The following is a 72,089-nucleotide window of genomic DNA, read 5'->3' as shown; positions in this document are numbered from 1 at the left end:
GGCAACTGTGCTAGGATTTCTGCAGCTTTAGGGCTGCAACAACTCACTTAACCATAAAAAGGGGTGGGACAGATGAAGAAGATTAAGAAATGCACTGGTTTGTAGAGGTTTGCTCATTTGCATATGTTTTCATCTCCCCCGTGGATGGGCTGACATTCTGGCACTCACGCTTTTCCCCTCAAACAGCAACACTTGTTTGTCACAGAAAGCCCCAAGATCCATCTTCTGTATTTGTCCTAGATACACACATTATACCACAGAGAACAATAAACAGTATTGATTGTTTCCTATCATACTTGGGTGACCCTGACTACATTTCAATAATTTTTAAGATCTGTGTTGCTTAGGCAGAATCCAGGAGGCTGTTGGACTTGTGGTTCAGCTTCTGAACATGCTGTGTCTCCTTAAGAATGAGATTTATATTGGCTGCATCCCAGAGGTGAATATAATGACCTCTTTCACCTTGTCAAAAGGGCAGCCTTGTCAAACTCGCAGTAGTCAATATCCTACAGCGCATCCATTTAGCACAGGAGCAGAGCCCAAACTGGGACTTAGGAGTGCAGGTACTCAAATGCATAGGTCTGACAAAGACAAATAGCACAGGGATGCACTAACCGAGCAAGGACAAAGGGACGCCTTGCCTCCACTGTTTGAGAAATTGAAGCCCACTTAGATTTCTCCCCCATGCATCTTATGATATGAGAAGAGGTTTAATTTTTTGAAGTCCCTGATTTTAAAATGTCAGATGCAGAGGAATACTTCTGCTCAAGCCCATGCATTTTCTTTTATTAATTTTTCTTTTCCCTTTTTCCCTTCCTTGTTTTTTGTTGTTTTTTTTTTTTTTTTAATTGTCTGGAACTTTTTCTTTTTCATAAAGGTAGATTGGCAGGGGCTCTTAAGTGAAAAAGTTTCCCTGTTGTTGCCCCCAATGCTCTCTGATGTAGGTATTTATTTAATACCTTCTGCTTATTAGAGAAGCATGGTAGCAAGCAGTGTTCATATCAAAAAGGTCAGATCTGATCTTTTTATTGACTCTACTAACTAAATAAGTCATGTTGAAATTCTGTTGTGTAAAAAGCCTGTAACACAGAATGCATTCTACAGGATCAGATTTACTAAATCTAGGAATACATTTCAACTCGAAAAAAAAAAAGAACTTTGGGTAACACCTATGAAAAGAATGAAGATGTTCTAAATTAATATTTTTGTGACCTTTCTGTAAAACCATAAGTAAATTTTTTAAATTATTCTATTCTTGCATAACTTAAGTTTGTGTTATATGTGCCCCAATTACCCCTCTAAATACCTCTGCTGTCCAAAAGTCTTTTTTTTTTTAATGTAAATCTTTTCAGAGATCTCAAATCTATTTAGAATTAGAATTGTGTGCCCCCTTCAGATCATAATTTTCTGACTTTAATGCAAATCACAACAAGCAAACTTAGTGGAGCCAGTTAAGTAAATTCTGTATAAAATCACTACCAGTCCCCAATCCTACAAACACTCCACATGTAGCTAATATTAAGTCACATTGATTTCAACTGTACTACTAACAGTGTGAAAATTAAACACATTTATAAGTCTTTGCAGGATCAGGGCTTCAGAGAGCTCACAAACTGGTCTTTGATGTCCATTTATAAATCCCCATTATAATTAACAGGAGTTTTACAGGCACATCAATAGCAAAGTATATGTAGAGTGCATTCCTGCTAGCCAAATAGTCTGCAGATGGAGTCCCAAAATATTCATTGACTCCCTGCTGACAAGGAAATTATTTATTATTACTACCTACATGATACAGTACTAACCTTGAAAATTCATTATATTCTAATGAGGCCAAAGCCACTTAAACTAACAATCACCACCTCAAAATCTGTATTAATTTAAGGAAACATTACAGCTACCGTAGAATTAGAAATTTTCAGCATCCTTTTTTTTTATGTCACATAATGGAGGAGATAAAGCTCTCTAGAAACCAGGACAATGTTTGCCACACTGAGCTCTGTTCTGTTTTCTACAGTAGGAAATCAACATCCAACTACATGATGGGACAGAAGGGCACATGGAAAAGAAAGAACAAGTTTTTTAAGCAAGGGAAGGAAGGGTCAGTGGGTGCTTCAGCAGGAAGACCAGTCCTCCTACATCTTGTCTTAATGGAAGAGCAATCAGATGTGTTAGACATCTAAGAAAAAATATACCGCAATTGTAGGTATTTTTACTATATACTTACAAAATCTGCAGGGGTATGTACTGGAAAGTACATACTATTAAAGTTACTATTTGCTTTCTCTTTTATTTACATTATTTACCCCATGGTCTTGATCCATTTCTGAGTTGGAGGAAAAAAAGAAAGACACAGAGGTGGGAAATATTTTGCTTTGTTAATTTCAAAAGGCAGCAGAAGTTTAGTCTGTATAGGTAGGGTGAACTGTTGAGGAGATGTGCAGGTATAAGGATTAAAGCACAGAACAACTACTACACTTTTCTAATTATTTATTTAAGCAAAGGTAGTGAGTAATATTGAGGAAAGGGATCTGGGAAAAAGTAGTATGTACTTGTATCTAAGGTGTTATGCAAAAACTCAAGTTCAGAGTCTGATTCTTATGTTTTGAAAGGGTCACAGCATAGCATATAGAATAAACATCTGTCTTAGGTATGTGGGAAAACATATATTTTATAAAAGAACTAATAAAAATCTTATTTTACTGGTTCTCTGCCTTGATCTTCACAGACCTTTGCAAACATTTAATATTTCATCTCATACCAACCTCTCTTAACCCAAGGAGGTATCAATTATTTGGCTGAAAAATGTTCCCCATATGCTAAAGGATTCTACTTTGTCTTTACACTGAATCTGGAGCAAGCTGATGTATATTTAAAAAAGCAACTTAGTTTTTCATGATAGCACTGAAAAGCTTCTGTATGTTTCATTGAAGTATAACAAATTAACCAGAGAGAATCTGACCTATTCAGCAAATGTCGGGGCTGTGGGGGTTTATATTGTGTTATAACAAAAAAGCAATGCAGTCAAAAGTTCAAGTTTGGAATGAGAGTAAACAAATTCTGAATTTTGTGTCTGAGTCGCAAATTCACCAGCTGGTGTTTTCATGATAAATCAAATGATATAGTGAGTGCTCTGAGGAGGTAGCATATATGCTTTTTGTTCATGACACAGTACGAACAACTATTTAGAGTTCACCATAAACCTTTTTACAAAATGTTCTGGAGATTGGAATAAGTCTATCGTACTGTTCACTAGCTGTAAATATGTGTTCACTTTCTTTGTCTTTTAGTATAATTACTGCTTCAGGGTTTTGCCGAAAGATCGATATGACCAGATTGTAAATAAAAACCTTCTCAAGGGAAATGTACACTCACACTCATTGTCCTTCAAAAGAGGAGTGTTATTCTCTTAAAACCTCTTTATTATCTTTAATTGAAATATAGGTAGTGGAGAATTTTGGCATTTCCCCTTTACTCCATGGTTTACTCTTAGTTTAACCTTTTTTTTTTTTTTGTAAAAAAAAAGCCTAGGTGAGTTCACCTTGATTTTTGACATGAGAAATTTTAGAATTACTTAACTCCTGAATAATTCCATATCTGGAAGAGCTATTGTGCTATGGCAGAAACAGGATCTTATGTGTTAACTTGGTAATGGATGTCAGAAGATCACCATATGTTATATTTTAATATACCCTTGAGTTTATAGTGCTTGTTGAGATACTAGTTGAAAAGTCAAACATCTTATGTTTGTACTTAAATTCAAGTAGGTACAATGGGAAAGGAAAAGTATGAATTATCATTGTAAAACATGTCTTGGGTGCCGTGTGTAAGTCCGATTACCATATCCAGGAAACACAAATTCAGTGAGGAATGCCTAGCAAAACTGTGCTTTAGATATGTAATCAAGACAGACAAGGCCAAAACAGTCAAAACATCTTTAGGATGATGCTGATGTTTTCAGGCCTGCACCAGGTATTGACAGTGTGATATCAGGTTGCTCAATTCATCTGTTCTGGGTTTTTCCTTGCTAGCAAGGGAAAGTACCTCACTCCATTGACCCCAGCTCCTCTTGATCGTGGCAGCAGAATTAGCATGTGTTATGGTTGGAACAACTCAGCTCTATTGTCCTCCTCCAGCTGCAGTGAAGTACAGGAGATATCCCTGGACATACCCAAACACATCATTTATGTATTTTATTGCCCTTTTTCCTATTACTTTACCATCCTCTTCACCATCATTTCTGCGCTCCATCACTATCCCAAATAATTACTGATAATTATTTTCTCCACTGAGCTTAGTCTTGCTAGAGAAAGATCCATAGTTAAATTTGACAGTTCTTTTCTGCTAACTTGGTAATCTCAGCATTACATGCTCAACTAACAAGGCAGTCTAAGTGTTACTATAGGACACGAAAGAACACAAGCTCACACCACTGTTCTCAAGGTGAAGAAAGTTTATTTTCTGACTCCAACATTTATAGTTTTCCAAAACTGACAGCGGATTGAAGGGTGACAGTGACACCTCTCCAATGACACTGGTCAAACCAACAGTCCATCAACTCTCTCCTCCTCCATAAAGGAATGCAAAACAATGAGTTATTTACAGAAAGTGTGTGAGAAAGTTCACTACAAGAATGTCAGCATCAGAACACTTAGAAAATCTTAAAAAACCAGGGTGACAATCTAAGTGCTGTTTATCTTTGCTGTCTAAGTGTGTAAAGCTGTCCTCCCTGAAAGGTTTACAATGCTCTCCTCCAGTTTTCCATGATGTTTAGCTTCAGGTCTCACCTCCTCTTTAACCACCTCTGAAACCCAGACATCCCTCAAAGTCCTCACAGTGCTAACTGTAACCTTTGGCATCCTCCCACATTGTTATCTGTTGTGTCCAGTGATTTCTCGTGTCATAGTTTCTCATGTCCTTTTCAGTTTGCCTAGCCCTGGACCAGAGCTTATTCAGATTCCTTGATACTTGCCTGTAGCTCTAACATAAAAAAGGAAATGAGACTTGGCCTCTTTATCTTTGCAATATGAAGACTGTGGTCAGATATGAAGTAAAATCTTGCAGATATCAGTTTTAAAAGTACAGCATGTAGGGCTGAAACCATTGAAAAGAAAAATTTTAATAAACAAACTGATATAGCAGCAACTGAATATATGTACAGGGATGTATCAGACACCTAAATATCTCTGTGATGTTTATAACACTGATAAGCCTGGTCAGTTTGAACTCCAAAGAAAAACTTAACTAGATTGACATTCATTGATGCCCTTCATACTAATGCTTAGTCAGTCATTTTTAGTTGCTCTCAGTAGACTTTATAAGTAGTGAGTGTTTAGCAGCCACATTCAACCCCCAGTGTGAGCCCTCAGTCCTGCAGTGCTTGTCCCCTCAGCAGTCAGCTTCACCCTAGCGTAGGGAGCAGGCTCCAGAGCCCTTCCATGGGCTACACTGATGTGGGCAAAATGCCTGGGATCTTTCCCTTTTGTAAAATGTCTGAGTTTCTTGACATGTATGAGTCCTGGGCCTCTGGCAGTGGCAGAGGTTCTATGGAGTGCTCAAGGAGATTGCTATGGCGAGTTCCTTCCCTGCCCAGTGGCTCCTCATTTTCTTAAAGGCTGTGTATTTTCAGTGAGCAGTAATTGTCCATGTGCAGTTGCTTATAGTTCTGGGGACTTTTCTTTGAAGATATATCCATATTTCAAACATTTAAATACTTTGTGCTTTCAAAACTGTACATCCTGGCAAGAAATACCACGTAACAAATTCCCATTCACATCACAAGTTCTCATGGAAAATTGGTAATGCTCCTAACAGACGATAACTGGGGCCGTGCAGTGTTTGCCTGGGCACATTCAGCTGAAAGCCTGAAGCTTATTTCCTAAAGCATTACAATTTTTACAGGGCTACAGAGTGCAAAAATGTTTTTACACATTGTAACTTACTGTTCTTATGTCTAAGTTTAAAAGAAACTTAATATTTCTTAAATCCTGCTTAGTGTACTTCTGGTTTTGGGGGTGCAATAGACCTTTGCTTTGGCTGCAGTATAAGCTGTTCATCTACTAGGCAAGTCTTTCTTAATACTGGGTAGTGAAATTAAAAGGCAGCCATCCAGGGGGGATAGTAGATATAAAGAGAAGGTACAATGCCAAGGCAAGAATACTGTTTTCTAAACCAAAATTTAACAATTATGTAGGGAAAGACTCTGATGTGTTTCCTCAGAGTGATCAAGGATTAGGCTTCTCAGTTCAGGAACTCACTTCCCACTCCACCATCCAACAGCAGATTCTGTCTTGGCTTCTAGCTCTCACTCACATCACTGAGCTCTGTCTCTGGTCCAAGGCAGATTTACTCTCCACTGTAAAGTTCAGTCCTGAGGAAAAAAGGACAAAAGGACATTCACTATCCCATCAAAAGTCAATTTAGAAATCAACAGATGAAGTACCTGTTGTCCAGGAACTGCAATAATCTCATACAAACCCTATATTACAGCTGATGCTCCAATTCAAAGAGTATTTTCAGTGAAAGTACAGTATCTCAAGGTATATGCATGCTATCCTCTCTTTTACTAACTCCACTTCTATGCATGCATTCATTAGCTTTTAAAGACAATTCTTAAAATGAGATACAGCCACTTACATATAAAAATACAGGATTGAACAGAAACAGAATTAATAGATCAAGGAACAATGCCAGAAACAAAATTTGCAGCTTCTTCCTTGAAAATAACAATTAAATCCTGTGGGTACTAGCAACTGACTTCTTATTAATTTTGTCTAATAGCTGTTATCATAAATGCATGAATACATAGATTAAAATTTTTTATACACTAGCAATCTACATGTAGTAGTAGAACAATTATGCCAGAATTGCTATTTAAGGATGAGTGTAAGAAAAGGTGGGCATATTTTCAAGTATTGAATAGAAATGTGATAGCTGTCTCACTTGTGTTTAACATACTGTATTACTATTTCCTTGTTCTCCATTTAATAGCTCATCATCTTACTGTTCTGTCAAGAAAAATATCCTTTTAAATTAGGACACACTGTCTTGTCTTTATTTATAACTGAAGTATAAATAGGCAAGAGATATTATGGAGTCAAGAGAAACTTTTGTAAACTCATTTTGGTCCTTCTACTATAAGAAATGAATAGGAGAAATGAGGTTCTCATTCTTCAGAGTGTGAGACAATGGGAGTTCTACATTCTGCCACTGCTCTGAACATGAGATTGACTTCTGCTGTTGCCTCTGTTTTCAAGTTTCCAGATATAATAGTGCTATTATATTATCTAAAATTTTTGAAGCTTTTTTCAGTCAAATGTTCCCACAGCATTTATACTTTGAATCAGTTTGTCATTTCCCTACAGTGAGTTTTCAGACAAATTTTTGTACTGCCCTTTTCCACTTTTCTGTCCTGCTCCTAAAATCCCAGTCTTCCCTGCCAGGTATCATGCCATGTCTACCTTATTTCTATGGAGTTTTAAAATGCAACATAGCTTCTAGTGTTTTACATACGAGGCAAAAAAGAGGGCTTCTATTTCTAGTTCTTCAAGTCATGATTATCTCTTCATTACTCCCTCTTTTTAATGTGTTGCTCAATGCTGGGAGATACTTGGGATCAAATTGGAAGTCATATTGGCTAAGTACCCAAAATGACCCTTTGCCTGGTGTCCAGCTGTCTATCCTACTGCATCACAGCTATATCCCTGCCTCCAAGCTCAGTTTCCCTTCCAGAAACAGGACCAAAGGTCAGCATTTTTCTTCTCCCTACTTACAGATACAGCACTATCAAGGTTAAAACAAATATCTGTCTAGGCTGCTTTTAAGTATTTTGCATATTTTGCATCTTATTCTACCCCAAGCCTATTCATTCATCACAAGGTCTCTGCATACACCAGAGCACAGCACTACCTGCAGACAGTGCTCCAGATTACAAATGTCTTCCTGGACTGACCTCCAGCCTGTAGGTTCTAAGAATTGAAGAAGCATAACAGTTGTCCCCCATGTTTCCTTAATTAAGGAGATTGCTAATGAGGACTGTTTCTTTGTGGGGCAGTTCAGATGAGAACAAAACAGTCTTGTCAATCTTGTGGTTAAATATAGGTTTAGAAGATGTTTTAAAGATACATTAAATAAAATATACTCTATCATCAAGCATTCATAATGTAATTTCAAAAGCTAAAGTGAGGGTGAGAGAGGAGGATTGATTTAAGTAATATTTTTATAAAATTACTCCAGAAATTAAAATATCCCCAAACACAAAGTTAAAGATTCTGCAGTCAAACACCAGAGGACATAACTTCTATTTAGTTTTATGAAGCATAATTACCATGCTATGCCCATGATGTGCAGGGTGAAGCAAACATATTAAAGATAGATTCATAATTAGATCTGAGGTACTTTGCTAATTAACAAAATGGATAGACAAAATCTGTATTTCATTAGGGTGAGATGTATCAGTTTCCTCCTGTGCTTCTACATTTTTGATGTATTATACTGCAGTGAGCTATTTCCAGTGGATCGTGTTGGGATGTTGTGATAAGTCACATGCCAAGCAGCATCATAAAATAATTTATGATCAACCAGAGTAGAAATAATCACTTGGGGGATTCTCTGTATTTAATGTTTCGTCGTATGAGTTCATCACATTTCTCTCAGATTTTCAAGCTGATGCTGCTTCTGATATTATATGGACAATCTTCCTTCTCTCTCTCTCTCTCAGCAAATGAAAGAATTAAAGTTCCTAAGTGCATGTATACACCTAGTAGAATCCTATCTTCTCACTCTGAATGTCTTATAAATTTTGTTAGGACTTAAAAGCTTGTTCATCAGCTAAAAGCTTGCTGGATATATGTCCCAATGAAAACTGATCAGGTGTATACAGGTAAAGAGAGAGTTAATTCTCACTCTCTGTTTATACTGTAAAGTGTAAAGAAGAGGAATGCACCTGAAGAATCACAAAAGAATTAATCAATTTTAAAAAGCAATATTACTTTTTTCCCATCATTTTCTTACTGTTCTCTAAAAAGATTTTAAAAAACAAACCCAGTGCTTTTCTACAGCCAACCCTGCACATAGAAGAAAACCTTCCCTGTTACTAAGACCAGGATTATATATATCAAAAGATTTTCTATGTGTCTGTATGCACCTCTGTATTTTTAATGTTTATTTTTATATATGTATGATGCTGTCCTCTTTGCAGATGTTCTCTCTGCTTCTTGCTATAAGGTAATTCTGTTTGTATTCTATCTTCCAATAATAACACCACTGCATCTTTTTGTCTCATCCATGTACTTCATCTATTTTCTATACAGGTCTTACCTGAAACTTGCTGTAAGTAATGTTAGTGAAAAAGAAAACAAATCTGTTTAACTACAGTAAAAGACAAACTAACATCTTAGACATGGTGGTATGACTTTTTCTTGTCCCACTTCCCCACACCAGCTCAGGAGAACTCTAACACTGGCAGCATAAATATGAGTATTATTATTAGCATCACTGAAAATAGAGTGATATTGAATGCTTGCTTTCTTCACAGGTAGTTTATATGTTAGTTTGTTGTATTGAAACACTAAAGAATACACAGAATTTCTCAGTTGTGGGTGTGTTTTGTTTATGCAGTTTTTCAAATGAATACATTTTAGACGTCCCTGTTCCATCTGTAGCAAATGATATAAATAATAATCTTAGGGGTAAGGATAACATAAAGCAAGATCTAGTGAAGACTAAAATAACTGCAGGGGTTAAACTCCTTGATAAAACCTTTACTGTTTGGGTGTAGCGGTAAAACAAAATGAGGTAATAAAATCACTTACTTCCATCTATACAAAGCTTACTTGAGAAATCCAATAGAAACATAAAGACAGTCCTTTTTCTTAACATGAATAGTTCTGGTTAAGGGTATCTTTTATGTTAATTAAGCTGAAGAAGATCTCTAAGATCAAATCCCACCTATGACCAAACACCACCTTGCTAACTAGACTACTGCACCAAGTGCCACATCCAGTCCTTTCTTAAACACCTCCAGGGATGGTGGCTCCATGACCTCCCTGGTAACATTTACAATATATAATCACCTTTTCTGTGTAGAATTTCTTTCCAATATCTAACCCAAACCTCCCCTCATGCAGTTTAAAATGATATTCTTTCATCTGATTGCTGGTTGCCTGGCAGGAGGGGCCAATCCCCACGGGGCTGCAATCTCCTTTCAGGCAGTTGTAGAGAGTGATAGGGTCACCCTTGAGCCTCCTCTTCTCCAGCCCAAACACCCCCATCTCCCTAAGTTGCTCCTCACAGGGCTTAAGCTTCATCCCCTTCACCAGCTTTGTGGCTCTTTGAACAAGTTATACTATCCTTCTGCAGTCCCAAAACACTCAGTGTCATCAAGGTTACAGCTGTTTCCAGTCATTAAATACTTTATTTAAAATGAATTTTGCATGAGTCATACTGTTGTATCTTGTAAGTATTAAATCTTGTCTTAGTAGTCTGCTGCATCCTCCAAGATTTCCCCCTTTGAAATGTTATAGATTTGTTCATAGACAATCTATGCCTCACGTTTTCTTCATCACAAGTTTTACAGACTAATGTTTGAATGGCAGCTTCACAGGTTTGGAAAAAATGTGATTTCAAGCCCCAGTGCATCTGATGTTTGACAACTCTTAGTAGTATGGCATACTGACATGGTAATTTTGGCTAAATCACTAAAAAATGAGACTAGGATTCAGCTATTTAAAAGCAGTTAAAAGTCTAACTTCACTTGAAAACATTTATTTTCTCCAATGCAATATTTTTTGTTATTGTAAGCTTTTATAAGGATATTGCAATTGCTCAAATAATACAATCAATGAATATTGGACTGTTTTGGATGGTCTTATGAAGTGAATTCATGTTAAAGTAATTGATAACAACTGCTCTTGTCTGCCCAACAGACAGAAGTATTGCCATCCTTCAACCAGTCTGAAGAATGACATTCTGATTTATAGGACATACTTCATTATTTTTTTTAATCTTCCACAGAAGTACTTAAGCTCAGATAGTATTTTTTTCAAGAAATGCTTGAAAATCTGCAGCTGAAGAATTACAGTATTAGCTTGTAGGAGGTACGTGTAACACTGATGGCAGTAATTAAAATGACATCTGCAGAGAAAACATGCAAAAGCAGCTGTCATTTGATTTGGGTCCTTCTAGATGACTAAGATCCATCAGACTGCTTGAAAAGCTAATAAAAACCAGTTGATTCACTTACCATATTACTTGCTAAAACTCATCTGGGGATTTGGATTTACAGGCAGCATATCCCTTCCAGACTAGAGAAGAGATGCCACAGAGGCCAATTAACCTAGGAATAGCTGTTAATCCCTTTTAGGTCATCTAGAGGAACAAGTACAGATGAATACACGGGACAAAAGCTCTCTTGATTCCACTAAGCTTCTCTTTAAAACAGTTATTAGGCAGTTCTTGTTGCACTTCACATCTTCTCTGTTCTATACAAACAGCTCATTAGGTCTCAGAGTCAGTCATTGTTCTCCAGACCTTACGGGCAGAAAAACTGAGGCACAGAGCTGGGAGGTATCCAAGGCCAAACACTGTGCCAGGAACCAAGTCAGGATTACAGTTCTGGAACAGCTACAATCAAGACTCCTGCTTCATTCACCCCATGCAAAACAACATTTCCATTCACAAGAAGGGCTGTGTTCTGAGAATGAATTTTCAAGATCCTGCACTTTTGAAAGCTAGTTATTGACACTGATGGGCTCACCCTAGGTGATAAACATCCAGGCCCTGACCTAAGACACTACTTAAGCACCTACACTAAAGAAACAAATGAACAAACAAACAATATTTTTTAAGTGTTTTAAATCAACCTCAAACAAATAAACATGAGATTTTTTTTTTTGTTGTAGTTCTCATCCCAGCAGGAATAGTAGCCTTGGCTGACATCTTTTACCATGAGTAGCTCTTTGCAATTATTATGGTCACTTATATCTACTGTCCAACATAAAGAGAATGATTAAAATCAAGTAACCACCTTTTACCTCACTATGGTTTTTTGCGTTATTTTTTTCACAGGCGAGATAATTGCTCTTGCCTTGCAGCCAGGTCATGATAAAAATGGTCATGATAAAAACAATTTTATACTAGCATAATCTATCTGAAAAAAGGTCAGAACTGAGAATTTTGGCATAGCAGGTAAAACATGAAACAGAATATTCTTGGTTGCTTCTGTTTAGATTCAAATATCTATGATGTATGCTTACTCTACTGTATTTAAAACAAAGAAATCAAACAAAAACTAAAACAAAAACCTCATATAATGTGCATTTAGTGTTTCCTCTCATACCTGGATTCAAAATTATGTCCACAAGATTATTTTGACATACAGAGAAGTGAGCGAATATTATATTTGTATTTATTTTATTTGGTGTGTAGCTTACCCAGAAGTTGTGATGATCAAGGATCAGCAAATCCATAGGCAGGCTCCATCTTTTACAGTTATAGAACTCCTGTAAGTCTCTTGCAACAGACCTTTCTAAACAGTAACAGGGGTTTTTTTTTTCATTTTCATACACAAAAAATTCTTGTTACAATTTTTTTTCCTCATCTATAGAAGTCTAATGGAGAATGAATACTAAATCTCATTTGAAAACACTGGGCCCTGGATAACACTTACATCGAGTCTGCAGTCAACAATGAGAATAAGAGATCCAAAGTACATGCCTCTGACTGGTGTACACCAATGCACAGAATAAAACAATGACTTTTTTTAATGCCAATGTACACAATATATTTAATTTTAGATATTGGGATTCTATTTATGGAAGTCTGTTGATACATATATGATTCAATGACCAGATGGTTCCCTCCTTCTCCCCCAGTTCAAATTCCAATTTAATATTTTTAAATTGGTTCCTCTTATTTTCAAAAAGCCAGGGATCAGTTTATAGAAGTTCACATTTTACCATAAGTTTTATTGAAAATCAAATATCCTGGGTTTTTCCTTCTGCGTAACAGTATTTCAAATAGAGATGCTGATTCCTTCAATCCATTTGGTATTCCCAGGGCTGGATTGAAGTTTGTTGAAAATCTGGTGTCAAAGAAAATGCACTATATTAGATCAACTTGCATAAAAACAGAGAAAAATTATTTTGATATTTTAAGTTTAGCCATGGAAAATATATGCACAGAATTCTTAAACAGAATTGAATAATGAGCTACAGTAGAACCAATTCATCATTGTCTGAACAAATAGAAATTCTGAGCTTATATCTAATTTCTTCCCTCAACTGTAACCACTCTAACCTCATTGACTTCAGTTTATAATTGCCATAGAATTTACATTTGGATAAAGATGCATTCCCAAGGACCAGCTATGCTGTTCTTACATGTTAACCTCTCTCCTTCTTCAGACTGAAAAAGCCACTTATGGAATCAGATGTCTCACCTCCTCCCATGTTGAGGATGCAAGCTCTCCATGATTCCAGACACACTTGCGTTGTCTGTTGTCTCTTGTAAATATTGCAGTTAGAAATGGTGGTGTTTGTTCAGGGGTTTGTTTTGGTTTGCAGCAAGCTGTCTCTGCAGCCAAAAAGAATTCACATCGGATTTTTTTTATTGTCTTTTTTACTCTATTTCTGTGAGAAATACCTGTCCTTAATTCATGATCTAATATACTGATAAGATTGCCATCTTGTGTTCCTCTTATTGAAAACTCAAATTAATTTATATCTACACATGCTTACATCCTATGTGATTGAGGTGGTGAGGCAAAAAGTAAGATCCCTATCTATACCTACAAATATTTGTTCTCAGGAACCTTCTCCACATCTTTGTCTCTTCTATAGAAAGCAAACTCTTTTCTTACACATTGCAGCAGGATAATGATCAAAGGGAATAATATAAAATTGGGTGTGAGTGCCCATTGGAGGGATTAAGCTTATTCCCATGGACTGCTCACCTCATATATGAATGCATATCTATGACCACAACTTTTTCTATGTCCTGTCAGAAGATGCAAATAATTTTTTTTATGGGGACCAGTTCTGTCAAGTGTGTCTTTCCTTACCTTCTCAACCACTAAGATTTCAATATTTCTGACATCAGGTCTTATTTAGTAACTTTTCCTCTTCTTTGCTGAGCAATTTATTTCTTCTGTCCTTTCATAAACAGTCTACAAGTTGTAGTTGAGGTTTTCTTCTTTTTAAGTTACTATTGAACATTTTATTAGCTTTTTGTCTCAGGATGTAAAGTTACTATTAATTTGTCTAGAAATCTTTCTTCTAGAGAATTTTGAATTCTTCAGAAAGATTGATAGACAAGCTCTACTGACAAAAGTTTCCGATACTTAAATTCTCCTCTCCTTTGAATGAGGAGGCAGTGTCTGCAGAGATCCTAAATAGAAATTTTCTTGCTACTCCAGAGCTTTCTTTAGATTATTCTAAAATACTTAAGAGAAGGAAAGGGAGAAGGAATGAAGGAAACATCCTTTATTTGAAATATCTCTAGTACAGTGTAAGACAGTGTCTCCTACATAAATTTGGACAAATTGTCCATTTATTTACTTCAAAGTCTGATCTAACACATCTTATCTAGCATGTTTTCAGGCAATAATGTGTGTTTTCAGGCAGATCACAGAAATCATCAAGCTGGTTGCCAAATCTAGGGTAGTCTTTCAGCTGGAAATTGCCTGGTGGCTATGACTAAATATTCTCACCAGGAAAAAAATTACTGAACTGAAAAACTCACTATTCCCATAGCACTCTGACACTTTTCCTAACCTCAAATCTTGCAGCTCTACCAGGCTCTGAGCTGTAAGTTACCACCAGAGCACTTAGAAGATGTTTTCCATCAAGTCCCAGATCTGCCCCTGTTATTGTCTCATCTTTATTATTTCAGAAGAAAGAACCTGCAGGGGTCCAGGAAGGAGTAGATAATCAAAATAGAATTGGAATATGTTCATCCAGTTGTGCTTTAGGGGAAGTATAGCTGAATTTGGGTGACTGAAATGCTGAGGCGTGACATCTGATTGATGTTGTTATCCCAGTGCAGATCTGCACGTCCTGTGAAGCCCTGTTAGTGCTGGCATGAAGAGAGGAGATGAACACAGGAGCCAAAAAAACTCACACAAGCAAGAAGTAAACCATGATGTTTAAATTATCACTTACAGAGGCTATTTAGCAGCTCCAGAATAATCAGACTGAAATACTTCTTTAAAGGAAATCTTGCATCTTAAAAAATTCATTTCAAATGATGCTGAGTTCAGCATTACTTTAAGTTGCTTTAATATCTCTGTTTCAAATTCATGTACAAAGAGATAACCTTAAGTTACTTAAATACTGATGGCTATTAAATATGTGAATGAAACACAGATTACTGAGAGAATAATTAACCAGTAATTAAAGACTAATTAAACTGAGAGGCTCTGGAAAAAAAATTACAACAGTTAACTCACAGTACAAAATGTCATCTTTCTATTTCAAACAGAATCAAGAAAAGAGAGTTTTTTACATAATATTTCAATATCTGTAGAGTGTAGAGTTACATAAGAATCCATCATTACTGAAGAATGATTATTACTGCAAGTGTCAGTATTCAGGAAATGGATAAAAAGCAAAATTTAGAGAGGTCAGAAGTACAAATAAGCTGAGAAGGCCATGTATTTAAGAAATCCTGAAAGCTGTACTTAAAGTGTTGCAAGCTAGTTGTCTTCTAGAGCAGTGAACAAGAGAAGAATACTTGTGGCTTCTCAGAAATATTTCTGAGGGGTAGTGATTTCTTAACAGGAATTAAAATGAAATCGTAGAGCCCAATCCCTAAGTGTGTGTATTGCACTGCATTAACCTAAAAGGAGAACAAACACATAAATAGTTCAGAAGGAAGACTGGATTGTTGTTTTATAGAATCACAGGCTGAGGTTGGAAGGGACCTCTGCTTGTCAACTGCTCTGACCTCCATGCTCAATGTATGCTCTGGACCATGCCCAGATAGCTTTTGGATATTACCAAAGTGGAAGATTCATCTCCTCTTCCGAGCAACCTCTGCCAGTGCTTGGTCACTGTTAGAAAGTGCTTCCGGATGGTCATGAGGGATCTTCTCTATTCCAGTGTGGGGTCTCAGCAGTGCTAGGGGGAGGGAAAGGTTCGCATCTGTCATTCATCCCATAAGTTGTGACACATCTTTATCAATCATTTTGAACATAATAAGTAAGTTTTAAACATCTTTAGCTGAACATTATTTTTCTGAATCTGTAATATGGAATGTTTGCTAAATTCCATTCAATGAATTAGTGATTTTTGTAAATCTGTTTTTTAAAATTAATATTTGGTTTAAACAGAGTTTATAGTCTATGGTTTTTCTACTTGTTATAGTTTAAAAATTGTTTTCTTCTTTTGAGGGACCTGTTTTATTTTGTATTGTTTTGCATAGTTTTAAATAAGAAATACATGTGGAAAAAAGGCATAGGAGTATGTCGGGTTCGGCTGTCTGTCTCTGCCCCGACACGGGTAGAGTGGTTCTTGGGTGGCACGTGATGCAAAGGACGAGTCTGGACTCTTCAGCTTTTCGATCTTCAGGTTGTTTATTATTTCTTATCTACAAAATTTTCTGTCTGGCCAACAGAGGTCTGATCTGCAAGCAGTCACAGGCACTCTCTGACCACCCACGGGGCGGTCATGTCTTTTTATACTAAAATCTACGTACACAATATTTACCTTTATTTCCCAATGCTTTTCACCCATGTTAACAAGTGTACCTTCACCAGAAACCAATCTCTAAGTGCCAACATCATCACAGGAGATGGAGGACAAGAAGAAGAAAGAAGAAGGACGAGACACGCCCTGATCCCTCCATCTTGTCTCCATAACCCCCCTGTACCAAAAACCTTAAAGTCTATATCTCACCCTCTAAATGTGTCTCTTTTACACCTTTTACTCTAAAGTGATTCTCTTGTCCTCAAACTCTTGTTACTTCTGTGGATGGATCAAAATCAAGCCACCAAACACTCTTGGCAACATTCCAGGATTTTCGAGACCCCCAAGGGCTCTCTTGGCATCTCTGGACATCGGGAACGATGTGCTGAGATCCCACAGTAGTATTGCAGAATGGTTTAAAAAGGATGACTCATTCTCAGCTAGTTACATGCAAAACCAGCTCTTTCAAGAAAATTATTCTGGTCCCACACATAGCTCAATGTCCCAAAGTAAATTGATAGCTAATGCAAGAGTTCATGGCAGTGAATCCCTGGATCTGACACTTAAAATTCGAGGTTAGAGACTGCAATTCTTTACATGAAAAAAAAAGATGAAAACCCCAAACTAAGAAAACCAAAACCAACCAACCATAACCAGTTTAAGTACCCTGGCTTACATTTTTTTATCACTGACTGTTGAAGAAACTTATAAAAAATCAGTAACACATGATTTATAGTTCCTGTTTGTCTGATTGCCTCTTTGGTTTTTTCTCTGGATTGGGTTTTTGGTTTTTTTGGGTTTGATTTGGGGTTTTCATTTATTTGGTGGTCGTTTGTTGTTCTTGTTGCTCTCCTCCTCAGTTGATTTATTTCAGTCAAATTTAGGAGAAGTAGGTCTGATTTTTCTATTGCATATGGACTATGTATGTTCCTATGATACCAGAACCTCAGTGGGGAGAGGAAGCCAAATTAGGGGCCCTCATCAGAGTAAAGTCATAGCTTAATGTAGGTAGCCATTTGATCTGCTTGGCTTGGTGAATATTCCATTAGAATATGTGTGCAAGTAATCCAGTCATCTTTGATTTAACAATGGTAAGGGTTGAGTATTGCATTGTCAGTTCCCAGAAAAAAATGGAAGTGACCTAACTGAACTTTGCAGGTGTAAAAACTAGAAAGTGAAGATACTTTGGCAGAGCAGTCATAAGGCAAAGGAAGAGGCATTTAGAGACAAATCCATACAAACTCAAGGGTGACTAATGTTTCATCTTACTTTCTTTTAAATTCTATATATTTAAATTACATGTACTGTGTATGCCTGTGGTAGTAAAACTCATTCCTATTCAATTGGCATAGGAGATATTACAGAAAATATCTTGGTTTGTTTATATTCACAAAGCAGCTAATTTTTCTGTGGAAAATTACAAATGAACTTGTTTGGCATGCTAAGTATGTTAAGATTGTGAACTATGAATCTGCTAACTATCATTCAATAATCACCAGTAATTTTTAATGGAAATCAATACTACGTTGACACAATGAAAAAGATTTACCAAGTTCCAGTTCTGTACTTCATTATGAGCTGTTGACATCAAATTTTAAAGGCAAAATTTAAAAAAAAAGTCTATTTTTAATGTATACAAAACGGAACTATTTAATTTAAATAATTTCTGTCATTTATTAGCTATGTGTTTCTCCTGTCTGTAAGAAGCTGTCTTTGGTATTCCACTAGTGCTTTTTCTGAATATAGTTGAAGGCATGGATATGTATATAGAAGTATTGAAATGGCTCTCCATCACCAGCTCAGGGTTTTTTCCTTAATATTTCTGGATCACTATCATTAATAACAGTTTCAGTTACAAGGGAATGATAAATCCCGAAGTATTTTCCAAATGCAGTCCAGCTGACATTAGAAAATTCCATTCTATTACTTAGTTTTTAATGTACCTGTTGAGTGTTTTAAATAGTGACATTTTAAACTTGAAGAAAAAAAAAAAAAGAGAAAAAACCAAAAAGCCAAGGAAGGAAGAAATTAAATTCCTTTTACACTTTGGTTACTATTAATATTTTGCACCTAAAACACAGGTAATCAGTTGTAGCATGGGTGTTCAATGGTTTTACATATGTTTTTAACAAAAACTGCAGAATATGGTTGTCTATCACAGCAGGTTCCCACAATGTAATGTTACTGAAAAACATTTATTTCACAGACATAAGCCAAGTGGGAGGAAGGATACAAATATCTTGCCATCTTTCCATGCTAATACTAGATGAAATTATCTATATTCAACATGGAGGATTTTGTCAGTGTTTTTGATATTCCATATGAACAGACTAATTTTTTAAAGCTAAAATAATCAACTACATATGTTTTCCTATTCTTTGTGTCATGTATGTTGCTGTGCTTTATAGTATTTCCATTACAAATTCCATGACAAATCCTGAGCTCATTCAGAGCAGATAATGTAGTCCTGAACTGACAGGAAGATTGCTGTCTCATTAGTCTGCAGTCCCACATGAACTCACACATGTTGACCCTAAGACTCAGCAGGCAATTCTGGAAAAACACCAAAGTTGTTCTCAGAGCATAAAGATAAACAGATGAATGAATATTTGTAAAATATGGTTCTTGGAAGTTATTCCATTTTTGGATGACATGACAAAGTGATATCCTTTCTGTGCAGTCCCACAGAGAAAGTGTCAGAAACTTTCTGTGAAATTGACTGATTCTGATTTTAAAGTATGTCTCTGATACTCTTTAAGAACATAAGGGCAGTGCAGAGATGAATCAAAGCTGAGTTTGTATGATATAAAGAAAGGATCCACTCTCATCAGCAAGAGCACTGCTGATGTTCCCTCTCAGCTCACACTTCCCTACAGTGAGTTACCAATATGTACTTAACACTTTAGGAAGCAGAAGATATGGGGTTTAGGGTTATTTTTTCAGTTGATAACAGAAGAGATAACTGTGCATGAGGCTGAGTTATTGGTAGGACTATTTAGGAACAAACAGAACTAAAACAAATTTTCTGACCAGTGTTTCCAGGTAAGAGGAAGTGGAAGGAATTGATCCCTATCAGACAGCACTCTGGAAGAATTATATTGTCTGGACAGATTATGTTGGCAAATGAAAAAACATAAAACTATACGTGTGCAAGTGTCCTTGTGCAATCCCTGACAAGCCTCTACAAAACACAAGGGAATAGTTGTCCTTATTCTTCAGAACTTAAAGTAGTCATTGAATTCTGTTTGCTGTTAAGCTTTTCTCTTGACCAAGGTAAAACTAGGCATGGGCTTCTAGAAAGAGGAAAGACAGATTTGGTGACATTGGAATGTCACCAATGTTATCTAATGCAGTGACACTATTGACATTAGTGTATGACAATATCTTGTGCCAGGAAGTTAATAGCACATTGTGGAAAAAGAAAAATTAACCAAGCTGTATATATTGTCTCTACCAGGAAAAAGGATCAAGAAAAATGGAAGAGGAATCTTTAAATCATTCAGTTTTCAGTCTGAATTTTCATTTGACCAAACTTTTCCATAGATTTTGAAACATTAAATGAACTGAAAGTTACTTTTCCCCTTTCCCTGCACATTGCTGCTAGTCACTCATATAGTGGTACTTGGGAACCTGTGCAAAATAAACAAATTTTAATTGAAAAGATTGAGATGTCAAAGATAAAAGAATTCGGGAAGGAAACAGTGGATTACATTATGTTGCCTCAAATTGCTTGGAAAATGAACAAAATATTCTAAGTTGCTGCTTAGAAATGCTTTTTTATTTCATTATCAGAAGAATTTCTTTTAATGTTGAAATCCAAAGGCATTCTGAAAAAAAAAACCAAACTTGACTTAATCTCAACAAAGATTCATTTGTGTTCAATTTGCTTTAATTGCTCCTTTTTTCTACTTTTAGATTTGGTTAAGGATGGGAAATAATGCAAACCTCCAGATAATTCATAAAATCAAAAGCATTAATTCTTGTCCCATTCTTCTTATTCCAGCCTATGCTTTCTTTAGCTCTGTGGTACAAACATTAGCACTAACTTGTTCCAAAAATTCCTGGGGTAATCATATTTCAGCTAAAAGAGAAAAAACCTGCAAATATTTACTCTCCAGTGGTGTAAACCAGCTTATCTCCTTGTATTTGCAAAGAACTATAGTTTTACAACTGAAGATACACACAAACATATTTCATTGGATTGGTATTTAAAATCTTCCCTGAGCTGCAGTTATGTTTCTGAATTCAGAATTTTCCCCCAAAGTGCGTAGTATTCCCTGTGTGGATTTCTCTAATGTTTATTATTCACAACTTGTACAATAGCATAGTATGTGTCATATTATCCAATGTTTGGGATCTAACCCACATCACACATGAAAGTGAATCTTGCTAGGAAATACTCCAGCTCTCAGAGGTGCATGTCATCTTTCTTCTTCACTTCAAAAGTAAATAATGAGGCAGGCAAAAAGGCTGAGTGTTTCAGAGGCCATGCAGTCATCTACATATTGAAGGGAGATCAGCTTAGGATCCATTTCCTTAGGTTGTTCACTACAAAGTGAAACCCTGACACAGCAACTGAATTCTGACTCAGAAAAGCAAGTATTATTAGGTAAGCTCTGCAACCAGTGAATTCTATTTCTTTTTTTTCTCTTTTTTTTTAGTTTTTTTATTTTAGGGGCTGAGAGAAGCATGTTACTGTCCAATTTTAGGCGCAATTTAGCACTAAGAATATTTTATCTTCATTACGTGGGCAACCTCTAATATGAAAACAGCAACAAAAAGCAAAATAACAATCGGAAACTCTGAAAATGCACGATGCTGTTGTAAGTCATCAGGTAAGCTACCCTCATGTGGTGATCTGAAGAGTTCAAGTGAACTCAAACTAACCTACAGAAACAGCTCCATGAGCCCCAGCTTACAGGAAAGAAAGGTTGTGTGGGGAAGCCTCCTGTAATACCTCCATTATCCAAAACATATGTGACTCTTGTTTTAACACCTTTTTAAAACAATGCCTCTTTTAGGTGTCATGCTCAATAAAACACTTGTTCTCCAAAACTCAGAATGAATTGGAGAAAGAAGGAGAAATAAAAGCCACACTTTTTATCATTACATTTTTATTGAAATTTAAACACCCAAGTGAAAGAGATTTACATAAAATAATTTGACCTACACGATATAACATACATGATTGAAAATTGCTTTGCCATTCTTTATAAAGTCAGTTTGACTGGCAGATAGAATGTAAAAGCAATATATGAGCTCTGCTTTTGTTTAAATTTGCACTCCTATGTGTCAAATACTGTTATATATTCTTGCTTAATATTTTACAAAAGCAAGGACATTGGTTCAGCATCCTTCTAAAGAATAATTCAGCATGTGCCAAAAAAGGCAAATTTTGGATTCTTTACTTAACCTTTTGTGTAGTATTGCTTTTAGGACTTAAAAAATAAATGGAAGTCAATGGTGATACTTTTACTAAAAATCAAGGAGACTTGGATCATAATTTTAAATAGGGTTTTATTTATTTAATGAAACTTTTAAAGTCACATATTTATCTCTCTATTGCTTTCATTGCAATAAACATTAAAAAAAAATCAAATTGGCCTAGGATTTAATTCATAATGACTGATGTTTTAAGTAAAATAGATTCATTTCCTTCAAAACATGACAGGCTCGATTAGTTTGGCATTTTTGTACAAGTGATAAAACTGGAAAGAAGTTCAGTTTCCAAAGTTTGCCTTCAAAATATGCAGGCTACAAGAGTTTCAGTCTAATTTCTACATGTAGTAAAGATGATTACCAGGGTAAAGCTGAACTTCACTGTTCTGAGATTTCCAAGTAACTAGCAACAGCATAAAAATATAGGAAGGAATGACCCAAAGCCTTGTTGGAACTTCCTGTAGACCTGGATATATCCAGAAACTGGAATGAAAGGTAAACAGGTAAAACCAGAATAAAGAAAGAAGTATATTGAAAGTGGTTGCAATGAATGAAGTACAGCATAAAGCTTCACTTGATATCATAGACAAATACAAGAGTCCAAAATTCTGTGGGAATTCTGCACCAAAGTCTTTGCATCTTTGGCAATTTAGTCCACTGTCAACAACTCTTTTATCCATTTCCGGCTTTATAAGCTGGCTACTGAAAGCAGTGAAGAGGTACTAGAAGAAGTTGTGAGAAATTATCCCAGGGGGAAAATAAATACTTGTGTAAGAAACTCAGTGACGAGCCACAAAAGTACCAATTACCATTTCTAGGGACAGGGCTGGAGAATGTGAGGATAGGGCTGGACAGGGTACAAATGTGAGCACACAGGGACAGAAACCTACTTGTACATTGTCAAGTGTCATGAGTAATGAAGTTGGTTGGAGGTGAAACAGGGACAGAGGGCAGCAGAACTTATTGCAAAGAGCCTTTAAGAGTTGACCACCTCAAGCACAATCTCAGGACTAAAGCTAAATACAGACATTTTGTAAGAGAGCAGATAAAAACTAAAGGCGCTGATGGACAATAATAAAAAAGAAATATAGCAAAATATTTTGTATTTTCTGAAATATCAATGTTGAGCCACCATGTGTTGATTGGTGTTTTGCTATTGAAAGCATGAATATTTTAAATTTTACAATTTTGCACTGTCAATCTGATAAAATAATATATATGAAGTTCACCAGTACACTATAAAAATGATAACACAGAAAGAAATTAAGTTTAAATATTTAAAAAACCTAACATCAGAATAAAAATATCTTCATATCTTCATATTTTCGTTAACTTGAAATAATAATCCTAAATACTTGAAATTACTAAAAAGAAAGAATTCTAATTCTTTTTACATTTTCAAATCCATTTTAATGTAAAATTGCCTAATTTGACCAAATATTCTAGTGAGAGTAAGACTGCATTTTTTATTGTATTTTTTTCACTGTATGTTTTCAATCCCATTAGTAATGTCTTTTCTTAAAGTGGTGTGCACTTTGGAGGTCAAATAGGGATGTGAATATATAATAATGCATTATGTAGTTCAGCATTTAAAGTCAAGGTTGTAGGAAATCTCTGCTAAAAGAGGGGAGTAGCTGAATCCAGTGAACCCTGAAATATCTCATTTTCCCATTACTTAAAAGTTCCAGATTTACAGTTCATAAATGGACCCTTTGAATTCCTGTGGGTTTGGTTTTTGTAAGCAGGGGTAACAAGAATTTAGAGTCTACTGAAAAACAAATTCCTCCATTCAACACTAAAAAAAGCAGTCAAGACACTTGAGTGCAAGTTGAGTGCATCCACATAATTATATTTTTCTTTTTCTGTGGAGCTCACAGCTACCATGCTAAAGTGGTGCACACAGAGGTTAGAGTCAGCCTTCACAAGGTCCTTTCTAACTAAGCCTGAGACAGGAAAGTTTGACTGGGTTCTGTTTCTTTTCTGGGTATTTTATCAGAATCTTCCCTTTTGAATTTCCACATCTTTTTCTGTTTGTTCCCTTACTCTTTAAAGTCATTGTTTGGAGTATTTTTGTGGGTCTTTCTGTGTGAAATATTGAAGGATATTGGGAAAGCTTGTGTTTAGAAAAAAAAAAAGTATTATGCCTAGTGTTGTCTTTTAAACAGTGAGTGCCTGTGTCTGTCCATCATAGCCAAGCCCCTATAATCCCTAACTCTTTATATGTGTTTCTTTTCTACTAGCCCTTTTTTTTTCTTGTTTTGTTAGTTGCTGTGCTCCAAAGGATCAAAGCTGTCTTGATGGATCACATATACAAAGCCATATCTAGGTAAAAAAATTATGAGAAGCTACATGATGCAGGTCTAACCCACTTGTTTGTATGCCTCACAGGTTCTCCTGTGAGCCACATCCCTGGAGGATATCTGCTTCTCATGGTCTCAGCTGAAAAGCTGGGGATCAAATTGCTGAGACTTAGGCATTTAGCTTCTTAGATTCCCTGGTTTGTATCCCAACCTGTCAGCAAATATTGTAGCCTTCACATAAAAAGAATGGATCCACATTTGAATTACTGTGCCTCTCACATGCTAGGATCTGGCTTCTTTTGATTTTGGGAAATAATTAAGTCATTGTTTAATGCACTGTAATCAGAGAGCATATCTTATAGACTGCTTGTATTCTCACATACACCCTCATGAAACTCAGTGTGTGCTTTATAACACTGTTTCCTACAATCTCTAGCACGTTTTCCAAAAAGATGTCTAACATTACAGAAGATCAATAGCTCAGTGAGAATGAGTTTTGCATATTTCAGTGGGGTAGTTGGTAAGGTTTGACCTTGATGCGCTGCTACAAGACTGTCCACTGCCAGTGCCTCTCTGCTATTCCCATACTTTCCTTACTCTTTCTATAGTTCTGTATCATTACTGTTACTTCTCTACCATTTTTTCAGTATGGAAAAATAGAAAGTATTAGGAATCAAACATTACATTTTCCCTGAAGTTTACTTTTTAGTAATTTCTCAGCCATTTTTGAAGAGGCAAATAATGAGAAAATGCCTGGTGACATCTGCTGAAATAGGCATTTTCCTTCTGAGATTTTATCAGGCCTTTGCATCATTTGATCTCTGTACAGATGGTGGGATAGAAGATTTACCAGAGGGAATCAGAGGGTTAATTTTTCTTTTCTCTCCTTGTCCTCTCCTAGTAACACCTGTGTGTTTCTTTCCCATGTCACTTCTGCTGCCTGCAACCACATCACTGTGCAACTACCTCCTTTTAGGTCAAGGACTTGTCTGCCATGATATAAATATTAATAATTTCATTTTTTTACAAGGAATGATGTATATGTTGGTTTTTTAAAAGCCCTTCTTCTCAAAAACTGCTGATCCTAAGTGACAGAATGTTGTCCAGTAAAAGGAGTGGAAACTGGAATACATGACTTCTAAGCTCTGCCATTGAATACTTCTTTGACAGAGAAGCAATTTAATTTCTGTGATTCAAGCTACACACTTATAGAATTAGCCTAATAATAATTACCTGGTTTACAGCTTGTTCTAAGGCTTCATTAAAGTTTATAGAGCACTTTGTTTGTCAGGTTTGAGTTCTTTGCCTCAAAATTCTACATAGCAGAAAAGCAACCAGTGAAACTGTTAATAATTACCAAGTAACTGATCAACTAAAGCAGAGTTCCTCATTCATGGTAATAGCTTTCCTCTGTTTATCTTTTCATGTATGCATGTGCTGCATTCTATCAGATCCTGAATTAAAAAAAAAAAAAAAAAATCAAAACCTTCATCACAAGGAAGTGGAGCTGAAATAATCTCAGAGACCTCAGTTTTGGGATGTAAGGGAGAAAGAGAAGGGATTGATGGAAGGAAGTTTTCCTGATAAAGAAGGAATTTACTCACTAAATTTGGTCACCAAAATTACCCTTATTCTTTTGATCAGAACACCAGGATGATAATGTAACACAATGTTCTGACATCATCTAAACCTTCTCTGGATCTTTCCTGGCATTGCTTAATTTCCTTGGGACACCTATTTGTTATCTCATTGGAGAATCTAATCTGAACCACACTAAGTATTTGCAGCAGCACAGGTCCTCCAGCCTTTTCTCCACAGCTGAAATCTCTGTATCGAGGAGAAAATAAGCCGGGTTTTTCCACACATGCATTCTCAGCTAATTCTTACATTGAAAAAAAAAAGCCCTTTAAAAGCTACATACCATGGTCTCATGTGCCTCATTGTTCTCTTATTATATAATTTTATTTAAGAATCTCCTCATTTGTTTCACTTCTAGAATCGAATTGCAGTTCTGGAGGTGATCTGGTATCAAGAGACAATAAAAACAAAACAATTCACAAAATAAATGCAATGAACAAGGACAAAAAAGGAAGAGACGCAATTTAAAAGACACAGTTGTTCTCAGTTTGTAGGAACAAATTTTGCAAAGGGACTTTGGACCAGCATATATCCTGTAAAAGTACATAAAAATATCCACTGGGATATCTTTAGCAAGGCAAGGATTTTCCCTGCTCATGTTAGTGTGATACCTACATTGATATGTTTTATTACTGTAACTTTAATTCTTAGGAGTCCAATTCTACCCCCATGTTATTTGAACTGTGAAAGCTATAAGTATTTTGGGTGAGTATTTTGATTTTGATTCACATTGTTAAGGGATTTCAGGGAAATAAGTGGGAAAAGATAGACAGTTAAATATTAATATTCTAGAAACAGGTAGAATTAAAACAACTTTCAAAATAGCTTATGTATAAAAAGAGATGAGATAGTGTTCAGAGTCATCCACATGTTAAAATGGCATGAATCTTTCAAGTCTTTCTGGAAACATATCAATGCTTGTGTGCACAACAACTAGAATGACAGTGGTCTGAAAGGATTTTTGCAGTGATTCCTCTTAAGCATAGACAGTTTGTCAGCTGTTCAGGTTTTTTAAAATACGTATGTAATCTCAGATGGAGACAAGATTTTGAATTAGGTAATGTCTTTGCAGGGGTAAAAAAACCCCAAACAACTGTCTTGAAAATGTACTGGTAATATAAACATAATTCAAAGAGATGTATAATACATGCATATGTAGGTAGCTGTGTAGATGAAAGACAACTAAATCCATTTGGATCTAATACTTCTGTATCTGATTTTGGCAGGAGGTTCCTGGATTTTTCCAGTGTCTCATCTACTGCAATTTCCAGCTGTCTCTCAGTTTTGATATGTTTCCTGTAAGTAACATAACCATTTTTCAAGTCCCAAACTCACAGCTTCCTATTATACTTGCAAATAGTCAGCTACAGTACATCTGTTCCTTAAAGAGAAATGTGGGTTTACCTCTTTTTTTTTTCCATAGCATTGACTGTGGCATACCAAAATATATATCAAATAGTCTGAAAATAAAATATTTTTTTACTTTAAATTCTGTACATTACAGTAAGAAACACATACACATAGATATGCATCAGTCACTAAAATATTCTGCTAAATAGAAAAATAAAGGGAAATAAGTGTATGATGCTTTTATATTACATTAGGCTGCTTGTTTTAAACCATGTTGGTATGCAACTGACATTGATGGAAAACCTTGGAGGATGTTTCTTGCTCACTAAGCACAGATTTGCATGATGGCAAACAGTTTCTCCATTACTGCTGGCATTAAGGGGCGGTATTCATCTACTTGACAATTTTGTTGCCTCCCTGCCCCCCTCCTTGTTTTTCAATGTAGCTTGCTGGACTGGAGAGTTAAGATCCTTCATTTAACTGTCACCCAGGCCCAGTGTTTTAGCCCAACACTCCAAGTTAATTTAAAGGGATAAGATTATTGCAATGCAAAATAATTCTTAGTATCTGCACTTATGGTATGCAAAATGTACTGCAATTTTAATGGCTCAGTTGCTCACATTTTTCTTCAGCTGCTGCAGAGCACACTTCAAAACACATGTTTTAAATTACCTAAAAATGTATTTTATTATAGTGCACTGAAAGCAAGGCAATCTGGAGGACAAAATTTCCCAAAGCAACAAATCTATCTTGGTGTAATTATTCTTATATTCTGAATTTTGGGTTTTTGCTTGTTTTTGCTTTTGTATATTTGTTTTTGCAGTGGAAAAAAATGAAAAGGGAATATTTTCTATTAAAATAATGTGTCAGACAAAATAAGGAGTAAATCAGAATTTAAAATTAAGCATTCTTTATTTTTACCATTAAAAAAAAGTGGGAAAATTCTGATGCAGAAATCATTAATTTCATAATATACACTAGATTTAGTAGCTTTTTCTATTCATACAACTCTGGCACTGTTAAAGGCTTTACCAATCAGTATATATGGAATTATGAATGAATGCACTGAAAATACTCTGATATTTGATATGTCTGTGCATTCATGCAACAGAAATTTACCTGTAGTTCTTCTGAACTATTTATTATGTCACTACAGAAGCCCAAAGGGTTTCCGAGCTAACCATCCTAACCTTTACTTTTGTGTGTTTGTGCTGAGCGTAACAACCTAGAGGCTACTCATTTCCTGGAAAGGAGACACCCAAAGGGATCTTGAAAACCATGCCAGAAGATGGGAGACGAGTTATGTTCCTTTGTTATTTTGAGAGGAAAGCCTACTGCCACCCACAGATGGTTTATTTGCCATCAGCATCCAGCAAGATGTTCAGTGGTAAGAAATGCTCAATGGCGAGAGCAACTGAATCAGAGGACTCCAGCAAGCAGTGTTCTGCAGTCAGAAAGGGCCCAGCAGAGCCCTGCTGTGCTTGGAGGAATTTGCCTCTATTCCAGTTTAACAATGAGCCAGAAAGGACATATTTGAAGCAATAAAGCAAGGAACAGATGGGTGAGCCAAAGGTTAGTGTCAATATGATCCTCTGAAAATTAGCTGGATGGTCATCATTACCACAGAGAGACACAACAAGAAATGTCATTGGAAGAAAAGAGGAAAGTAGCAGGAGCACAGAGGCATAAATCCCCACACACCCCCATAGCCTCCAAGAGCATGAACATATTAATTCATTAAAAGAATTTCATGCACCTAAAAATCTACTAATTGGTGATGTAGGTGGTCTCCAAAGTTATAGATAACAGAGACATCTTTAGTGAGGACACCCTAATTGGAATTCCCATCGAGTTAGACTTGCTGAAACAGACTCATAGGTTTCAGAGGATATTAGTTGCCTTAGGTAGAAATGCATTTTGTTAGACAGCTCTCCCCAAGAATGCTTTCCCCAGCTCTCATGTGCTTTGCCTCAGGGTTGTGATATGCATTATCATAGACAAGCACAGTTGTCTCACCAATTCATAGATTGTAGTGGGGGCACGATCCATTATCCTAATTACCATGTTGAAAGAAGTATTCAAGAAAAATATAAAAAGATGTCTTTTTAAGCTTCATCCACAGAAATCTATGTCTAGCCAAGTGAATTATTGCACTGATATTTTCTGGAAACCACATATTATACTCATTGGCACAGATTATAATTCCAGTGAAGTCTATGGAAACATGCCAAATTATAATAGGTGCAAAAAACTAGATCTAGCTGCACATTTTATACTCTTTCTTTCTGTCACTTGAACTAACATATCATTAAATATATACACCGGCCCTATAATAGAAATAGCAGTCCCCCTTTTTTTTTTCTTTTGTAACAAATGACTAAAAAAATTTGTTCTTGGCAAATATTATAAAGGATGAAATATAAATCCACACAAATCTCCAGAATGCAACACATTTTCACAATGAAAAAACAAGTATTCACTATCAGATGGCTTCTGAGATCACTAAAATTTGATAGTGAAAATATTACAGAAATAGACCCTGTTAATGTCATGTTGGTATTTCAAATAAAAAGAATTGGCATAGCACTGGAACCACAGTCTAGGAAGTGAGAAAATTATGTAGTTTCACCTAAGAAAAAAAACCAAAACAAAACAGAACAAAAAAACAGGAAGAGCAAAATTACTAAGTCCACCTTAAAAAAGAAAGGGACACAGAAGTGTAACTAGCTATGAGCAGGAACAAACCTTTGAAACTATATCCTCCCTGAATTTTTACTCACTGCACCTTAAAAAGACATTGGCTTAAAATCTTCCATCATTCTAAACTGAGCCTAGCTCTAATCTTGCTTGTAATCTTTGAACAATCATAAAAATGCTTGCTGGTTAACAGCATTTACAAACATTAGCCAAAAATTCTATGCCAGTTGGCCACCCAGTATCATATTTGAAAAGTAATGCATATTTCTCAGTGGAGTATCTGACATAATAAAAACCATTTTTTCACTGTCTAAAAGAGCAGAGAAGAAGGCAGGAATGTCTCCATTTTCCAATGCAGTTTCTATATTCTATGAACAATTATTATCTTAATTGCCACCCACACCCACGACTCACAATCTGCTCAGTCGTTTATAATATACAAAGAGAAGGAACTATACACAATGTTACTACAGCTTTCAGAGAGAGAAAGAAAAAGCATTTTTCTAACTTTCCTGCTAATTTATGAAACAATCCAAATCTAGATGGCAGTGAAATTATTTTCCTCAGAGCATCATTTAAAGATATTAAAGGAATTGTATCTAGGGAAAAAAGAGACAAAACTTTCTAAGTCTTAAACGACTGCATTACTTTCTGATCATGTTCTTATTTGTTTTAGCTTTATGATATAAACTTGTATTCTTAAATAAGTCAGAAGCAATTATTTCCTATAATTCTGCAAGAGTAAGAGTCATATCAGTCTCTATGAGCCAACACAACATACCTGAACAGACTGTAGCACAGTCGAGTGCTGAGGACTCTTTCTTTACATTTAGGATTCAGGATCCAGAAGAATTTGGGGCAAATAGAAGACCTCTTCCATTGGGTTCTTTTCCATGGGAAAAGTCTTTTGTTAGTTTATATGGATCTTTTTACTCTACAAAGTGAAGGTGCCTAAAGGATCTACACCATAAATGCACATACAAACATGCCTTTCAGAACACATTTATTCCCAAGGGGTCTCTCTTTTGGAGGTTACATCTATATACAGGATACAATTTCTTCAACGTGCCTGTTCTTTTGAATGACTTCAACACTCATACATATATATGAAATACAGCCCACTAAGCATTTTTCAGCTGAGATGAATACTTTGTGTCCCCTTTCACCTCCTGCCACTGAGATCTAAGATATTTCACCAAAATATTAAAAAATTGTTAAATGGGTTTTGGAGAGTGAAAAGGACTCCACTCAAAACTTTAAAAACATAACAGCAGTGTTCTGTGCTCACTCCAAAATTCTTTAAAGTACTCTTGAACTTCTAAAGAAATTTTTTAAAATTAATTAATTAATTAATTAATTAATCAAATAAAAAAAACAAACAACTGTCAAAATTTGAGGTTGCATCAATTTTAAGATTCCTTACAAAACCATTTTGCCTTTTTGGGAAGATAATTTTTCACAAATGTGCATCTTGAATATACAGTCAAACCATTTAAAATTCCTGAGAGCAATTTGTCTAAGAACAGCCAAACCTGGTTATTTTATAATACTTTCATCTATCATGGTTCATATAGCATACATAGTGGAGTTTGTCTCTCCACAGGTGAGAAATCTGGGGAATAGGAAGGAAATGGTTAATCTCTTTTCAGAACAATGAGGCCTGGAACTGAGGCTGACCTTGCTTGTAGTCTATACATTGACCTGAATGTTCATGAAGTTAAATCTGCATTCTGAAGTCTCATATATATACTCAAATCAAATATTTTCTTTAGTCAAATAGCACTGACTTTTGGGAAAGCTCCTGGGGCATTTAATAAACTAGAAAATTCATGTCACTCTATGTAAACCACGCTTTCTAGTGCTTGAGTCCTATTTACAGAGCAGCATAGATGCAGTGAGACTTGATGAAAGGGATAAAGCCAGACAGCTGCTTCAGCCAAGACCCAGTACTCTTTTTCCCCTTGCCATTTTCAGCTTGGCTTTCCTAGTCTCTGGGCTGCAGTGCAGTTGTACTTGTGGTATCCATGACAGCTTTACTGCTAAGTCTGTCTCTGGAAGCAGCCAGCACAACTTACTATGAATCAAATCTCACATGCTTGCACTTCATTATTTTACTTTATTCCTTCACTTTTATTCCTCTACCTTCATTCCTCTACAGCTCTGGTAATTTCTGAACAAGAAGCATGTGGAAAACAAATTGTGTATGCATGCATGTGTGCTTTATAGACATGGATAAGTAAATACAATCATGTACTCCTTTTTAAAGCAGGTGATATGTTACAGTAAAAATGCATCACTGCTTTATAGCATTTTCAGTGAGGGAGAAACATATAAGAAATCTGCCAAAATTATGGCATCTGTTTTCTGGAGATATTAGCATGTTCAGTTTAACTGCATTGGTTTAGAAACAGTTTTAACTCTGGGCTGTGACCATAGAGAATGATACGCACATTTAAACCACAGAACAGAGAGGGAAGATAAACAGTGCCCTTCCATCCCAGTAGGAGCTAAAAGGAGCTCAATTTCAGACTTGTAAGGAGTTGGTCAGATGGTGTTATCAAGTGTTTTCTAAGACCATCTATAAAGAGACCATTAAGGCAAAAGTAAAAACTTTCAAAGTGAGCAAAAAAGCACTTAAATGTTTGAGATTTTTTTCCTCAGAGCCCAAATTAAAGGCATGCATAATAATAATAATAATAATAATAATAATAATAATAATAATAATAATAATAATAATAATTTTTTAAAAATGTGGAAAAAAAGGAAAAGCCTATAAGTGTGCTATTTTTTTATTTGGTGTGTTCCCCACACCTCCTCCTTTCCCCATAAATATTTCTGTGACTGGCTGAAAATACCTAAAATTACCCAGATAAAAAATGTGCTCCTAGAGGCCAGTCTAGCCAAGTCCCTTCTCCTTTGTGTGCAAAGCAAGGATGGAACCTTAACAATAACTCCCTATTTAGCATGCACTTTAAAAACATGAGATGAGCAACAATGTTTACAACACAACACTGGTGGTTCTGGAAAGGATGGCTCAGGGCACTTCATTTTTATGTTACTGCTGCTCTGCAATATCTCTGTAGTTTATGAGGACTTGTGCACCAGGACAAAGATTAATGATCTTAATTATTTAGCACCTACACTTTGCACTATATTGTTTTGTTTCCAGTTTTATGTGTATACTACCTGAGCAGCCTAATACACCCAAAAGTTTGAATATGATACACACAGTTGCTTTTGCTCTTTGGAGATTTATAAGACAAGACAGTAAAATATCTAACAAAAGACTATCCACAACAAGCATGAAGTGAAAATGAGACAATTCCTTCTTTAAAAGCTCCTCTGAATATAATTCTTCAACTAAGCATGCAATGAAGAAATATGACCACTTGTCTGTGTAGCAGTCAGGTGTAGTGATCCAGATTAGGTTTTGACCTGTATGAATATGAAAAAAAAATTTTTGTGGCAAGAATTTTAATGAGCCCTAATGAACAAAAGAAGTTTCTTCCAAACACTTTTTAGTAGTTGTAGGAAATATCCTGTTCCCAAATCCTAATTACACTGCCATTTACATCTTGTCCCCAAATCCCTTACAGTCTCTTGCAAGCTAAAGGAATATTTTAACATTAAAATGATGGGTAATTTTGTTATATTTCATTATTTTCAGGTTTAACTAAGCTAGAGAGCCAGAGCAAATGAAGATCACTTTGACTTGGACTTTTCCTGATTTAAAGAGAAGGATGTGGCAAAACAAGGAATAACCTGTAGGAATATGTTACTTCTAGACTATTTTAGGATGTGCCACATTTTCCTCTGATCTATTCAAAATTCCTTCTCCTCAAATCCATTTAATTTTAGTTTCTTTGAATTTCCCGGTCAAAGCAATATTTCAGTACAAGATACACTCTTCTAAGCTCAATTTATACTTAGAGTAAGTAAAAAATTACCATTCAGAACCACTACATATCAACTTTAATTTACATATTCCTTTGAATCAGTACCCATTAATTGAAACCAGCCTTTTTTGCCAAAAGATAATGTACTGAAAGTAAAAGCAATCACCTTTCTTTTTAAATAAGTGTTTGTTGTTACCATTGCAGTCAAAATAGTGAGTTATTTTATGATTTGAGAAATCACTGCACATGAAAGTTGTTATTCTGTTTGGTTGCTTTTAAAATGTATTACCCTTGAATTGTGTAGAAATAGACCATCAGCAGAAGAACATTCTTAACTGTCAGGGTATAGGTATGGTTTTAATTCAAAGCATGGTTTTATGCCCTATTTCTTCTGCCTCAGAAGATAAGCTGTAGCAGCCTCAAGGCCAGAATATAACCAGTAGCTCATTTTTATATTAGCACATTTTATGTTCAAATAGATTAAGGCATCTCCTTATCATATCAGAAAGGTGCTCAGAAATGCATTTTTATGTGTCCAAGTCCTTTAAAGGAAGAAGTAGAGCAATGGAAGAGTATGACTGTGTAATGCACTGGAGGGAATAGCAGCAGCATGAGAAGTGGCTGTGCAATAACTGGCTCTGCCACTGGACATGGTGTCCTCATACAGCAAAATGTGGGTGGTTTGTAGCTAACTTTGTTATGCTGTGTGCGTTTCTTTGATGCTCACTGGCACCTTCCAGTTCCTGTAGTGACAGGTGATCCTTTACCATATTTTCTTCTTTGCTAGATTTTTAGACAATACATCTAGAAATACTTAAGGCTTTCTGACACATTAATATTTACCATTTCTTAATATCATACAGCAAGTGTCTCTAGTCAGTGGACCGAGTACAGTAAAGCTATTGAGGCTTAAGGAGTTGCTATGAGTCCTGCTACAGAAATCTGGCATAATACAAAGGATTTGAAATCTAGGCTTTTAGTTTGGATCCTGATATTGTCCATCCAGAATAAGCAGATCTATATCTCCCCTAAGAAATGGTAGGTTCTGGTGTGTTCCCTGGGCCTTGTCTTCATAGCTTAACTTTCAGAAAGTTAGTAAAAGATTTCTTCCTAAACAAGAGTGTCCTTCAGTTGTGAATTCCATTGCAGACTGCACTGGAAGCTTGCAATAATTTCAGTCTTTATAGTTCAGACACTTCTAGGTACTCTGTAGTTCCAAGAATTAATATCAAGGTATCAAATCAAATGAAGGAGTAGGTACGTATGTGGTAAGCTGGACACACATGTGCCCAAAACATTTTTAATTTAAACTTGTTTTAACTGTATATATACTAATAAGTTCTAAATATATGCACTTTCACCCAAACTAATATAACTTAATACCAATGCATATTTATTGTTATTAGATTTTTATAGCATTTTTCCTGTATGGCACCTCATAGGTGTTAAGTTAGCTGGATTCTCTAAAATTCAGGCTGTTTAGAGAACAATAGTTCCATTCACAAGCAACATTAACTGCTTAGCAATTTATAGCTCTTATTTACACTTACCTTGTGCAATATAGGTAGCATAAATCTTCATTGAAACCAAAAAATTAATCTATTTGGATATAGTGAAACAAGAAAATATCTGAGATGACTTTATTGTGTTTCATAAAAATGGTCTTTAGTGTTGGGTGTAGGCAAAAATATCCATATTGAATATAAAATGCAATTTCTGAAAATAGTTTTCCACAATAATGTTTCATTTACCCTTTTGTTCTGTCTTCTCCTCCCACTCCCTTCATTTACTGCATTTAACGGTGAAAGTGTCCAATAAAGATGAGCAAAGAACAGAAGAAAAAAATCAACCTATTTTGTCAGAACACTGATGCTGACAGCGCTATAAATGATGGCAAGGCTCCAATTTTTAAAATTGTTTCATTTAAAACCTAAACATTGAATCCCTGTACAGTGTTTAGAGGCTTTTCAGCCTTCTCTGATTCAATTTAGAGAAAACATTTATGGTGTCTAAATTGTTCCTGGCAGTTCTGAGTTCGGTTGCATTTTAAACAAATATAATTTATACAAAGCTGTGCCATATATAGTCCCAAGAAATCTAAAATATCAATCAAATTTCATTTTCAAACCAGTTTTACTAATAGTCAGTGTTTCAATTGCTCTTCCCTTTTGTAATAAAGAGTAGTTTAAAACTGATAACTGTGAAATACAGAGTTATCTTCCAAAAGCACTCTTTCTCATACTAAATGACTAAAAGACTTCTATGTCCAAATCAAATAAACCCTTCAAAATAACATGCAGATTTCTTGTTCAGTTATTATACATCAATCCAGTACATTAATCAAACATCAGCTAAGTTCAGAATGGCAGTGTTGCAGTGTTTGTATACTACAACTCTCTGTTTTCTTGTTTATTAAAAATAAAAATGAGCACAGAAATTCAATAGCTGTGTCCTTCTGCCTTTGAGATGTTATAATCAAACACCAGGTAGACTAGTCTCAGTGTGTCAGCTATTTATTTCTTCTAAGATTTTTCTCTTCTCTTGGCTGCTGCTGTACTATTCTATATACACATATAGTTGAAGTGACATGCCTGTGGTGTGTCCATCTTGTTTATCCTTCTTTTTTGAACTTTAGCAAAGATAATAGATCCGTTCTAAATCAAGATATAAAATGTATACTTGTATACACAGATTAAAATAATGCCTAAAGATTGAACACAAAGTAACATGGTCCTATTTTCAATGTTTCCTTGACAAGTCTTACACTCACATCAATTCTAATTATGTAGTGTGCCAATACCTACACAATATTCTGAAAATGTTCCATCTTCCATATATTTTTTTAAGTCTTTACTTACTTTACCTTTTTAATGTTTTTCTTTTCCTTTCTAAAAGGTCTTTCTCTTTTCTGACATTTGCCTACCAGGTCAATTTTTCCTTTTTAGTGAACTAATTATTATAAAATCCAACTTTAATTTTATCTTCTCTTTCATGCCTAACTATTACAATTTTTTTCTTTTCTTCCTGCTACTTTGAATTCTCAAACCTACAAAGCAGCTTTTCTCTGTGGGTTTTTTTTTTCCTTTTCTTCCTTTTTTTTTTTTTTTTATTTAAACAGTATAATTGCCTATTACTTCACATTAGTCCCCTCAAGGTGCAGATTGTCACTTTTGTTGGTTAGTTGCAGTTTGATTTTCAAAGCTGATACATTCTTTCAAAATCCACCAACTTCAGCCAGATTGAATATTTCAGTGCCTTTCTGGAAATCAAGTTCAGAGTTCAGTTTTCATCTTAATTTACATTTTCTGCTAAGCAAAACTTTTTAAAGTATTCACCTTCCACCTTTTTCATTGTGTGAGAACTTGGCAATTCTTTCAGCTCAAACTCTACCACTGAAATGACTGGCAGCACCTTCAATTAGCGTAGTCTCAACTACTTAGGTGAACAGTTACAATTTTTTTAACTTCATAAAACTGATTAAAGTTAAACCAGTACATCATTTCTCTTCCTAGAAATTTAAAAGATTTACACCAACTGTTTAGAGAAAGCACATTTTTGCTTGCAGCTGTCAAAACAGCCTGTCAGTTCAATTATCTGGAATGCCTATTAGTCAATTTTTAATAAAGCTTCAACTACTTCTCTCTGCTGTTTAATGAATAAGGTCCTTCTGCACACCTTTTAAATATGTGTTTCATGCCCCCTGTGGAATTCAGAAATTATAAAGAAAAAGTGATTTGATTTACTCATAAGATGCATTATAATTTCACGTGTTGCATGAAACTGCCATTATTTCTGCTTATGAGACCTCCTGCACTCTTGACATTATTAGGCCTTCTGCTGGAAAAAGCATGTTGTGTTGGTAACAGCACTTATAAAAATATGACACTGCTAAGATGTTTTGTTTCAACATTTTCCCATACACACTCAGTGAAACAGAGAGGTAAACTGACTGCTTGCTCACATAGTAATTGTATGAAAGGGTTGTGACATCTTATTTTTCTTTAAACATTATTATTATTACTAAAAATAATTATTACTAGTGGAGCAGCAGAGGGGAAAATGGGGACGCATAGAGTACTACACATAGCTCTGGTTTCTGTTTATTGGATTTCCTTCATCTGCTCCCAAAATGTGTCATGCCTCCTGCCAGAGGACTGGGCAAGCCAGATGTTTGTTTTCTTGTTCTTATCCTGTATGTTCAGAGTGCTGTTCAAGGGAATACAGCACCCTTTCTTCCTCTAGTGAAACATTATCACAATTTCTTTGCCAGAAATCATGTCCTTTGCTGTTTAGCTATGGTATAAATGAGGCTTCAGAATTTGCCTGGGTGGCTGCCCTATGAAGATGGTCCTGTCACCCTCAGCAGCCCCCAGGTTTCCTTCCTAGAAGGGTCAAAGGGATTCAGCCATAAAGTTGTTGCAATTTTGAGGAGCTGAAATGACCATTGCTGCTTGGCCTTATGTTTCCTGGCAATCCCTTTCTTGACACAGGTTTCCATGGGATGTTTTCTTTCAGGCTGTCTTCTGTTCAATCAACAGGATAACAGTTTACTCACATTTCTAATGGGAATGACTTTTGTGTCTGTTTTATTTTACACAGCTAATCCTCCATGTGAAATGATGCTAATGAGGTCACTGATGACAGTGGATATTATTGCCTGGGTTAAGCACATGATTCAGGTGTTCAGTCATTAATTTTTTATTGTCTTGTTTTGTTGGGGTTTTTTTGTTGTTTATTTTGTTTTGCTTTGCTTTTCTTTGCTTTGCTTTTCTTTGCTTTGCTTTGCTTTGCTTTGCTTTGCTTTGCCTGGGGGTGAGGGGGCAAGGTGGGAGGTGGCACTGCTTTCCCCAGTGTGGAAACTCAAGTCATTTAAGTACACCTGAAGTCTCATGATAGGCTTTCTCATCTAGTCTTATCTGAACCTTTGGAATGCAACAAGTCAAAAACCTGCCATTCAGTGAATATCTACAAATGTTTTAAAATAATAAAGAGTTACTGAGTGATACTTATTTAAAAATGAAAAAGAGTTTGAATAAGAAACACGTCTGACTCTGATATGTCTGCTAGTGAATGTGAGATTTGAGATTACATTACATGAACATTTATATAAAGTGAGCATAGGACTTCTAAACTGAAAGTTAAGTTTCTGTCAGCATTATAATAAACAACAAATCCTAAACTTGTCCCTTAGGGGAAAAAAATCTCCTCCCTCCCATGTATAATGTCCTCTAACCCTGGTCCTCATCTTTGCCAGAATCTTTAGCAGTTCCTCTGCTTCCAGCAGCCTCTCTTCCTTCCCTGTTCTGAGAAAAAAATCTTTTCCTTCTTATAGCCTCTGGGAGGCCTGGCTGTGTGCCTGCTCACTTATCCTCTCTGGGGCTTCCCAGCCTCTTCCTGCTGTGGACCCTCAGCTTGCTCTGTGTCCTTCACACTCTGCTACTCACATCACATCCTCCAGAATGTATCATACTCTCCAGAAGCTTCTCCCAGCTGAGCAAGGTCAGCTGCTGTCAGGGAAAGCAGCATCTCCCCTTTGTCCAGAGGATTTCTCCTGACCCAGGCTTGAGCTGTGTTAAAAATGCAAAGCAAATATTTTTCCTCTCTGCTGCTCATCTAGGTCCCTAAAATGGAACAGAATCTAAAACAAACAAACAAACAAATAAATAATAATTGCACACAGAACAGACATGCATCCATTTTAATGCAAAGTAAAGCCTACCTCTTACAAATAGCCTCTAATTTTCAGTGTTTGGAAGCCAGAGAACTTGAAAAGAGATGCTGGTTTTAAAATTATAGCCCACATCAGATATAAAAGGGGTCACTGGAACAGGATATTAATGTAACCTGCTAAGGGTGAAACAAATCAAAAGGATTAAAATGGGTCTCTGATACTGTGCAACATTTTAGGTGGTATTATTTCATATCATTTTTATCTAACTTCCTTGATGTTACTATTATCATCACATTAAGTCTGTATATCAATTTCACCCTGTAATAGCTGCAGACTACTGAGAGGAATTATTGATGGTGTACTTGGAGAAGTTGTAACACTGACACACTAGGGATGAGATCTGGTACTGTTTGTAGGCCTCTAAAATAACCTTTATTGCAACTTTGGTCCTTAAAGTAAATCTTTGTTAAAAATTAATCCTCTTTGGTGCTCTAACCCTGGAGGTGCCTAAATTTCATAGACTTCCTAGTTTTTCAATTGTAGGATTTTACTTAGGGTTCTGAGCTACTCAAGCATAGATTGGTACAAATTTGGGTTTCCTCTGAGAGTCCAGGTACAATGCCCAAACCCCAGCTTAGCCTGTTGCAGAGTTTTATGCAACAGCAACTTGTCAGTTGAAATGCAAAGACAGTTTAGGTTTTCTTTAAAAAGGAAAGGAGACTGCTGGTACCCTTTGCTGGCATTGTTTCCCCTTTCTTGTTTTGTAGGAGATTAAACATTTCCCTGGGGTGTAAAGTGGGCTAATTCCATTCTCTGTCTCTTGGAATTTAAATACACTGTTTTCCAGATAAGTGCCCTCATCACCAAGACCATGTTTCACCTACAGCCCTCATGAGCTTTTCTCTCTCTGCACAGTGACTTTGATGGAAGGGCTAAACAGCCTTTTTCCCTGGAGAGCTGAGCAACCAATCCACTTACATAAAAATCCATTTAAAGAGAGCTTTAAATTCACGTCTTTCTAGGGATTGCTCTAACCAACAACATGCTGCAAAGGGCACATTGGGGAAACACCACAATCAATGCAATCAAAATTGCAATTTGTTAATGTTTTGATTGGTGTTAATCCATAACTAGAACATACTTATTTGATCAAACTCCTCATAACTAAATGCATGGTACCATCTAGTTTCTGAATATCAAGAGGCTTTTGTAGAGGAGCAGAATATGAAAATTATATGAGTGGTCATGAAATCCCTGAGATGAATGAGGAGACAGCTAAAGACCTGTAACTGGCTGCTTAGTGGCTGCTGAGATCATAGTTTTGGACTACGTGCCTAACAACTAAATTTGATATTCATATTTTCTTTTTGATGAGGTTGCAAATTTGGAGCTTTAATTCTTTATTTTAGCAGTCCCCAAAAATCTTAATTTACTGCATTAAATTTTAACTGCAAGCCACAAGACTTTTCCAAAATGCATATGGCATATACTTAAAAACATAGACATTCAAAACAAATGCAGAAAAGACACACAGTTGTATGTTGAATTTAATATTGCCATATCTTGACCTTTGATACCCTAAATGGTGACTCTTTTTGAATGGAATACTCTCGTCCACTCCATCTGTAACATCCCAGCCTGACATTCCTAGGACTTCAACCAGCAATGACCCCCATTCCAGTGAAGACAAAAATGATTGCTAAAGATGAAAGACAATAACTTATTCTGGTTCACTTTTTTGCTTTACTTATGGTTTAACATTTATTGAGAAAAACAGCACAGTGGAAACAGCATTCCTAATTCACAGTCCTCACACCCTGTGCTTTTTATTGTTTGCAAAATACTGCTGTCGTTTTCATCTATAAAAGATGTGACACTAGGGGGGAAAAAGTGATTGTTCATTTAAGTAGAATGCTCACAGGACAGAATAAGGATCTATATCCATTGGTTACCAGGTAAATTGAGATAATTCTAGTTCAAACAGAACCTGTTCCTCCTTATTCTAAATTTGCATTACAAAACTACGAAAGAATCCTTCAGGGAGAGCAGGGAGAGTTGTAAGGGAACAGTTTTTGGACAGCTGAAGGAAAAGATGGGCACCTGCTGTTCAGTAAGTTGAGGGAATTGGTGCACATTGCAAATTTTCTGTGTGTTACCAGGACAAGCAGATGGCCAGAGACAGCATTTTCTCCTTATGTGTAGTTTATCTCCTTACATCTTCTAATGGCCTATATTAAGGTTTCCCAGCATTAAATTCAGTTCAATTTAACAGAGCTAATATACATTTAAGCAGTACCAGTTGCTGTCAAAATTGCCTACTTGGAATAGATGACTCTTTCAAATACTTTAGCAAGGATGGCAGTAAAAGGGAAACACAGTTTGGATGTAATTTTGGGTGCTAACTCAGACCCCTGGGAATAAAACTGCTGCCTCATTCAAAACACATTAGCCACTTGTGTTTTTCAAAAAATTGTTTTGCCTTGCTGAGCCTTCATGGGGAAAAGGATATAACAGCATTTGTCTCCTGAGAATTATTGTGAGGTTTAATCTATGCTGACAATATGCAGGCCTGGTCAATGCTGGTTTTTCTTTAATGTCACACCAACTTTTCTTTTTTGAAAATGTTCTTTTGTTCATGAAGTTACACTGTTACATATCTTTGTGGAAAAATTATCCAGGCCTTTACCTGGATAAGGTAATACCTATTGCTGTTACATACTATTAAATGTTATTGTCACGTATATTTAAATTATTAAAGTACATTAAAAAGCAGTGGGTGTTAAGCAGGGAAAACAGAAGGAAGTATAGGGAGTCAGTAGCATTCAGTAGTATCTGAGTATATTTATCAAGATGCAGGAAAAGCTGAGATTGCTTGTTTTCTGATACTTTTTCCCTGCTTGGACTGCCTCCTTTCCAACAGCTGATAAAATTAAATAAACAAAAAAAAAAATCTCTGAAAATACAGGCTGGGTCCCAGAACTCCTTTCTATTTCTTATTTTTACTCCATTTTGTATTTTCTTGAATGCTATACTCTTGTCTGTAACACAGTTTAAACAGCACAAGGTTTAAGTTTGTGGTCTCCAAACTGGTGTAGTTTCACTTTCAGTCTAAGACTGAAAATATCTAACATCTGTGTTGGACAGCCATGTCTCTTTTTGGAAGTAATAGTTACCATGCAGTTGCAACCACAACCACAAATCGGACAAAAGACTCCATTATTTTCACTTCAGTGGGATCCCACACACAAAATATTTGCTGTTCCAGTTTTTCCAGTACACATTCCAGCTTTTAGTTTTAATTATCTTTTTTTTTATCTGTTAGTTTTTTATCATCATTTGTAGTGAGATCTATTACCTAGACCAGATCAAATGACCAGAGAATACAAGAAAAAAAAAATCTCTGAGATATGGAAATGCATTTCACTTTTTTTTTCCTTAAAGGCAGTGTCAGCTGCTCAAGGCAAGATGATTCCTGAGAAAATGCTCTGTCAGAAACCTTCTGGAAAAAGACTAAGAACTGGACACTAAAGCACCACCAGCCCCATTGAATCAGCTTTGACTAAGGGATTTTTATTTCCAGACAGAATCCTGTTAAATTTGAAACAGTGATAAGTGAAAAATAAATAATTTCCATTTCCAAAACAGAATTTGAAGGAAAATTTGTGTACAACATGCAAAAGTGCCACCTCCACAGCACAGTACAATGAAATTTTTATCCCAATTGGCTGTTTCAGGTTACAGAACAGTTTCAGTTATTATAAATGAGTTGTATTTACCAAAAAAAAAAAACAAAACAAAACAAACAAACAAAAAAAACCAAAAAAAAAAAACCAAAAAAAACAATTAACCATGCTTGAAATCACTGGAGATAGATTTCATTTAACCAGCTCTCAAAAAAGTACACATGACGTATGTTTAGAGTTGTGACTATATAAAATAACACAACCATGTAAGGAAATACCCATTTAGCTGATTCCTCCCTTACACCAACAAGGTGGTAATGTCAGGTAAACAACTGAAGTGCATGCACCTCTATATAAAACAAAAGACATTATAGAATCATATGATGCTAGTGATGCCCGCCTGAGCCACAGAAAAACCTGCACATTATAGCACTTGTGATGGAATAACAAACCAAAACAAATCTTCACAAAAGCAAACCAACTTCTAAATTACTATGGATGCTCATTCTACTGAAACATTCTTCTGTGATGACACAGGATTTTACTGACTTTGGCTCACTCCATTATTTTTAGTGTATTTAGGAATAACAGTCACACTTTAAAATATTAGTTGGCTTGGGTTTGATAAGCATCCAGAAGTCCTGCTGCTCATTTAAATTTTGATGCTGCAAAATTGCTTTCATTGCATTCTGTCATTTTACATTGATTTTATATCTCAGGGTTGTGGGTTTTTTTTCCTTTGGAGAAGGTCTGAGCATATCCTCGTTATCACAAGGGTCAAATGGACAGTAAAATATGCTGAAAATATCAAAATGTGATAGAGAGATATCTTTTTAATGACATCGATTTGAATTCCACACAAACTTCAGCAAATAGACTGAATTTATAGTATCTTCATTTCTGCAAGAAAAAGTACAGAGAATATTTTAATTACTTGTTTTGTTTCATTGCTAAGTGATTTTTAACAGAAATGTTGAGTTTCTGGTAAATAATTATTTTTATCACTTGAACTTCAGTGATTATTTTTAAGATATACAGCACTCCAAGGTCTGGTGCAGTTGGAGAGAAGGAATTCCACCCAGAGGCATCCAGGTTCTGCATTTGACTGGGGCAATCCCAAGCACAAATACAGGTTGGGCAGTGAATGGATTAAGAGCAACTCTGGGGAGAAAAATTTGGGTGAGTTAGTGAATAAGATTATCAATATAACAGCAATTTGTCCTTGTAATCCAGAAAACCAGCCATATCTTGGGCTGCAAAAAAGGAGAGTGACCAGCAGGTTGAGAGAGATGATTATGGCTCTCTGGTGAGACCTCACCTGGAAGGTTTTGTTCAGCCCTGGGGCACCCAATGTTAGAAGGACATGGAACTGTTGGAATGAGTCCAGAAGAGCCCCACAAATATTGTCAGACAGCTGCAGCACCTCTACTGTGAAGACAGGCTGAGAGAGCCTGGAGAAAAGAAGGCTCCAGGAAGACCTTAGAGCAGCCTTCCAGTACCTGAAGGGAGTGTGCAAGAAAGACAGAGAGGGACTTAAAAAGTAGTGACATGGGGGACTTGATTGAAACTGAAAGAAAGTTTGAAACCTAGATCAGACATTAGGAAGAAATTCTTTACTAGGAGGGTGATGAGGCACTGAAACACGTTGCCCAGAAAAGTTGTAGGTGCCCCCCTTCCATAGAGGTGTTCAAGGTCAGGTTGGATGAGGCTTTGTGCAACCAGGTCTAGTGGAAGGTGTCCCTGTCTGTGGCTGGAGAGTTGGAATTAGATGACCTAGCATCACAGAATCACAAGGTTGGAAGAGACCTTCAAGACCATTGAGTCCAATCCATTCCCTGTCATGGTTTGACACTGGCACAATGCCAGTGCCCCCATGAAGATACACTCTCCCTGGTTTCTGCTGTGAGATGTGACCAGGAATAAGCAAAACAGGCTCCTACTTAGGAAAGAAAAGAAAACAGAACTTTATTAACTACTCTACAACTATAGATAAAAGGAACACACACAGGGAAAATGAAAACCTTACAAATACATTTCCTCCTGCCCCCACCAAATTCCCAACACAATACATCTATTCCTCAAATCACCAACTCTCGGTCCAGCACCACCTTTTAGACAATCAATCCTCAGTTCATCAAGAGGAGAGGAGTCCTTCTTGTGCCATGGGCTTCCCCTGGAAACACAGTTGATACCTCGTGTGTTTCTGTGTCACTTGTGGCACTGCCCGGAGTACATCTGCCGTCGTGACCTCTTCCTTTCATGTCCAGTGCTCTCACCACTGAACATGGACCAGAGCTGCTTCTAGGGTTGTCTTTTTTAAGGATGCTGTGTCCCTATCCAAAAAAGGCACAGTCTCTTCTTTGGGACACGTGTCCCCACAATCTCTCCTTTGGGACACCTGTCCCCCCCATATTTTTTCACCCCCTGGGGCCGAGGGGCACCAACACTGAACCCTCTTGGTTCTGTGGCCATTGCCTCCTCCTAGAACGCAGTCTCTGGGTCACAAGGAACATGGTTCTGTCCATGGCTGTACAAAAAGAGTCCAGCAAAAGCCACTCCATCATCTCTTCCCACTAGGATTCTTTTCTATTCTTCCACTATTTCTCACTCGCCCAGACCTCTCTCACACTTGAACATTTCCTTCCTCATCTTCCACTCTATCTTCTAGGAAAGGTCAATGTTCTGTGAAGTTCTCATTTTCCAAAAAGGGGTTAAAAGCTCCTACAAGCGGCCGGCTGAACCTCCCCCCTCTTCTCCGTCCCAGCCGTGCTGCCGGCACAGGCCCATGTTTATCAAGCTTCAAGGTTACAGTCCCAGGCACCGGCTCTCTCTCTCTCTCTCTCTCTCTCTCTCTCTGTGTCTCTCAGCGGGGGCTGCCCAATGGCTCCCGGTGTCTCTCTCTCTCTCTTTCTCTCTTCCACCCTTCCACCCCCGGGGCTCAGGCCTACCTCTCCCAGCCTCATGGCTTTCCCCTCCCCCTGCCCAGCCAGCAGCTGGGCCGGGGCACAGACCCGAACTCTTTCCTGGCGGAAACCCAAAAAGACCCTCCCAGGGGAGAGCTCTGCTTTTAACCCCATGTTCTCAGAGGCGTGTCCAATGTCCCAATGGCCAGGTTAAATGCCAATATTAAAGCCTGAATATCCATTGGCCCAAAACACAGCATCCCAAAAAACACATTTCCTGTCAAACCACCACATTCCCTGACACCTCAACTAAACCATGGCACTGAGTGCCACATCCAGCCTTTTTTTTAAACACTTCCTGGGATGGTGACTCCATCACCTCCCCGGGCAGACCATTCCAGTATTTATCACTCTTTATGTGAAAAAATTTTTCCTAATATCCAACCTATATTTCCCTTCAGGCAGCTTGAGACTGTGACCTCTTGTTCCATCAGTTGCTACCTGGAGAAAGAGACCAACCCCCACCTGACTACAACCATCTTTCAGGGAGTTGTAGAGAGTGATAAATTCACCTCAGAGTCTCTGTCCCTTCCAACCTAAAGCCATTGTAACAGTCAATGATTGTATAAGGTGTTTGGTGTAAGATTCCATTTCTCAATCCCAAATTCTGGCAGCAGGAATGTTGGCACTGTGCGATGTTTCCTTTGGTATGCTATTTCCAGGTACAGTATCCCTGGAGCAGTTTGCCTCATGGCTCTCCACACCCGAGTCCTGACCCTAATGGCAGCTTGGCGGTGAGGCTGAGATTCTCAGCATCATAGGTGGCCCAGATCAGAAATTTCTTCTAGCAGAGATGTCTGAGGAGTGCCATTCCTCTTTGGAATGTTTTTTTCCATCTCTCCTGTCCCTGAAGCTGTAACCTTTGTTGCTATGTGAAGGCCAGCCCTGACCTTGACTCTAAGCATAATTTAACCACGGGACACAGGTAGCTCATCTTAGAAAGCCGTGAAGGCAATGATGTGGGCACAGTGCTGTGCTTCCCTTGGCCTTTCTCTTCCACTCCTGTGTCCCTGGAGTTGTAGGCATTGCTGGTCTCCAAATCCTTACTCCAACTTTAATGACAGCTTGGGGCCCACCACCAAGGTTGGTGCAGATTAGAAACGTGTGCAGGCAGCAGTGTTGGTGCAGTGCTGTGCTTCCCTTGGCATGTCTTTTCTCTGCTCACTGTCTCTGGACCTATGGCTTTGTGGCTCTCTGGACCCCACCCCTCACCAAAAGTGCAGTGTGGGTCTGCAGCTGAAACCCCCAGTGCCACTGGTGGTCCAAATTAAAAAACTCTGGGAGGAGTGCTATGCTGCTTTGGTGTGCCATTCCAGGTACAGCATTCCTGAAGCTGTAGGCTTTGTGGCTCTCTCAACCCCAACCTAATGGCAGCTTGAGGCTGCTGTCTGTCTATGTTTATCCAGCCTAAACCTGAGTCAAAAAAATTTCCTTTGTATAAATACAATTGACAATCTCTTTAGTAATATATCCCCCACCACCTAAGTCCAGGAAGGAGAACCAAGCCTTAGTATTGTTTGGCTTGAAGTCCAAAACATCACAAAAATTATCTGTGGGTTTGGCCTGCATTTATCTAGGGGATGAATAATACCCATATGTTCACCAGATGACTACAGAGCAGAATTGTTTGAGTCAAAGTTCAAGGCCACAACAAAGGACAAACTGTTTCTTCAGGACTGTTTTTGATTAGATTGTTGTTTACAAAGAATTTTTTTAAAAAGAAATATTCCAAAACATGTGGGAGGATCATTGTTCCTTGTTATCTCTTTATTTTTCAGTTATGTTCTACTAAAGGCAACTGTTTTATGGGCTATTTTCATTAAGCATTTATTTCCATCACAGTGACTCACAGTTGGAATTACAGCATATGTAGTTATCTCAGTTCAGAAGCCATAAAGCTGTAAATTAATTCTGAATATAAATATGAGGGAACGTGTATGCTCACTCTCATGTTCAAACTCTGTATACATATATGGCCATACATGCATACAGGGGCATTAAAAAAAAAAATATATATTAATTAATGCACACATGCACACACAAATATATCCCTACATATATACCTAGTGTTCATATTTACATGGTGATTTTTACAGGTATTGTAGGGATATTTAAATACATAAGGATTTGTGTATGTCTGTGTGTGTGTCTGGGTCTGTTTGTGTGCAAACGTGCATGCAAAATTTCGATTTCCTGTTCTTCATCCATTGAGTTACTTAAATTTGGAAAAGAGATGGCATAAGAATCTGAATGTGTTCTGCATCATAATATCCTTAAGCAAAACCTTAACATTCTCTTATGCTCCAGTCTTTCTCTAAAACAGCTGCAGCAAAAACATTAACAATTTTTCCTTGACTAATGTGTGCTTTGTACATCCCAGAAATAGTAGTGATCTGGACTCTGAACATAATTCTTTTATGTTTATGTAAATCGAAATAATGCAAATATAAATCTCCTTTATTCTTTTGTGCATGGCTATTTACACCTTGAATTTAATGGAGTTATGCTGTGCCTTGAATAGGAAAGGAAAGACTTAGAGGTAGGTAGGAAACATGTCCAAAATTTTTGCTGTTTATCTGCAGATTATTACAGGCTGAGAAATACCTTTTCCCACTGAGATAGAAGGATGCAGTGTAAAATCCTGTTTCTATGTATCAAATGCCTTCTGAAGGCTGCACCTGGAGTGATATGTTGAAGGAAAAATCTTTCCCAAATAGAATAATAAAATTGCAGAAACTGGAAGAAAGCCTTGTTGTAACCTGAATGCACATATTGGTAAATTTGCTTTACCATTACCAAAGGTTTAATTAAATAATTGTTTTTCTTTGGAGTAGAATAATTTAATTGGTTAAAATAATGTTTATTTAACTAAAAATGAAATTATAGTCCATTATATAATGCAGTGCTGCATAATGCAAATAATCTAAAAAGCTGAGAAGAAAGGGGGTAAGAAAGCCTTCAAAGTTTGAGAAAGACACTTTGGTGATGCTCACATAATACTCAGACATTTTTACAAGATCACAACATATTGCAAGCTAAGTGTATAGATGTCTGAGTAAAGAAGGAAACAAAGTATTTGCCATTTGCAAAGTTGTATTTTTATACCTCTGTTGATATGAGAGGGACATAACCAAATTTATTGGAAACACAAATATCACAATGAATGATTTTCTAATATTATAACAGAAAACCCCCCTACAAAATAGTGTGGAAAAAAAAGCAACAAAATCCTAGTGACATAAAAATATTTATTTCTTGGAACATGGGAAATTTAGTTGCACATTATGATTTTTTTTTTGTTATTATTGTTTTTATTTTTTAACCATGAGAACAGTAAAATCCTGTAGCAAGCTGCGCAGAGGGGTAGAGGAATCTCTGTCTTGGGAGGTGTTTTGCAACCTGCTTGGATTAAACCTGCTTTGAGTAGGGAGTTGGACCAGGTGACCTCTGGATACCCCTTCCAACCTTCGAATCTATGACTCTGTAATTGCATCATTTTGATGAACCATCAGAAGATTTTAAAACCATACTAAAATAATGAATTCATAATCTTAGCTGTCTTGTGTTGTTCGGGCTGTTTTTTAGCGGCAGTTTTATTATTTTTATTCATGACAGTGCCATAGGCTATGTTGCCTTCCCTGTTTAGCTGCACCCCTCAGCTGTGTTTGGATATCACCACATTGGAGCCATGTATCTATTTGTCCTCTGGGATCTCAGCTGACTCTTGATTTTAAGCCTATTCATCAGTACAGGATTTGTCAGCTATTACTTCATGAACATAAAACCCAACATTGATCATTCTTGAAATACGCTGACTTTGTAGTAAATAGTTCTATCTGCCACAGGACATGTCAGATTTTCTACAGTTCTTTATATATATTGCAGACAATATTTGAATACCAACAATTACTTGAAGTACTTGAAATAACATTCATTACTCTTTCCAGGTATCTTCTAAATGAGGAAAGTAAATAAAATTACGAATATTTTCAGTCTTTTGCAAAGGAGAATAAAAAAAGAATAAAGGAAGTTGGAAAATTTGGAAAAGAAGTTTCCTTGGTCTTATGCGAAAGAGCACAGACTCCAGGGAAATATCATTCCAAATAATTCTCAATATCAACTTTAAGGAACATGTAGAGTTGTGCTTATATGAGATATATGTCTGTGTACACATACACACAGAAATGCATGGGTCAACAGTGAGTTTTACCACTATACCAGTTCTTTTGGGATGATTGGGAGCAGGTAAATGACCAAATATCAAAAAAATAATCAGTTAGATTCCCCAGTAGTTCTTTTTCTACACGTTGGTTGTCTTGTAATTTTTCTCTCACTTCATGGGAAAAAGATCCTCAATCTTAAGTGCACTGCAACCTTCCAGGTTTATCAGATTTGAAATAGTGTTTCACTGCCACTTGAAAAAAATCATTGGTTGGAAAAGCTATCATCAGGACCACAAGAGGAAACTATGACAAAAAACAAAAACAGCAGAAATTTATTCTGAAGTCTGACTATTGACAAAATGCCTGAACAATGAGATACATACGATACTTATCAGCCTTCCTAATACATATAATTCATTGAATTTCTTTGACCTAATTACACAAGTTTTGCATCATTCAATGTTTTTGGTATTGGAAGTTTTGTCCAATGAAGAAAAGTTTTCTTCCAATGTTCCAGAAGTCCAACCGTGAAACAGGAATTTTTTTGTTATAGATTTATCATGTTGTACCAGACTCCTACCATTTTTATTTTTGTAGGGGGGTATACAAAAAATATCAGCTGAATGATAATGGGGAAAATAAAATTATGGAATTGGATTAGCCTTGTATTTGCTTATCTATACAGGGAAAAAAATATATCTTTTAAAAAATTGAAAATAGGGTATTTACTAACTCAGTTAAATTTGATTTGGAACTAATCTTCAGTTAAATGTGTATAAAATGCATGAAAAAATATTTCAGTGTGTTTTGACCTTCTGCCACTCCAAGGAAAATGTTTCTAAGATGCACAGGAACATGAGAAACCACCTGAATCTTGTGCAACTGTATAGACATGCACAAAACAATGAACTCATGCTGGCATGAATCACAGAATATCATTGACTCCACAAACATCATTGACTCCAGTTCCTGGCACCATCCCCATGAGTATTGTCCAACTGCTGCTTGAACTCCACCAGGGTTGGTGCTCTGACCACTTCCCTGGGGAGCCTATTCCAGCGCCCAAACACTCTCTTGGTCAAAAACCTGTTTGTAACACCAATCTTAACCCTCCCCGACACAATTTCAGGCCATTCCCTTGAGTCCTCTTACTGTTCTTGTGAGTGAAGAGATTACTACCCCTCCTCTTCTCCTCACAAGGAAGTTGTAACTGCATTGAGGTCTCTCTTCAGTTTCCTCTTCTCCAGACTGAACAGACAAAATGACCTCAGCTGCTCATCATAATGCTTCACCTTGATGTTCTTTACCATCTTTGTGGCCCTCCTTTGTATTCTCTCTGATAACTTAACATCTTTTTTGTATTGTGGCACCCAAAACAGCCCCCAACAGTCAAGGTGAGGCTGCAGAGCAGAGAGGGACAATCCCCACCCTTGCCCAGCTGGCCATGCTGTCCCTGATGCCCCAGGACAGGCTTGGCCCTCCTGGCTGCCAGGGCACTGCTGGCTCATGTTCAATGTGCCATCGATCAGGACTCCCAGGTCCCTTTCTACAGTGCTGCTCTCCAACGCCTCCTTCCCTAGTCCGTCTGTACATCCAGGGTTGCCACATCCCTGGTGCAGAATCCAGCACTTTCCCTTTTTGAACTTCATATGGAGCATGACTGCCCAGCCCTCTAATTTGTCAAGGTCTCTCTGCCTTCCAGGGAGTCGATAGCTCCTCCCAGTTTTGCATCATCTGTGAACTTTCTTAGTATCCCTGTGTCCAAGTGATCTACGAAGATGTTGACAATGGCATCATAAGATTACTACAATTTGTTTCATCAAATAGTGAGAGGATTTTTTAAAAAAATAATGTAGTTTTTTTTTGTAGTAACTGTGATTTTAATTTTTTTTGCATTATCTGCCATTAAAATGCAGCAGAGTTTAAATCAAAGAAAACAATACCTGATTTGACAATTGTTGAAATAGGTATTGCTTTTAACCAGTTTATTTCTTTTTTTTTTCTCCTCTGAAACAAAAGAAATGTTCAGCTCTCAACACAATTTCTAGTTTCCTCATTTAAATGAAGGTTGCTTTCATCAAAACTTTTTCAATATGCAAACTGTTAAATACACAATTAAACTCAGATCCAAAGGTCACATGAAGGAAGCAGCTCTTATTTCATGCCATCCATATGAAGCATCACACCTTTTCAGGAAGTAATCATCCAATTCTTCCCTTATAGTTGGTGAATAATGTCATCTGAATAAGCAAGATTTAGAGAAACAGTTTCAGGAATGTTAGTTTAAGCCTAGGCTCAGGACAGGTATCACCTTGCCTAATAGGAGCACCGCAGTGTAGACTTATACTTCATATGTCCTCCTCATGGCTGATGGAGACAAGTAAACAGGTTCAGCATACTTCAGCATGGGAAATAAATTGCCATGTCTTTAGCTGGAGCACCTGTAAAGGATAGCAAGTGGAAACTTCAAAACCCAACCATCTGCATTGCAATTCCAAGAAAATAAATATTTAAAGCAAGCTGAATATAAAAATAGAATACAAAGACATTTTGCAATAATAAGACCTTTCTTACTTTACAATCTGCCTAATTAATATGAATGACATATTTGACTTATCAAAAGCTTGAAATTATGTTTCCATAATCTATTTTCAATTCTTATATTAAATGTACAGGTCTACTTAGCTTCAGTGTATGTTTTATATTTCAAACATACTTTTAATATTTTTATTATTATTAAAGTTATGTTTACGATCATATATTATTATAATATGAATAGCAGTTTGATAGAAAATTCTGTCAATCTGATTATCTAACACTTAAGGGAATAATTTTTCAGACCTGTTCTATACATACCAATTAAATTCTATAGTTCAAAAATAAAAAAGCATATGCATATTTTATTTTATTTTTCCAGTTTTCAGTTCTTAATGACCTCAGGACAGAGTATTTTGAAGGGATTAATGATCTGCTAGAAGATGTTCATCGCCCAAGGTATAGAGATTTAGGCTAGTCATTAATACTGGGGAAATATTTTGTACTTCGATCATTGCTGTCAAGTTCTTTAATGTATTCAGACTTTAAATAAGCTCTTAAAGACTGTGATAATGCAAATTTCAAACTTGAAGCATTTGACAAGACTCACATTGAAACAACCTCTTACAAAAAAAGTCTTCAGAATATCTCTTTCTAGCCCCTTATCTATTTTTTTTTTTCCTTTCTATCTGACCTACTTTTCTCCTGCACTTCTCCTCTGAAGTCCTTCAGTAATCAGGTTGTACATCTATCTAAAGCCCATGAGCAAAGTTTTTGGCCTTTGGCTGAGAAACTTTAAATAGCAGTACTGTCGTATAGCCCACAAAAAGACAAATAGGCATTGTGTGAACTGAACAAGTTTGTTCAGAGCTGGATATATGTAAGCACACACACACACATTGATATGCATAAGTGCATGAACATAGACAAGCACACACATTTGCCTTTTTGCTGAGACTGCTGAAAAAACATAAAATATTCAGACTAAGACTTTATTAAGGGTAAAGATCAGAAAATCCTTACTTTGTAGCTCTGATTTCCATTAATCTGTCTGTGATAACTTCACAAGAAAATGCAAATTGAATGAAAAAAAATGTTTTTTTCACTAAGACTTTTTTTGTCATGCTAAGTAAATCAAATGGAGTATAACAAGAATTTACTATTTAATTTACTTCTTACTTTGAAAGTATCCAAAATATGGTGACTCGAGCGTTTTTTAACCTGACTACATTTGGAACTTTTTATTCACATAAAAGCAAGTTTCTTGCTTCTGTCTATTTGGTTTATTTGGTTTCTAAAGGCGGGCTCATATTTTTACACATGCTGCTGTGGGAACACCTCTTCTGGATGATACACTGCAACACAAGGCAATACCTGCATTGCCATCATCATTCTTGAATTTCTGTGGCAGAGAGTGATACAGTGATACTTTACAGATACTTGACAGATAGTACTCCACTGAAGCCCAGATGTGGACTAGCCTCTGACTTAGATCATGCCTGAGTTGTCCTTATACAGTCTCTACCTTCTTCAATTTATATTCTGTCTCAATGCCTTTCAGCACATTAGTCTTGTCTCTCTGAAGTGAAGAAAGCAGGAAGACATCATACCATTCTGGCTCAATAGTTTGCTCAAGTCTATGGCAGAAGAAGTTCAACTTTACCCAAGTTCTCCTGCCTGATTTCAAAATTGTTCACATGCATTTCAGATCAACTACAAAGGATGATTTTTATGTTAGGATCCATTTAGATTAAAAGAAAAAGTGCTTTTCCAGATGCTTTCAAACCATCTCCAAAGGCACCAAATTTAGCCTGGCTGTGTGATCATGAAAACAGAAGTATTATGGTTATAATCCTTATCTGTTGAATGAGAATTTACCTCTTGGCTTGAAGGCTGCTAGTGGCCACCTTTCTGATTCAATTATCTAATTCAAGAAGATGAGTAAGAAAGAAAAAGTGGATGCAAGGCTGAGATGTAAGTGCTTTATTAATTTAATGAACTTACTTTGTCAGCCTTATTAAATCTTCGATGATCTTGCAAGTATATGTGGTTTAAATATATACAGCTATGATAGATTATATTATTGTTACCATAGTTTGGCAGGTTTAAAATATCTACCTAACTGCTAACTTGAAATTTGTCCTCTAGTTAAATATACCTGTATGTGACTTCATATTTGTGTCTTGGAGCCTACCCGGATGTGCTGAGCTCACATGTAGGAATATATTTAAATTTTTTAAATTAAATTATTGTAACTCATCTTGAAATGAATGCAAGCTGAGTTGAGTCTTTCCTCATCACCATCAGCATCATCATCATCAGTACCATATTTTCTGCTGGTCACCTCCTCCCCTCCACAGAATCACCAAGCCACAGAATGATTAAGGTTGGAAAGAACCACCTCCTTGCTCAAGCAGGGTGTCCTAGTGCATGTTACTCTGGATTATGACCAGAGGCTTTTTAAAAACCTCCAGTGAGGGAAATGTCCCAACCTCTCTAGGCAACCTGTTCCAATGCTCAGTGACCCTCAGATACACTCCAATACCTCCATCTCATGCTTTCAAATTACCTTTGAAATCACCTTTAAGGTACTTATTTAGAAAATAAGACTTGGTGATTCAAGTCATGATTTGTGAGTCAGAATTTTCTGTCTTGAATCATGTCAAGTGTAGAGTACTAAGAAGGTTAAAAAAAATCTTGTTTGCTTTTAGCACAAGCAGGTATTTACAATATTAAATACATATCAGGAGCACATCTGTTTTTAAAAATACTACATATACATCTGTCAGAGAGATGCTCATGTAGGTAAGCCATAAAAACTACGGCTCACATAGGTAAGCCATAAAAACTACTCTGGGATAGAAAAAGCAGTAATTCCCCATAGAGTAAGAGTGTTCTGTATGCAGATACATGCTCCCCACTTAGAGCAGGGGGATCTATTTACATGTGAGTCATATGTATCTTGTTGGGCCATGATTAGCAGTCTGAGATAATCACAGCAAGTCAGGTTAATTAAAGTAATAACCCATGTACCACTTAGCACATCTTAGCCTTAAGGCTGGGAAAGTGTTGATATTCATATGTAAGGTTTCTGCTGGAAGCTTAGAGTTTGCTTAAGCTTACAATTCTAATACCAGGTATTCAAGGAAAAAAAAGTAAAAGAAAATAGAACAAGGAAAAATCCTACATCTGCTTATAATTTAAGGATCCTATACAGAAATTTGATGTGGGATTTGGTTTATCTAATTTTCAAAAAGATGCTGTGTAATAGAGGCATGTTGTCCAAATTGCCTGTTGATATTTAAAGAAGAAAGCCAAAAATCTTGAGAACAGTTTACCATCAGTTAGACAATTAAAACAGGTGAGGATGTATGGTTCACTGGAAGTGTTCATCTTTTGCTATTGACTGAATACAATAGGACAACTTTAGTTGTCTTTAGACTAAAAGTCTGGGACAACTTTAGACTGGAAGGAAACCTTTTTTTACATAAAATCTGAGGATAACTGCCTTCTTTCTAAATGAAACTGATGTATCCAGCTGATTGCAAATGAAATTAGGAGAATTCCAAAAACGATGTGCTTACCATAGAATAAGGATGATTGCAAACCAAACAGAAAGAGTTTTCTTTCTTTTTTTGTCACAAATAGATTTTGAGAGTTGCTTTTTTCTTCTTTGTCTGTAATTTTATATTCAGATATTATTTACACAGTTAATTGGTATGGCCTATTGAAATGCAAGATAGAGACTCTATTCCAATACAGGCTTTTTCATGTTCAATACTGTGGCTTCTTTGATGTTTTGAGCTCTTTTTTTTTTGTGGTTAAATGGATAGCTCAATTTAAGTTGAGAGGCACCTCACTGGACAACATGCTCAAACACTGAGTCAATTTACCAACATACGAAAATGGTGAGTCTTTCATAGAGGACCAAGTAAAGGCAAACAGTTCTCAATATAATGATAAAGGAATGCTGTCCACCTGTTTTCTGTGATGTTTCTTGTATTACAAAGGTGTTTTGCTGTTGCTGTTTCATGTGTCTGTGTTATTCATGCTTCATTCTAACCAAAGTGGATGTTAACATGGCACATGTATCTGATGCCTGCCAGTCACCATCAGAAAACAAGATGATCAAGTAACAGTAATGGAAGAAACAGCAGATGTTAGTGAACCCAATATCCCTTACTTTTTGATCCAGTTTTAAATATTCTCAGCTGTTTGAATTTGAGGGAAATATGCAAGTTGGACCAGAATTTGCTTTTGCTGCCAGAGTCCCTGCTTAGTGGTTGTGGTGGTAGTGATGATGATAGCAGGCCCAGAAGCAATGTTTTGAATATGCATGCCCCCTTCTCATCACAGAATCAAAGAAAGGTCTGTGTGCTGTGACTGAAAGATATGCAGTTGATTTAGTTCCTTGCAAGACTATTTGTTTCTCTGAAGGCATTCTGTGCTTTGATCAGTAAGTTACCATAAATAAAAAACATAGCAGTTGCATAAAAGAGTCTTTTTCTTGGGAAAGAATAATGTATCCTCAAAATTCGGCAAGCCCATAATCTCTACAATGTGGTATGGCTCCAGATCAAGAGCAATCCTCTCTGCTATTTCCTGGTGTATAGATAATGCGGTTGGATGATTTGTGGGATGTTTTGTCTTTTTCTGGGAACAGCCAGTGTAGCAAAGATTTGGTTGGTGTCTGGTTTTTTTTTTTCCCCCAACTAAGTGTAACCTCTTGCTTCAGCATAATAATGACAGTTCAAAGTCAATTATTTAATATTGGATAAATAAAATGTTGCATTCAAGGCAGAAAAAAAAAGAATCCTGATTTATATAAAAGGAGTTTAAAGGACATGTCCAAGAACAGTTCAAATAAATGAAAAGAGTGCAGATTGCTGGTGTTTGGAATTGTACAAAATAGAAGTAGAAACAGAAGAAAGTAGAAATCATCTCCCTCCTCAGTAGTGCCCTGAGACAGGAACACAGATAGATAAGAATCTATTTCACAGAGATTGGAATTATGCAGAAATATAGTCTTCCATCATTGTCCATACTATCTTCCCTTTACTGGAAGAGAAATTTTATCTCATGGATTATAATTCTTCCATGCACACAGCACAACATGTGAGTGCAACAAGTTGAAAAAATGCAAATCTGTGTAACTATTTCATTTTGTTGGACTGTATTGGTTGATCTGAGGTAAGAGACTGAATTATTTTTTTTGTTATGTGTGATAATACATCTCAGAGCAGCATGTCTGTGATCATCTTACAGAAGAGCAAAAATTCTTTTCTCTTTCTCAGCCTCCATTAGGATGTTCAATTACTAGGAGATGTTTGCATTCTCTCTGTATCCTGGATGTATCTCTTGCACCCTCTTGGAGTCAATAAAATAAATCTGTGCCTCTATTCATTAGAAAAAAGTTCCTTAAGGTGTAGAATGGGAGAATTCAAACAAGTATTAAAAGTTCCACGCTGGATTGAAATTTTCATTATTCTTTGGGATTTGAGAAAACTTTTAGGGACATCTCCTATAATTTATAGAATTAATAAAACACTAATTAAGATGTATATAGCTATAGTTTGGGAAGGCTAGCAGCAGGACTTACATAAGCAAAACAGGACTTACATAAGCAAAAATAAAATAAGTTAGGAGGAAAAGAATAATTCATGCTTTACATAGCAGCAACTGTAGTCTCCTATGGCACTAAGTAGTACACATTCTACAAGATGTAATCCATTATGCAGAGTTAAAATTTAATTCACCTTTCAAGACAGGTCCACACAAGGAGATAAACTCATTCAACCACGTTTTCTGTACACAGGAAAGTAACAAAAAATTTTGCTCAGCCAAACGGAGGACATCCTTTAAATGTGAGATTACATTACATAAAACATATAAAACATCTGGAAAATATTATACAATACTTTGATTCTATTTATGAACTGTTTTGTCATAGATGGTACAAATATTGTGTAGCAGCAATAAATCTTTCCATTTATTTCTTGCAGTTATTTCCAAATAAGCACAGTACATGAGATAAAAATTTGTTTTATTACAACAAGATCTTTGACATGAGACTTTCCAGTTACAGTGAACCAAAGACACTTTTCTCTTAGACAATTCTCACCTGAAGCAAATGAACAAATAAGAAACAAATGTAATTTTTTTTTATAGGTGAGACAACATCATGTATCTTTCAATATGAAATACAGAATATCCTAAACAGTTTGGGATTAAATTATGTTGCAGTTTATGGTTGTTTGATTGGCCTTGCCTTAGTCTTCCACCAGTTTTAGTCATAACTCCATGGAGACAAATTATTCCTCTCTGCTTCATTTCATAATTCCTGAATATTGGGAACAAGTTGTTTAAATATTATTAAATTCCTTCAGCATATTCTGTCAGTAGTTAGTCCTTGCAAACTAACATAATCACACTCTTGAAGAGACCAGCACCTTGATTAAAGATGTAGATTTTTCTGGAAATGCCACTTTAATTATATTAATGAAAGATAACTACAACAGTCTCAACTCTGACTTTCTTACATAGAAGATTAAATTCCTGAAAGAGATGACCAATTAAAACAGTAGGCTACTCAAATGAGATGAAAAATTACAAAAAATATTGTTATTCTTGAAAATAATTTGTATATTGATTTGTATATTGACTATTCCATTACACTCCAGAAACACTAATTTTTCAGAGTTTAATTAGAAGTCTTAATTCTTAACTCCATAAAGCATACAGGAAGACCATGAGTCTCATAACCAATTAATTTATTCTGTTAGCTTCTTGAAAATAAATAGCAAGCAGGAATTACTTGCAGCAGCTCTGTCAGGACACCTCCTTAAAAAAAAATCTGTAAAAGAATTCTGTGGCCTTTTTCTTCTTCTTTGTAAAGGAGGATAATTTTCTACATGCATGCTAAAGTAAACAGGACTTCCTATTTGGAGCATTTTCCTGGAATAATTTCAGTTTCCTAGCGCTGTCAAGAATCAAAAAGTCGGAAGCTATTTTCTGGGACATTATTTGAAATAACCAATCCACACTGAAGGGAAATCCTAAACTTCCGTGGGTGCCCACCCAAGCAGCTGCATCACTCCTCTCTACAGGTGGACAAGGGAGAAAAAATATAACAAATAGTTTGTGGGCTGAATTAAGGACAAGGAGAGATCACTCAACAGTTGTCATGTCATCACATTAAAACCAGACTCAACTTGGGAAAATCAGTTTAATTTATTAACAAATCAGAGTAAGACAATGAGAAATAAACCCAAACCTCAAAGACACTTTGCTATCACCCTTCCCTCCTTCCCAGGCCTGAATTCACTCCTAAATTCTCTACCTCCTTTCCTGCAGTAGCAGAGTAGAATGAGAGTTGCAGTCAGTTCATCCGCTGCCCAGCCTCCTCAGTGGGAGGACTTGTAACACCCCTCCCCTGCTTCTGAGTGAGGTCCCTCTCACATGAGAAAGTCCTCCACAAATAACTTGTGTGAGACCTCATGAAAGGGCTGCAGGTCTTCATGACTTTCTCCAGGACAGGCCCTCTCCATGGAGCGTGTCTCTTCAGGAAGAGGCAGCTCCGGTGTGGGTCCCCTATGGGGTCACAAGTCCTTCTAATCTGCTCATCACAGATGGGCTCCTCTCTTCATGGGCCACATATCCTGCCAGGAGCCTGCTCCAGCATGGGCCTCCCTTGGGATCACAGCCTCCTTCAGGTACACCCAGCTACTCTGGCACGGGGTGGATCGTGCCTTTGGTCCTCTGTGGGATGCAGGGCCACTCTTCCCTCACCACGGTCTGCACCAGGGACTGCAGGGGAATCTGCTCCAGTGCCTGAAGCACCCCATCCCCTCCTTTTACACTGACCTTAATGTCTGCAGAGCTGTTTTTCCCACATTCTCACTCCTCTCTTGGGCTGCAGTTGCACAGGTCTTTTACCCTCCTTCTTAAATCTGTTCTCCCAGATGTGCTGCCACCATCACTGACAGGCATGGGCTTGGCCTTGGCCAGCAACAGGTCCATCTTGGAACAGCTGGCGCTGGCTTAGATGGACGTGAAGAAAACTTCTATCAACTCCTCATAGAAGCCACTCCTATAGCCCCTCCCATAACCGACCACCATGACCATCCCACCCACCGCTGGACATGGAATCTGGCCATGGAAACCAAATAAAACTTCTAGCACTTCTCTTTTCAGAATGACAATGTTACAGATAGGTAAAGAAATATTGTCTGCAACAGAACTGTCTTGTGAAGCAAAGATCTAGAAACAAGCAGCTGAGGACATAAAGACTATTTGAAAAAAAAACCAAAAACAACCAGTGTATAAAATCAAACAACACAAAAAAAACCCTTTTGATTTATTTTATATTTATACTGCAGGTATTTAATCATGCTTATTTTCAGTGAAACAATCAACTTTTAGCAATATCACATTTCCCTTCAAGCAACATTCACAATAATATTTCACTTTTTCTTTGGACAATTATTTCCTTAGTTTTTCAACAAAGTAGTTGCAGTGGGAGATCTACCATCCATGGAGAATTTCAAAGTGATTCACCCAGCTGAATAGAAGCTATTATTTTATGCTTGATAATGACCTTGCTTAATTACAGCTGAAAGCACAACCTGACTTCACAAAGCAAGCTGGTAAAAAAGCAAAATATCAGCTGTCTACCACACCACCTGGTATCCTCAATCCTTCTAAGGCAGTCCTTTAATCTGGGGAATAGTAAAGAGTCAGTACTTGCTGCTTTAGCTTCTAACTTCCTTCTATCCAGAAACAGCGAAGTTTGTCATTTCTTATAATACCAAATTTCCCTGTGGTACTTGGTGCAGGAAAACCTCCAGTGCTGCTGTCCTGCCTCCCAGAGATGACAAGGACAAATTAACATGCCCTTCCAGTCAAGCTGAACTCCTTGGCTACCTGGCTGTTGCCAAGGAAATGTCCCCTCATAGCTAGTAGCTCACATCTGGAGGACAGTGGGGCTCAGTGGCACTTCCAGCCTAGTCCAAAGCCATAGGAGGCTGACGGGGGGAATGGCTGATGGCAGCAGGAGAGGCTGAGCGCTGTACATCCGCTCTGTTAAGCGTAAATAGCACCACCTTGTGTTCCCGGCAGCACCGCCTGCAAGGCTGCCCTACTGTAAATCACTCCTGTACACTCCTTTCTGTAGTAATTAAAACAACGCTCTTTGCTGTGCCCCTGGGTTAATACAATTTGTTTTATTCACAGCCTTAGTCATTTGCCTCCCTGCAGCACACTGCTATATTATGTCTATCCAGCAGTGTTGAGGGAGCAAGTAGAGTACGTTTCAAGGTGTATATAAATCCAGTTCAGGTTATCTCAAATGAAATAATAAGGTAAGTGCTATGTGCTTGACTCCCATAGGGAAAACTCATAGGAAGATAAAGAAAGACTCAGTAAAATCAAAGCTTTTCTTCAGGTTCCTTCATTTAAAAAAAATGAGGAGAGGGAGAAATACAAAGAGGAAAATAAAGAACTAGGCACACTGGAAATGCCATGAAGGACAGGGCTATGGTCACCAGTGGAATTCCAATCTCTGTTTTGAAAGTGGGTACCAGTATCATACCCTTCTTTCCAAGATTATTGAAGTAAAAAAATCCACTTAAAAATATTGACACATCAAAATCAGAGGAAATCTCTAAAGAACTCTAAAAGGACCTGTCTTAGAAACCAAATATTAGAGAAAAAGCCACAACCAAATAGTCCAGCTCATCTAATGAAGGGAAATAATAGAAAAAGTACATTTAATTGTGATATCCTCTCAGCTTCTGACAATTTCCCATTTACAGATTTTCCTATGTACTTTATGGTCCAAATATAGACATAACAGATCTTACAAGTATTTCTAGTAGTTTACACAATTTCCTGTGGAAATTAATTCTATCTCAAGGGTTTGGACTTGGCTTTCAGTGATGTAATTTGATGGTCACTTTCTCTTTTAGTCAAAGAGGCAGAAAGCAGTCACTCCCTGTCATGCTCCTTCATGCCACTGATGATTTCTATAGAATTTCTAGTGACCTCTTTCCAAGCTGAAAAGTCTCAGCCTGTTTCATTGTTCACCATCAAGAAACTGTCATTAAAGACCTTTGGCCAACCTTGCTGATCACTAATTTATACAGCTGCTTCGTGGGCTTTTCTGGTTGGTTCTCTATTCCTTTCCTAGTAATTTGTAACATTTGATTTGAAGTTCGAATGCTACCAAGACCTGAGCTATTTTCACACAGTCATTTGTCATGACTCCAAACACTTTGTGTTTGTCAGCATAGTGTTCATTATTTTATACAAGAAAATAGTTCTCTTCCTCCCCACACCTATAACTTTACATTTACACTGAATACCATCTGCCATTGACAAGTCATTTAGTCCTTCTGAAATATTTTACAGGTGTCTCTCAACTTTAGTACACTGAGAAACCTTGTTTATTCTGATTTAATTTGAGTAAAATAAGTTTCTGTGTGAACTCTTAAACAATGGAGTTTGAAGTGGACACTGAAGTCAATAGGGAAGATAAGAACCAGCTGAAAAAGGAGCTGTAGTAGTCATAAGCCATTGAAAGTAGTGCAAGAGGCCATATTTGGAACTGAGATGCCCCAGCTTATCCCTTTTTTTTGATTCACTTTACATTCCAAATAATTATGCACTGCAGTCTAGAAAATATTTAACTGGTGCTCTGTATCCTGGGAATGACTTGTTAGATTTTAATCTGAATATTGACAAGATCTTAGTGATAGCATTGCAATGAAGTCATATGTTTTGTCTCAGTAAGATCAAAAACCTTCAGTAATCAAGAAGCAAAAAGTATCTCTAGCATGACAACCATTCTGAAAAAAAAGAAAAAAAAAAGAAAAGAAAAAAGTAATAATTTGATGAAGGCTATATCTGCATATTGTTCAAATTCTCCCTGGAGTTCCATCTGAACTTTTTTGGGGTGGAATACTGCCCCATGGTAATTCACCCTATGAATAGAATGGCATGGTTACAAGTATTGGAAGTGGTCTCTGGATCATTCAATTTAATCTATCATTTTCGCATCTCCAAATTATTTTATTTTTCTACTTTCAGCCCCTGTGAATAATCTTTGTAACCCAGTGCATTTGTGAGCACGATAATGATAGTTATAAAATAATTTACTATATGATGAACTAGTTTATTCCCTGTTGTTTGTTTATGAAGAATAAAGCATCTAAGGAAGTAATTAAACAGATGTTTATTGACATGAGTTTTACCACTTTGGAGGAATGTGAGTAATGAGGTTTAACTCAGAAGGGTATTCACTAATAGCAGGAGAAAGTTCTAAATCTAGATCAATAGGGACCTAGAAGCTTTAGGAGCAAGTGTTGCATTGTGCTTACATCATCTTCATTTATTTAGTGAAAACACTTTTGTGCTAAAGGGACAGCATCACCTTACTGCCTTGAAAAAAAATGATGGAAAACAACCATAACTAACATCAAGAAGTCATTTCTTCCCAGGCAGCACGGGGAGAATTACCTGTCACCTATGACTCATCATCTGCTATATCTTTTCAAACAGATCCTCTTTGTTACTGACTAATTGGAAGAACAATAGTGGGCATGCAAAATATTCTGAGCAAGATAATGAAAATCCTGGATTCTTATTGTTCTATTAAAGATGTAGCAATTCATCACTTAGCATCATTAGTGGCTGATAACTGGAACTGTGTCTATAATACCCATTCAGCATTTTATTGTGCTTCAGTCAACATAAAGCATAGGTTAACTGTAATAGCTGTCTGTATTAAAATTTAGACACTGCCTGTTGAAACCGGATAGTAATTTGGTGATTATTCATATTTTTAAACATTCTACATTACACTAATTTATTATGCAAAATTAAATTAGTGTGCATGGAGCATATGGATTTTTTCCATTTTTTATACTTATTTGTGGCAGTGATAAATGGCAGATAATTTATAACACTAAAGTTTAATAATTAAAATTACTTTTATTATTCTGTTTACTAGTTTCTTCTTTCTGCAGTCTCTTGTAATTTTGCCACATGATTAGCAACAAATTCTGCACAGCAGCACCTTCTAATAGAACACAGCATGGACAATTTTCCATGCAGATTCAATCTCCGTCTATATTCCACTAATCCCTTGATTGTTCCTGGGGAAAATAATCAGATCCCTGTGGTGTTCCTGATGCAATGAGCATTTGTAAAGATAATAACAAGATTCAGTGCATCAAAGAACTCAGAAAATGCATCTGTTCTTTGGCGTAACTGAAAAGGGCCACACAAGGAGTCTGGTCAATTATTCTCTGAAGATTAATTAATACAGCTTCACTTGTGGACTGTTTCTTCTTGTAGTGGAAATATGGTGGTGTGGTGGGTTAATCTTGCCTGGCTAACAGGTGCCCAGCAAGCTGCTCTCTCACACTCCATACTCAGCATAAGATGGGGATAAAATAAGATGAAAAATCTTGTGGGTTGAGATAAGGATGGAGAGATCACTCAGCAATTGCCATCATAAGCAAAACATCTTGACTTGGGGAAGATCAGTTTAATTCATTGTCTATTACTAACAAATTAAGATAGTGAGAAAAGAAAACAAAACTAAATATACAACTCCTTTTTCCAGGCTCAACTTCAATCTTGACTCTTCTACCTCCTTCACTGCAAGTGGTGCAGGGGGAGAGGGAATGGAGGTTTTTTTCAGTTCACGTCAATCTCTGTTGCTCCTTACTCCCTGCTCCAGCATGGTTCCTTCCCACAGGCTGCAGTTCCTTGAACTGCTCCAGCATGGGTAGGATGCAATCCTTCAGGAATGGATTGCTCCAGCAGGGGTTCTCCAAGGCCTGCAGTTCCCACCAGAAACTCTGCTCCACCATGGATTCTCCAAGGGTTGCAGCTTTCTTCAGGCTACAATCACCTGTTCCAGCATGGAGTCCTCCATGGGATGAGGTGTGGGTATCTGTTCTACTGTGGTCCTCTGTGGACTGTACAGGGGATAACCTGCTTTGCCATGGTCTGCTCCATGGGCTGCAGGAGAATCTCTGCTCCCACTCCTTCCTACATGACCTTGGTATCCCCAGTTGTTCCTCAGAGTTGTTATGCAGCATTTTTTACCCTTTCTTAAATAAGAAAGTGTAAAATATAATAATGACATCTCTGGTATCATTGACCAGCTCAGCCTTGAGCAGTGGAGCATCTCTTGGAGCCATCTGTAACTGAATCTGTTCAGTATAGGGGCAGCTCCTGGCCTCTTCTCTGAGAAGCCATCCCTGCAGCCCTCTGCTGCCAAAATCTTGCCATATAAACCCAAGTGTCAAACTAGCCAGCTAGCCAGAGACACCTCAGTTGAAAAGGAACAAATATCTTTTCACAGAATGCTTACTTGACCTTCACTGGGACCCAGCTGACCTTTCAGCAGATGCAGCTGACGTGATTGCCAATTAAAGACCTGGAGCAATGAGCTCTATTCAAGTCTAGATGATCAGCTCAAGTTTTTTGTTATCTATAGCTGTCATCATAGAAAAGAAGCACTTGACTAGGGATCTCCCATCTGGTTTTACTGCTGAATCAAACTCGATTATTGGAATTTATCTGTTCATCTGGGTACATTTACTAGAAGTAGTCCACAGCAAGGTGCTTCTTAGTCTTGCTCTGAAACGAATAAACAAGCAAAGCAAAGGAAGGAAGGAATTCCCTGCTTCCCATGGGCAGGTAGGTGTTCAGCCACCCCCAGGAGAGCAGGGCCCCATCACACCTCAGGGTGACTTGGGAACACAAACGCCATCGCTGCAAATGTCCTCCCCTTCCTCCTGCTTCCCCTGCCTTCTATACCCAGCATGATGTCACATGGGCTGGAATGTCCCTTTGGTCAGTTGGGGTCACCTGTCCCAGCTGTGTCTCCTCCCCACCTCCCAAGCTCCTCCAGCCTCCCCATCAGCATGGCAGTACAAAATTCAGAAAAAAGCCTTGGCTCTGTGCAAGTCCTGCTCAGCAAAAACAAAAACATCTCCACAGCATCATCGCTTTATTTAGCACAGATCCAAAACACAGCCCCATGCAAGTCACTGTGAAGAAAATTAAGTGGACCCCAGCTGAAACCAACACAATGTGGTAACACCACAAACAAGAAAGAGCCCCTGACACCTTATTTCATTATGTTCACCAAAAAGAAAGCATTCTGATATTAGCCCTCTTTATTATCTGCCCAAAGCATAAAAAGAGAAACATCCCTAAGGAAGTACCCTGTCTGCCATGAGCAACATCAGTCTGAATGTTTCACTTTGGCCATCTAAAAAGTTTATTAATTAGAAACAAAAAATATGTTTTATTTTTCTCTCTTAAAAAATTAACAGCTTCCTTTTTCTCTTTTAAGTGATGAAAATTGTACAAATGTACAAAAGGTTGATGTAATACAGATTTACATGATTCTGCTAAAGATATTTTACATGTATGTGCTTGTTAAATTAAAAGTAAATTGCACAATGTTGAAATATAGGATTTTCTTTTACAGTATAATTAAACTCAGATATCAAATATTTGTATGAAGTATATTAGAAACACAAGTAGAAATTGAAATGTGTAGCATTCCCCATAAAGTATCTTACCAAAATGTGCTTTGCAAACTATCAGTATTTTAAGTAACTGCAAATAAGATTGTCATTTTTTTCATCTGGAAAATTAGGTATTGTCCTGACAATGGTAAAATAATTTGAAATTCCAACTGAACATACAGTAAAGGCAAATTACAAATAACTTTATCTTTTCTAAAGAAAGGTGAAATGATAATATATTTCTGTGCTCTGTTAAGGGGTTTTTGTGTGTCAAGATGCTAAATCACAATGACTAAAAAAACTGAAAGGAAATTTTAAAAAATTGTTTTAGTGATTCTTTAAGTACACAAGTAATGCATGACATTAATTTAAAATATAAATTTAGATTTTTTTTCAGTACATTTGCATCTCACATGGAGAAAGGTGCTTAAAAACTCAAATTTAAAATGTCTTTTTACATATCCTCAGGAACACCTTCCTTGATTTGGAATGCTCTGTGATGGTATGTCAGCTTCATTTCAATACTGTGTGAAAAAGCAGCATGTGAAAGTATACTTGGAAAAACATTGTTAAGTCAGCATTATGGTTTTCTTACAAATTGCAGCTCAGTAATAGCAGTACTACCACTTAGAATTTGAAGGTTCTTTGTGAACAACTTTTTGTAATATTGAATTTTCATGAAAACTCTGACATTAGCAAGTGAAAGAAAGGTGACACTGCATGCTGTCTCTTGCATAAACTACAATATCAATGATCTCTACTTTGCTTAGTTGTGGATTCTCTGAGAGCGTACATCACATTGTTTTGTTCACAAAATTTATTTCCTAATTCTCCTTGACCCAGCATTCATGCTTTTTGTACATTAGAATAACACCAGTAAAAAGAAGGAAGTCATGGTGCTCTTTAAAAGCAATAAACTGAATTTAAAATCTTTGCGATAGTTATAATAAAACACATATATGGTATTGCTTTAAGACTTTCAAATACACGTTAAAATGGAAACATCTCACACAGTTTAAAGAGCTACTTCTGTTTCAATTTGACATGGTGAACTCAACTAATGCTGTTATAATGAATCAGTACCAAGGTGGGCTGAAACATAAATTGCATACAGAAAATATTGAAGATAATCAAACAGAAATTCTGTTTCCAAAAATTATGACTTTGCATACTGCTGGAGAAAATGGAAGCCCTGAGTGAAAATCTTAGATTAAAATATAGCCATACATCTTCCAGAGACATGGCTCAATAGCATACTGACAGTTTTACACACTATATGTCACAGCGGTCTCTCATTCTACATTTTCCTCTATAAAGTTCACCAAGGAAAACAAACTGTTTATCACCTCTTCAAAAATTGTTTTACTTGTTCAAAGAAGCAGAGACTAAAACTGGCACAGTGCTGGTTTCTCTCATAGGTATGTGTCTAGTTGTCTGCTCTTGAAAATAAAATACACAAGAATATATTGTGGATTTAACCCACATATGAGTATTTTAGAGCTCTTGACTGTCATTCAGGAAACAGCATCCTGTGCTTATATACCACATGTGTTAATGCTGATGTTTTACTCTTAAAACATTGATATGAATTAAGAGTACAAATCCATTAGGAAGTGGCAAATGGGGTGTACAACTATTTTATACTATTTTGACAAGATTCCAAAAACAAAAAGTATTTTATTATACAACTATATGAATTAGGGTACAAAATAAAGCAGTATTCATAAATAATACAGATCTGGATGATATATGGTAGTGATAACACTGAGAGCTCTGAGATGGCTTAAAATGCCTTTCTCGTATTAGTTACCATAAGGCCACATGCAGAAAAAATTTCCTTGTGTGAGAGATAAGCAATTTTCTGTTGAAATATACTATATTTTGACATCAGATAGTCCCAGAACACCCATAAGGAAAAGGAATGTTGTTTCCTCCTTAAAAAAAAAAAAAAAAAAGCCATAGGAAAAGAAAAAAGAGGCAACACAAATGTAAATGATGGTATCTTAGCAGAGGAAAATGGAAATTATACAACAGCAGTTTTCCATCAGTGCAAAACCAGAATTCTATTTCTGTTCATGCTATTCCTTTGGGTTTAATTTTTAAAATCTTTGTTGAAATTTTAAACATTACATTGAGACTGGTTTTTTTTTTTTTCAGATATGTAGCACTGAAGAATTCCTAAAATGCACAGTACAACATTGGGAAGTAACAGCAGAGGAAGGTAAGTACAAGAATTGTTTAAGGAAATAATGACGCACAATATGAACATTTTAGCTCTGCAGTGGCCTGAAGATCAGCTATAGAGTACAAGAGGCATTGCTGTACAGATGGCAATGAGGCAGGCAGCCATTCATTAGACGTGGGACTTATTCAATCTTTACTCCAAAGAGGCTTCTTCTTGAGACCCTACATGTGGCTGTTTTTTAAGTAAAGTTGTTGAACTTGCATGTGATATGGTATATGAGCTTTTTACTCATATAAACCTCTCATTTTGCAGCGTGAGGAAAATATGTCTATCTGAGAAAGTAGACATTGTTCAGAAGCAACAATCACTATCGAAGAGGAAACAAGCAAAAGGTAGGGAGGTTGTTGTTTCCTGATGGCTTGTGTGTGTCCAGTGTATTTGTAAAATGGCATTTTTGCTATTGCCTAACTTATCCATGAGGTTCTGTGATGACTTATAATGTCATATATTTAAGGAAAGAATGTTAACAAATACCAATAAATTATCTTTGCTCATTGACCTCCCAAATTAAGTAAAGGGTTGCTCACATTGTTTAAGTGCTCTGTACCTCCAGAGCAAGAATCCAGCCCTAGCTGGACCACTGAGTTTGAGTGTATTAGATGTCTAGGTGTCCAGGATCCTTTTCCAATAAACAGCTATAAAATCAACAATGTGTATATGACAAATATGAAGAACTAAAAGAACACAGTACAAGAATAAATATTACTTTGGTTTCTATCTAGAACTTTGCTGTATGATTGTAGACTGTATATTAAGGTATTACTGCTCATTTAATTTTCAGAATCTGAGGGGTTTGTTGCTGTAGTTGTGGTTTCTTTCCTGAACATAGTATTTAATTGTGCAGTGATTATTCTTGAAAGACTGAAAGAGACAGGCTGCCCACAAAGTGAGAAATTTAAATTCTTAAACATTTTTTGCCTGAGTTTACAGTTTTTGCACTCTCCTAAAAGGTGGTAAACATTTTAGCCAAGGCAGGTTTGCTTTTGTTGTGCAAATAAGATAGCTAAAATAAGATCACACACTTTTATTATACTTTAAAAAGAAAATCAGAGAAGACAGGTAGTGGCTGTGTTTACACTGAAAATATTATTGCCTTCTTTTCTACTGAAAATAAGCCATTGTGATCTCAAGAATAAAAGAGGCATGAGGCCAGTCAGAGAACAAATATCTAAGCAGGCATTCAGAGAGCTGACTAGAGAAGTCTTTTACTTTTTCTTTTTATCCAAGGACAGTCTAATAAACAGGTATTGCATTGCACAAGTCATGTTTCCAAATCCTGTGATTTTGCTTGTACCAAGTATCTGCTAATTTAGAAACATAAGAAAAGCTGAAGACAACTATCACATAACTGAATAGGTCATCAGTTTCTTAGGTACATAAGTCTTTAGGCAGTCACATAGTGATTTAGAGACAATTTAGAAGATTGTGCTGTATATATTAAGCAAATAATTTGCCAGACAGGAGTAGATATTTTCTCTTTCCTACTTCAGCTATAAAACTGAGCAGCTATATTCATATCACCACCCCTGTCCCTCTCTACCACAAATAAAAACTCAATGATGCCAGATGATACCATCTACTTCTGAAAACTTCAGAGGAGACTTGTAATATTTTGCACTTACTCAGACACCTAGCTGAAATCAGGTGAAAAGTGCAGCCCTTGAATAACATCAGAACAGTGCTAATTCCTACCCCTCCTTCCTTCCCAAGGAAAGCAGTTTTGTGTAATCATGTTCAGTGTAAGCCTGCCTATTAGTTCTCCCCTAGGGACATTTTAGACTGCTAGTTTAAGAGAAAGGGGAGATGCAGAGATAGTATCATCCTGCAGGAAAACAACAAAGCAAGTTCCCTGGGAATTAAATCCTTTGTTTGGTCTTCCAGGCACCAGGACATGTTCTGCTTGCCTCACACAGTGGCAGGAAGATGCAACCAGGCACTAAGCAGATAATGCATGTTTTCCAACCACTCAAAGTCTGTATTTCCAAACCAACCAACCCATGACTGGCTAAACACCCAGCAGAACTTCAAAATTGTTAAAGGAAAAAACAAAAGAGTTGGAAATATCACAGTGAGTGTTCTTGTGGTAGATATAATTTTAAGGTCATGTCAGTTTTATGATGATAGGGAATAACAAATGCATTGCTCTTTTACTGCAGGCAAAAAGCCAAAAGAAGTGTATCTGTTGTTTACACAAGTATTTAACAATTTAATGGTAGTGACAAATATTAGATTTGCACATCTCTACCCATAGCACAATCACAAAATATTGATAAGATGC

The 72,089-nt window shown here is 36.7% G+C and overlaps 1 long non-coding RNA gene across 1 annotated transcript; it reads left to right on the top strand.

Moving 5' to 3' along the window:
• The first annotated feature begins 27,311 nt into the window (after positions 1 to 27,311).
• LOC139593007 (uncharacterized) lies at positions 27,312 to 70,143 on the top strand. Its single transcript, XR_011680179.1, has 3 exons — positions 27,312 to 27,357; positions 69,724 to 69,787; positions 70,064 to 70,143. It is a non-coding gene; the product is annotated as an uncharacterized lncRNA (long non-coding RNA).
• The last annotated feature ends 1,946 nt before the right edge of the window (positions 70,144 to 72,089 follow it).

Source organism: Agelaius tricolor, unplaced genomic scaffold (assembly GCF_023055355.1).
Source record: "Agelaius tricolor isolate 1412-34295 unplaced genomic scaffold, bAgeTri1.0.p SCAF_1, whole genome shotgun sequence".
NCBI classification, from domain to species: domain Eukaryota; kingdom Metazoa; phylum Chordata; class Aves; order Passeriformes; family Icteridae; genus Agelaius; species Agelaius tricolor.
The sequence above is the reverse complement of the archived record's forward strand: the minus strand, read 5'-3'. Positions and strand labels throughout refer to the sequence as shown.